Source organism: Lactuca sativa, chromosome 4 (genome assembly GCF_002870075.4).
Source record: "Lactuca sativa cultivar Salinas chromosome 4, Lsat_Salinas_v11, whole genome shotgun sequence".
In the NCBI taxonomy this organism is placed as follows: Eukaryota; Viridiplantae; Streptophyta; class Magnoliopsida; order Asterales; family Asteraceae; genus Lactuca; species Lactuca sativa.
The window spans coordinates 189,756,053-189,828,141 of NC_056626.2; the positions used below are offsets into that span (position 1 = coordinate 189,756,053).

Sequence of the window (72,089 nt, forward strand, 5' to 3'; positions counted from 1 at the left end):
AGCATAGGGTCTTTAAAATCAACGGTCTCTCTCTTTCTCTCTCTCTCTCTCTCTCTCTCTCTCTCTCTATATATATATATATATATATATATATATATATATATATATATATATATATATATATGCGCGCACACACATTTTTTCTAACTAATTTACGAGGAACACCCTAAAAAAAATTTCTGACTTCGCCCCTGACTTATGCCATGATGTCACTTCATCTTTTTGAAATAAATACGATGTGACTTAACTTGTTTATTTTAGTTGATAATTTTCTTATTATATTTCATCATTTCATGCTAGTAAGTCATCCGTTATTTTTGATATAGTTTTGTAGTGTTTGCCACAATTGATCTAGCTTATGTATTTTGTTGGTGGAAAAGGATAGAGATTAACTTCAAAACTTCTAAACATCATCTTCATCATGTAAGCCTTAAAACCTTCTAAGCATCATCTTCATGATAACCTCTAAATGAACATTAATTAACATTCAACGTGTTTGTTACTGTTTTTGACGAATAAATGAGTTTTGAGCTGTTAAAGGAACTCTTACCTTCTTTTCGACCATCTAGAGGTTTATTTTTATCAAACATCCTAATTCCTATAAAGGATTAACGCCTACAATAAAAAATCAAATAGTAGAGATATGTTTTAATTAGAAGATAATTTTTAATTAAATATAAAATCAACTAGATCAAAATAAATTTTATTTAAAATCTGAAAATAAAAAAAAATAACAAACTATGTTTCAGAAAATTATGAGTGTTTAAAAAAAAATAAATGGGTCGTCGTTTAAGAAAATAAATAAACCCCAAAGTTATATGTTTCAGAAAAATATGAGTGTTGCAATCATGTTAAATAATACAAAAGACGAGGTAAATATTGTTGTAAGAAAGCCACTCTTTAGCTACAAATAATAAGATTATGTTAATGTTATTTATTTTAATCAAATTCTTATAGGTTTCGATTTTTGAAACCATGATAATCACTAAAGTACGCTCAAATACATATAAGACAAATCTTTTTTAATAAATAAAAGTTTTTTTTTACACATGTCAATCTCTCATGAGTTTTGATACTTGTCATTTTGTGGTATTTTTGAAATAAATATTATCCACTTGTCAATTTTTTATTTATTTCAATTTTTAAAATTAAAGTCATATATTTATATATGTAAAGTATTGAATATCATATATATGATATTAAATTGCAATAAAAACGTTTTTTTTTTTATTTTAAAATTGTATATTATATATATATATATATATATATATATATATATATATATATATATATATATATATATATATATATATATATTAAATCAATCCGTGTAATACACGAGTCTCACACCTAGTTCTTAATTACTACAAATCCCTTTCATAACATTTTATGTATTCTTTGTTTGCAAGGCGAATTTGTTGTAGCCACAAAATTATAATAATGGTTTGATTAGATTAGCTAGATTTGTTTTTTTGGACGGAAAGCAAATATTTATTTAAAAAATAAAACTGATAACTGATAACTAGGGACTAAATACAAAAAGTTTAGGTAATTACAACTTACAAGATCAATACCAAATATTCCATTACAAAAACACTGACGATTAACAAACTAACACTAAACTCATATTCTCGCATGCTGGATCCACTTCGTCATCAAACCGCTGCTGCTGCTTCTTCTCCTTCAGTCTCCCTCCATGAGAATGCGCATAAGTGTTTGATGAAATGTTCTACTAAAATAGGTAAATTTTAAACTCAGAATGTATTTATATTAAATTGTGAAGTTTGTGTGAAAATAAGTTTTAAGCTGTGAATGTATTTGTATTAATTGTGAATTTTATATAAGTTTATAATTATTCTTATAATGAACGAATGGTTTGTATTATTTCTTTTGTAAATGTATATTTTTTTTTTGTTTTATAAATATGTATGGATGTATTACTTTTTCATAATTATTTTGAATTAAAGTGTGAATTAGTATGAAAATGTACATTAAAGTGTGAATGATGTATTACATTGTGAATACTGTTGGAATAATGTCTAAGGCTGCAACTATATTAGGTAAGTATTTGATCCGGTTGTGCATGATCCTTTTGGGTTGCCTTCACCATAGCAACTTGACAGGATGATTTATAATGAGAGAAGAAATATTATTAATATATTATGAGAATAATATAAGGAATAATAATATTATTATTTGATTAATATATGTCATAAATTAATTAGGAATTAATTTGGTGACTTAAAGAGATTAATTAAATAGAAGGGCATAAACTGTCAATTGTATGATAGTTGTATTTGGGCTATAATCCCTTAAGGATAAGGGGGGACGGTTTTGAGGGCTTTGGATAGACCTTGAAATCGTCCAAGGCTTATCATTAGGGTATTGGATTGCTTAGGGCCTAAGTTATCCAATTAGGGTTTTAAGGGTGAAACCCTAGGAGCCTTACAAGTATAAATAGACCCAAGGGGTTGATGAAATCGACACTCTTGCCTTTGGAAGAACCCTGGCCGACTTCTAGCTCCTCTCTCCTCTCTCTTTATAATCATCCTCTTGCTAGTTGGTGTTTGTAAGCCATTAGAGGAGTGACAATTGTGACTCTAAAGCTCCAAAGACAAGAAGATTCAAGCAAGTGATTCAAGGTAATCATCTAAATCTGATTTCTTATGTTATTATACTAGAATTATCATTAGAAGTCTTGGATTCAATGCATGTTCAATTAGAGAAACCTAGATCCAAGCATTAGGGTTTCTATGTGCACATAAGAATGTTCATATGGCTAAAACCCATCAGTGGTATCAGAGCCTAGATTGGTTTCTATTGAATTGATGCATTGGTTGCTTGTTTATTGCTTGCAAAATTCGAATTTTGTCATTCTGCCTGATAAACTCGACGAGTCCCATAGTGGACTCGGCGAGTCCATTGTGGTACTCGGCGAGTTCGAGCGTCAGAAAGAGCTAATTTCGGGATTTCTTGTTGTTTATCTTTTGGATACTTACCATAATCTTAATAGGTCAATATAAATCTGATTTTAAGATATATTTGAGTATATTCTTGACCTAATTGAATATATTTATCAATTAATTGAATATTAATTTCCTTATATGATAATTGATTAATTATTTTAATTAAATTGGTAAATTATTTTGCAAGAAATAATTAAATAAATCAAATATGGATAATTATGTGATTAAATGTTAATTTGGATTATTTGTTATTTGATCCCCTATGTTTTAAAAGGTTTAAAACTTGCCCTCAAGTTTTGAAATTTATGTTTTGTGATTAAAAGTTTAATTTAGACAATTTAAATTTCAAATCCTAGAATTTTACAAGTTTAAAATTCAACCTTATACTAATATAATATTACAAGATTTATATATATATATATATATATATATATATATATATATATATATGTATGTATGTATGTATGTATGTATGTATAATTAAAAATGCTAGTCTTACCGTTAGTAGGCCTCATTCACGAAGCCGGTCTATAAGGTGGGTATAAGGTTGTTGCCTATAAAATGGCGCTTAATGGGTGTACACTCACACCCACCGCTTGCTTGATCGGTGGAGGGTCGTTAGCCGAACGGGTAGGATAGGGCAACCTCATCTCCTCATTAAAAGTATAATATGAAATACAAAGTAACTACATGTTTTTTCAAAAATTCCCAATCCTAGTTACTTTAGGAAAAGTGAATTGATGCAATCCCATGAAATTACACTTTGCACCCTTGCTAAGAAGTTAGTGGAGCGTGTGTGGTTTACCGGCACACTAATTGGTTCTAAGCAAAAGTGGCAAAGGGTGATTCATTGTTTATCATAGTTCGATGGAGCGTGTGTGGTTTACCGACACATCGAATAGGTGATTGTTACAATAAAGGCGCCGTGTGAATTTGCATGGTAATTCATACCCACTTTGTGATCCTCGGTATCCCAGTCACAAACGAGAGGGGCATATCGAGATTTAAACATGCCATTGAAAAGTTCAATGAATCTCATCAAAACCTAGGAATTCTCAATACATTTAGAACTTAAAGTTAGGTTTTCATGGTGGAGAATTAGTGAATCATCATTCACTTACCTTCAAATTGTTTACATGTTAGATTACGACATCCCTTTTCTAATATGTAAATATTGTTGTTGGATCCTATCCCTAATTTTTCTTATTGGGTGATAATTAGGGATTCAAATTCTAATCTATATTTGTCCTTTCTATTTGTAGATGTCGAACACGAACAACGCTGCTGCTAGCTCGTTCACATTGATGAGCCTTTGCCAAAAGGTGACTTTCGATGGGACGAACTTTAGTGAATGGATAAGATACATTCGCACAGTTGCTCGCTACGAGGACAAGGAGTATGTCCTCGATGAGAAGCTCGAGAAGATCAACCCATAAATCGCTACTCCGGCTGAAATGACTGCTTTTGAGACTCATGAACGTGATGCGACAAAGGTTCATTGCATCATGATAGCCACAATGAACGCTGAATTCCAAAAAGTCCTACGAGGACATGTATCCGTACAAGATGCACCAAGACTTGTTGGAGAGATACCATCAAAACGCGAGGCAGGAACGTTACGAGATTTTCACTAACATGATCTCTGCTAAAATGGGTCATGGAGAATCTCTAACCGTGCACCTGAAAAAGATGCAGAGGTATGTTGATCGTCTTCGCAAGTTGAATGTTGACTTTGGGGAAGACTTGGCGATCGACATGGTGCTTCACTCCTTGCCTCCGTGTTACAATCAATTTAGGATGACCTACCACATGAACAAGGAAGAGGTCACCCTAAGTAAGCTCCAGGGTCTCCTTAGAGTTTCTGAGAGCAACCTTAAGGACAAGTCTGTTGCACCCACTCCCAATCCACCCGCTGCTCCTGTTTTGGCCATTGGGCAAGGAAGAGGCAAGAAGAGGAAGGCTCCGTCTAAGAGCCACCGCAAGGGAAAGTCCCGAGATGGTTCCTCTTCTAGTGGGACCAAAGTTGATCCCGCTAAGCCCAACCCTAACCCAAAGGAGGCAGAGTGCCACCACTGCCATAAAATAGGGCATTGGAAGAGAAGCTGCCCAGACTACCTGCAAGCCATCAGGGAAGGAAAGATCAATCCGTCTTTCGTAGGTATATATACAATTAAATCTAATGATTCATCTCATGCTATTTCTTGGGTCCTCGATACCGGGTGTGGTTACCACATTTGTTCTGAATTGCAAGGACTAAGAAGAAATAGGGATGTGGAGCATGGAAGAATAAATCTAATCATGGGGAACAGAAGATCGTCGCCTGTGACCAAGATTGGAGTGTATTCTCTAGTGCTTAGGAATGGTTTATGTTTAGATTTGAACAATTGTTGCTATTCGCCATAAATGGAAAGAAACATCATTTCATTTCATGGTTTGTTTAGACAAGGATTTAGATTTTCTTTTAATAATGAGAATGGTTCTATTTGTGCTTATCTAAATGGTGTCTTATATTTTGAAGCAATACCATGTAATGGAATTTATGAAACTGTTATGATTGTAGATAACCTAGGAAATGATGTTTTATGCATGGATTCTTCCAATAGTATGGATAAAGCATCCTTGTGGCATTGTCGTCTTGGACACGTCAACAAGAAGCGCATATCCCAACTCCAAAAGGATGGAGTGTTGGAGTCATTCGACCTTAGGGAAGATGACACATGCGAGTCTTGTTTGCTTGGAAAGATGACCAAGTCACCCTTCACTAGTACATGTGAAAGGTGTGAGGGTCTATTGTACCTCATACATACCGATGTATGTGGACCCTTTAGATCAACCACGAAGGATGGAAACCGCTTCTATGTGACTTTTACCGATGACTATAGTAGATATGGGTATATCTACTTAATCAAGCAAAAGTCAGAAACGTTTGAAAAGTTCAAAGAGTTCAAAAATGAAGTGGAGAATCAATTGGGCAGGAAAATCAAGATGCTTCGATCCGATCGAGGAGGAGAGTACCTAAGTCTTGAATTCCACAACTATCTCAAGGAGTGTGGAATAGTTTCACAATTGAAGCCACCTAGGATACCGCAGTTGAATGGTGTGGCAGAAATGCGTAATCGAACCTTGTTGGACATGGTTCGCTCTATGATGATTCGTGCTTCACTACTTATCTCATTTTGGGGGTATGCCTTAGAGACTGCCGCCCATATCCTTAATCGAGTCCCTACTAAGAAGGTTGCCAAAACACCTCACGAGATGTGGACAGGGAAAGCTCCCTCGTTAGCACATATCAAGGTTTGGGGTTGTGAGGCTTTCGTAAGACGAGATACTCACGACAAGCTCGAACCTCGTAGTGAGCGATGTATTTTCATCGGCTACCCGCAGAAATCCTTTGGATATCTCTTCTATAGACGGAAGGACAATGTTGTCTTCGTTGCGAGGAGAGGAGTTTTCCGAGAGCGAGAACTCATAAGCCAAGGAGACAGTGGGAGACAAATCGAGCTTGAAGAGATTCAAAAGTCGATAGATGAAGGAACCTATACCGCTGGCACTCAACCCGAGGAGGAAACTCCGGTTGAACCGATTGACGAGTCCTTACCTCTTAGACGTTCCGAAAGAGTTAGAGTTCAACCCCCGTTTTATGGTTTTCATATTACTACCGAAGGGGACACTTATATTAGTGATGGTACACTAATAAATTTAGATGAACCTACTAGCTATAAGGAAGCCATGGCAGGCCCAGAGTCTGCAAAATGGAAAGAGGCAATGGACAACGAGATCCAGTCCATGTATGACAACCAAATTTGGAATTCGGTTGATAATGTGCCCGGACGTAAGACCGTTAGGTGCAAGTGGATCTTCAAGAAGAAGACCGACGTGGATGGAAATGTACACACATATAAGGCGCGATTGGTTGCGAAGGGATTTACTCAAACTCCCGGAGTTGACTATGATGAGACCTTCTCACCAGTTGCGAAGATAAAATCTATTAGAGTGATGCTAGCAATTGCCGCATTTCATGATTATGAGATTTGGCAAATGCATGTCACGACCACTTTCCTTAATGGGAAGTTGGCTGAGGATGTTTACATGGCTCAGCCAGAGGGTTTTGTTGATCCGAAGCATCCGAATAGAGTGTGTAAGATTGAGAAGTCCATTTATGGACTTAAGCAAGCATCTCGCAGATGGAATCTTTGCTTCGATGAGAAAGTCAAAGAGTTTGGATTTGTACGAAGCGAAGATGAATCTTGTGTATATGTCAAAGCCAATGGGAGTACAGTAAGCTTCCTCATTTTGTATGTCGATGACATACTACTCATAGGAAACGACGTCCCGACTATGCAGGAGGTTAAGTCCTGGCTCAGGAAGTGCTTCGCTATGAAGGACCTCGGAGAGGCTTCCTATATTCTGGGAATAAGGATAGTGAGAGAACGAAGTAAGAGACTAATAGGACTTAGTCAGAACACTTACTTAGATAAAGTACTAAAACGTTTTAGTATGGAAAACTCGAAGAAGGGAGAATTACCGATACAAAGTAATGCCAAGTTGAGTAAGACTTAAAGACCGAGTACCGAAGCTGAAATAGCAGAAATGAGCCGAGTTCCATACGCTTCCGCAGTTGGCTCAATCATGTATGCTATGACTTGTACTCGCCCTGATGTAGCTTTTGCTTTGAGCATGGTTGGCAGATATCAAGGGAACCCTGGCAGAGCCCATTGTATTGCGGTCAAGAATATCCTTAAGTACATTCGGAGGACGAAGGAATGGTTTTTAGTCCTCGGAGGGAGTGATGACTTGAAGAAGCGAGGGTATAGTGACGCCAGTTTTCAGACCGATAGGGACAACTACCGTTCGCAGTCGGGTTGGGTCTTTACCCTGAATGGAGGAGCAGTAACTTGGAAAAGTTCCAAGCAGGAAACAGTAGCTGATTCAACGTGCGAATCAGAGTACATTGCAGCGAGCGAAGCATCGAAGGAGGCAATATGGTTGAATAACTTCATCGGTGATCTTGGAGTTGTACCTGCCATAAAGGAGCCCATGGAGATTTTCTATGAAAATGAAGGAGCGGTTGCCTTGACCAAGGAACCGAGGGATCATGGTAGATCTAGACATATCTACAGAAAATATCACTTTATTAGACATCGAGTAGAAGAAGGACAACTCGTGGTGAAGAGGATATCATCAGAAGATAACCCAACAGATCCGCTTACGAAGGGACTGAGCAGGGGTAAGCACTTGCAACATGCTAGGAGTATTGGGCTGAAAGATGATATTAGTATAGATTAGATAGTATTAGAAACGTGTAATAGATAAATGTAATTAACATTTGATGATTAAATAAAAGAGTATTATTTATAAGTAATGTTACTGTCTTATGTTAATTGTTTAACTATTGTTTCACTTTGCATGTTTTGACTTCCAGAATAATTGAGTTTATTAAGAATAATCGAATTATTCAAATTGTCCACAGTCATTCATATGTTGGAAGTAGGTATGAATGAAGATTGTCATGAATTGGTGTGTAGATTGTCTAAATGGTATTAGACATAGCAAAAGGTTGCTGCAACGTTCATGAGTGCTTATGAACTGGTTTTGAGCATTGGAACAAACCCGCACTTGCTGGAATCACCTTATGGAATGTGATAAAAAGGGTGATCGCAAGACGATAATATCATATGGTCTTAAAACCTAGATATATGGTTTGTTATTTGTTGATTGGTTGTACATTGATAATGCAAAACCGCATCAGTAACTTGATGTTATAAAACGCATTGTTGTGTATAGTTGATTAATGAATAAGTAAATGCATATAAGTCGAAGTTTATCTGTTACTTTTATCCTAAGAGGGTAAAAGCGATATCTCGGCCGCTCGATGATTTGATTTGACTTATGTGTCGGGCCCGGTCAGAACTGAATTGATGTGTTCGATTAAGTTCTATGTTGAATAAATCTGAGATCGAGAAACCAATTGCTGGACAAATTGGTTCCATAGAATTGTCAGCATGATATCTAAACAGAGGACTGTACGATCCCTTATCTAAAGGACAAGATTGATAAGATCAGAGTTTGACAGCGTCTTTGAGAGCTACGATTGCTAATTGGATTATATTTGTATATATAGTTACTATACTTATCCAAGTGGGAGACTGTTGGAATAGTGTCTAAGGATGCAACTATATTAGGCAAGTATTTGACCTGGTTGTGCATGATCCTTTTGGGTTGCCTTCACCATAGCAACTTGACAGGATGATTTATAATGAGAGAAGAAATATTATTAATATATTATGAGAATAATATAAGGAATAATAATATTATTATTTGATTAATATAAGTCATAAATTAATTAGGAATTAATTTGGTGACTTAAAGAGATTAATTAAATAGAAGGGCATAAACTGTCAATTGTATGATAGTTGTATTTGGGCTATAATCCCTTAAGGATAAGGGGGGCGGTTTTGAGGGCTTTGGATAGACCTTGAAATCGTCTAAGGCTTATCATTAGGGTATTGGATTGCTTAGGGCCTAAGTTATCCAATTAGGGTTTTAAGGGTGAAACCCTAGGAGCCTTACAAGTATAAATAGACCCAAGGGGTTGATGAAATCGACACTCTTGCCTTTGGAAGAACCCTGGCCGACTTCTAGCTCCTCTCTCCTCTCTCTTTATAATCATCCTCTTGCTAGTTGGTGTTTGTAAGCCATTAGAGGAGTGACAATTGTGACTCTAAAGCTCCAAAGACAAGAAGATTCAAGCAAGTGATTCAAGGTAATCATCTAAATCTGATTTCTTATGTTATTATACTAGAATTATCATTAGAAGTCTTGGATTCAATGCATGTTCAATTAGAGAAACCTAGATCCAAGCATTAGGGTTTGTATGTGCACATAGGAATATTCATATGGCTAAAACCCATCAAATACATCTTATGTTGGAGGTTAAAAATGACGATTTTGTCAATTTTATTACTAAAAGAGGCAATAAAACATGATTTTAGTCCATTGCATTTGCTCGTTCATTTTTTGAATGAAATGCTAATATTAGTTGATTTGATTCATAACCTTTAATGGTTTCTATCTGAATCACTTCGTGTCAACCGGTCTTGAAAAATTAAATATTCTCAAAGGCCACGACGAACAAGAAAAAAATGGTCATTATCTTCATTATAATTTTTTATTTTTAAATAAAAGTATATAATAAAAAAATTGGGTCATGTACAGCTGCCCACTTTGCCCTCCCTTAACGCCCCTCATGCTTCGTGTGTATATATATATATATATATATATATATATATATATATATATATATATATATATATATATATATATAGCCATTTATCCGCGCTAAACGACAAGCGTGATTAGTTTGTTATTTGAAAACATATTCCAAAAAACATGTACTACATTGGTTAATCCAAAGATAGTTTCCACATTATGATTAGTTTTCTTTTGGCAGAAGATAGTTACTTTCGGCTTTTTGATACATTGTTCTGTGAATTTAGTCGCTTTCAAGTTTTTGGTAGGTTGTTTTTACTATTACATGTTTGATTGACAAGATATGAATAGTTATTTTTCAACGATGGATAATTATTCTCAGTGAATAATTTTTTTTCTTCTGGATATTAGTTTGTTTCGTTTAATAGTTTATTTTTAAAAAAAATGCCATATAATAAACAATATTTATTGCATCAACGAATAGTTTCATTTCGGCGAGCTATTTCTTTGAAAGTTTAGTTTTTGGACTGGGGTTAGAGGTTTAGGATTTTTAGTTTGAGGTGTATTGTTTAGAATATAAAGTACATATAAATTACAAAACAAATAGGAATTATATATCATACGCATATCCGCCACGATTTTATATGATACGGATATCCGACATCCAAAACATTAATTGTGTGTATATAGCTAATCATTTTGACAAAGGATTTATTTAAAAAATGTCAAATGTTAAATAGCGGTTAGAATCAATGTAACGTTTAACTATTAAAATTAAATGAACTAAAATTGACATGAATACAACAAATAAATTATGGTGATGTGTATTAAACTACTCACGCCTAAATGGTTACAATGGCTTATATACCACGACTATTTTATACAAAATCAACTATCCATTGGCAAATATTTTTTTATACTTAAGTTCATGGTTGTCAAAATCGCGATCCTGATCGTAGGATTGTACGATCATAGGTATGAAAAACGATCCGGATCGTATTTGTGGGTAGGATCGCAGGTAGGATCGTAAGATCGTAGAATCGAGATCCGATCCGATCCTACCTTCCTTTGATTTTTTTTTTTTTTGCAAATGAATTTTTTTTTACAATTTTATGTTTTTTTATCTTTTTCCAATCTACCATTTATCATTTTTTATTGTGACTTATGACTAATATTTTAAAGTTTTTATAACTTTTGAACGAAAAATAAATGTTTGAAATATTTTTCATGATTATATTATAAATTAAAATTATATTCTATTTTGTGGGATCTTAGGATCTCAATCCCGATCTTGCAAACCCAAAAACGATCCTAGGTAGGATCCCGATCTTGACAACCTTGCTTAAGTTTATACTTAGAATTTAAGAAATTGTTTCATAAGAAAAATACATTATTATTATTAAAGTACAGTTTCTTAAATCATTAAAATATTAACTATTTATAATATTCATTTTAACTATTTTATATTTTTATTTATTCGATAATCTTACAAAACACAAAAGATAAAGAAATATAAGAAAGCGAAATACAAAGAGAATCATTGTGGTCATTTTTTTCCCAACTTCATATATAATCACATACGCCCATTAGTATTAGGAACTTGAAAAAATGTTTATTTTGTGGGAAATGAACTAATAACATAAAATATCCGTCAAATTTGCATTTTTAAAACCAAAATATGTGATTAAGTAGTTTCTTACCAATTTATGAGACCATCGTTTCATTATTAATTTTTTATAACAGTTAATCCACTTCAAAGATAAACTTAAAAACCAGAAAATAATAATCAATGTATACCTTTTTTAAATTCGCAAGTATTATTTATCCACTACTACATTTTATCTGATGCATCAACACAATTGTTGCTATTAAATATTAAATATAAAACTAAATCCCCATTGGGATCAGTTTATTCGCCAAGACATTAAACATCATGAAATCACCAAACTTGAATCTTCAAGCCGCCAAACATCAAATAGGATCAATACAATGTCTATCTAAACCTGTTTGAACCGACATCAACCTTGAAACTCCATGTTATCAGCATCAGTAACGGAGCTAGAAATTTTTATATGGGGATACAAACATTATCAATAAATATTCTATGCATTTATCATATTTGGGGCATTAAAAATATGATATAATCTCTTGAGTTGGGGGTATGATAACATAGAATATGTTTACAAATAAATTTTTTTATATACATAAAACAATTTTTTTGGAGATGTTGTAGTATCCCCAACGTCCCATGTAGCTCCGTCACTGACCAGCATTCATGTCGACTCAAAAAATCATTCAGTATCGACCAGATGAACTACAACATGCCATTTTATTGTCAGGTTAAAAAAAAATCCAAACTAAGAAAAATTATACAAAAGTAAAATCATGCCTATTTATTGACTTCGTTTATCATATTAAGACGATATACAAGTACAAAAAAATGCTCTCATTCTTTAGGGTTAATAGTTCATTCATTAAGATCACAAGAAAGCACGAAAAATACTTCATTGATTAAATTAATACCCATTGATTTTGATTTATTTTATAAAGCTTGCTTCAAGGTTCATGATAACAACCTACTCCATCACCAAGAAGAATTTAGTATATGCTTTTAAAGATCAAAAAATTTTACCCTCCCAACATCAATTACTTTTCCTGACTTCCCATTACGAAGCAACAAACTCAACATAAGAACAACACAACACTTGCTATAATTCTTAGAGTTTTAGGAAATTGCTTTGTTAAATTGCACGTTTTTATATAAAAATACCAGCTATGCTTGGTTCCTAGACGACAACAACATCAATGTTTTGAAACCAATTCTGGGACAACTAACATGATCAATGACATCTGTAAAGTTTACACAGTGGAAGAGAAAAGGGGCAAATCTTGCAAAATAGAAGCAATAAGAGTTGCTTGAAGTTTGCAAACTTGGAAGGTAAAACAACTTACAAATCAAAGTATCCTCTAAGTTTTTTAGCATAATACATTAGCATACCTTGATGACCTTGAAGCCCATATCTACATTAGAACATCTTAAGTTGCATCGACTTAAAGCGTTTGTGAAATGGCTAATTGAGAAATGGCCACATTCACTTTGTTAACACATTGGTCCTCCTGTTGAAAGCCCAAACATTTCAAAGCAAATTAACAAAAAAAAATATGAACATCATAACTTTTGAACCTCATCAAATCCTCCAATGGCAAAAAAATCATTGTGTTTCACAAATCAACCTTAACATCAACATTTGAGACTGCCTATGCAATTACAGATAGTCATTTTACAGAAATTAGTTTCTTATTATTTTTCTAACTTCTTCCCTATTATCCACTTAAAATGCTTTTTATTTGTAGATTCAATTAAAATCTATACCTCAAGACACATAGAAAGAGACCATTACCAGTACTCAGCAAGTAACATATTCCCTTGAAAGTTTTATCCCGAGATAGAATCAAACATGAGGCTGAGAGTTTAAGTACAAAGAGGTTAGAAACCATTAAACAAAACTGAAAAAAAAAGATAAAAATATATAGAATCAGATAAAAAGAAATTAAAAACATATCTTTATGAAAAATAACTTGGAACCTGATATAAATAGGTCTTTGACCAATCTGAAGCAAATGTTAAGGCATTTACATATGTTGTGTTTGATGGTGGTGAAGATATGTTTGAATTATTAAAAAGTTCTTCATCCATATCAGAAACCACTGGACCAAATGGGAAAGCAACTACAACTTAGTAATAGAAAAACCATTGATCATTAGAAAACATGAGTACATTACTTACAATTCCTTATCGCCAAACTTCTACCACTCGGCTTCACACCACCGTATAGTCGACTTTCTTCCAAAGCCAACATCAGAAACCACTGGACCAAAGTGAAAAACACATAAACATTCAATTAGAGTTAAACACACACAATCGGGATAATTTATCACATAAATAGTTAAACACACACGGGTGGTGTTGTCGTTGGCTCAAACTTTGAATCGATCGTGAGACAGGGTGAGAGAGATGTTATATAATATATAAATGGATTAGGGTGATTAAGTTGGTTGAAGAAGAGGAATACTTGGTCAATTTTGACCAATTCGATTGATGAAAATAAGGAATACTAAGTCAACTTTGACCAAATTAGTTCCTTAATTTTCTGTAATACAGTTAATGCATAATATGTTTGTATAGGTCACAATAAGGTTTGTACCTCTTAAAATTCAGCATTTGAGGCTAAATTTTTATTAAGGTGTGTATATATATACACAAGCGTTTACCCACGCTAAGCGACATGTGCGAATAGTTTTTAGAGACGATTAATTCTTTTACACAAATAGTTTACTGCACCAAATAAACGTGCCAAATAAATAGTGTTTTAAAAACTCGATTCATGGCAATCTAAAAAATCTCATACTCAACTCACCTGGATATATGTTTAATGTTTATTAAGAATAATTAAATATATGACTTAATCCATTGAATTCATACCCATCAACAACAGTACAACGCTATAATTGTTTACTTTAAAGAGCAAACAAATTATAATAAACGGAAAAAATAATAGTTTTTATTTTATACTTGGACATGATACCGAGACACCAAATTATAGATATGCTTGTCCTCTAGTAAAAGCTGCCAAATTTGTCCATCACTTGATTTTGTATGCATTCCTGCAAAAAATGGAGCTAAGATCAACACATTTAGAAATCAGAACCAGTGGAAATATATTAAAAATAATAATGAAAATACTTTTACAGAAACATAATGAACCAAGTATATCATCGTACTTTCGTTTTTTTCTCTTATTACAACATTGTAGTTTTAAGAAAATGGAAAGATATGGAAGTAGGATGCTACTTTCCAAAACCTGCAGATATAGAAATCTATGAAATAATGTGCCGGCCATCCCAAGTAACCACATCACAATAGAAGTACAATGTTATTTCTTGCAATTTACTAAAATTAAATGCAATATATATCAACTGACTTTCATTTATTAGCAAAAATAGCAACTTGCTTCTGTTTTTTTTTTACAAATAATCACATACATACTATCCGTAATAGTAAACTGGATCTAAACAAATATAATATGTGCATATTCCTTTGATCTAAATTTTGTTATTCCAAGAAAACAACATACTTTCTAATACCCAAATAATAGAATGGATATTGTTTATTGCATTAAATAATCATTAATTGATAACTGTCTAAAAGATCATCATGAAAAGAAATATAAGGGTCCCCTTAATAGTCATTATAGTGACCACCAACTCATAAATAATTCTCATCTGCTTCATCTTGACTTCCTTTCCCATCGGTATATTCATAAAATTGTTCGCAACTCTAAATTTTAAATATATTTAAGGTATTAAATTTTAAATATTATTGTATGAAGGGGTTAAATGTACAAATTCAAAAACCAAAACAACCACTTATATAAACTAAATCTAATAAGTTGTTAATACAAATGAAGAATAAAAGTTTCATCTCTTTTTGTTTGACTTTTTCCATAACCTGCTACCCACTTTTACATTCCTATTGTCATTTTTCATAGACAATACCAATTCCTACAATAGAGGAGATATGCAATTGATCAACAATATTATTCATAGATATACCTATTTAAAATGTTGAAGTGTTTAACATATATGCATAATATGATCAATTTATGATCATCTAACTAAAAGTGAATAGACTAAAATGAAATCCTATAAGTGCTTAACCTACTGACAGCTACAATATAATTAAGATGTCTTGCTCACTGGCCATTAGGAGAAGCAAACAGAGGGCATAAAAATTTGAAGCATAGAGATTGGAAATCTATCAAATTAGACTGACTTGCTCATAATTTTCTTTGAATAAGTGCATGATTAACCATATCAAAATGCAAACTCAAATAGACATGAACAGAACTCATGATTAATAGATAAACCCAAATAAGATCATAAAAAATCAAGTTTATAATAAGTTGCAAGTTCAGAAAAACAAATAATCTGTGTTTTTAAGGGCATATAATTTATAGCCAATATAAACAAAAGTGAGATAAATACCGGTGCAAATGGTAAAAACAATTTGCATAAGTATTAACGTGCATAACAAATGTCATTGTTTTCATATTAAACGAATAATGAGCTAAGAACTATGACTAGAAATTGGAGAATGAAACAAAGATTTTTCACAAAGAGCATTCCACATTAACCAAGGAGGAGGGTGTGTGGATGACGGAGCAAGAGGCATATATAAAGGAACAAAATATTAATAGCATTTTTATCTTAGAAAATACAAACACCCTTTACAACTTTCATAAATCCAAGCACCCTTTACCATTTTCGACTTGTTTTAACATAAATCCAAACACCTTATATATCTACAACACCAAACAAACACAAAACAATATTCATATAAATTTGTAAATTTTAAATAAAAAATTAATTATGTAAAGTATAGTATAGAACTTAAATAAACACTGCTAATATAAATAATAAGATTGCGGTAAATGAAAAAAAAGCCTTTTATATTACCTGTTTTTAGGTTGATCTTCATAAACTGTGATTCTTTGAATTTTGCTTGAGCAATTAATCAAAATTGTCTTCCAAAATATAACAATTTTGATTATATGAAATCGACCAAAGAAAAACATGATCACAAAACATTAGCAACATTTCATAAACACTTAGGGAAAGAAACATTTTAAGAAACCAAGATAGGCACACAAATAATATGATTGAGGTAAATGTTTAACACCTCAAATTTCAAACCAAAATTTACATTTTTAAATTACCCAAAATATTGTTTATAAACCAAACCACCAGAAAATCACAAGTATCAAATACAAATCATATATGCAAATATCATAGTACCACAAAATACCGAGTAACAAAATCTCCCAGTGAGTGTGTACAATTAGACCTTTGCTTTACCGCGATCCTCAGAAGTACCTGCATCACATATAATCAACAAATGTAAGCACAAAGCTTAGCGAGTTTACCAAAATACCACACTTGTTCTATGGGTTATCGACAACCCTAGAGACCGCCTGAAGTCTTAATGGGTAAACAACAAGCCATATGTGTTAGCAACATCCCTGGAGACTACCTGAAGTCTCAACACATATAATCAACACATACACAATAATATCACGTAGACCTAGTTGGTCAGTCTCAACACATATAATCATCAAATACATGGTAATAGCACTTAGACCCAACTAGTCATCACATGTAAATATATATACAACCATTCTACCATACATGTAAGAATAAGTTAGGAAACTCACCTAATACTGATGACTGGCAAATCTCACTCAGTTTGAGACTAGACTCCGCCTAATAAACACAAGTAACCCTAGGCACTTAAGGTTATAACCCGACTCATAGGTCCAATCCCACAACTACGCCCCCTAAAAGTCAATAACACCATTTTGCCCTTCCATGGTCCAAAACCCTAAATCTTTTGACCAAAAGTCAAAAGTCAACAAAAGTGAACAAGTCCACCTTCTTGTCCATTATGCGGGGTGTACAACTCGAGTCAACAATCATCAGGGACGAGCCTGGCTATGCAGTGTGTAGCAAGGAGTACGTCCAACGTACTCTGCCTGGTCCCAAATCCCAACTTTTATGTCTTAATCCTTTAAGACACTTATCCCAACTTCAGATCTGACCCCTATAGAATGTATTAACCCATAAAGCCACTGACTTTAAAGTTTTGCATGGCTAGATAGGGGACAAAACACAAAGCCCTAACTTTTACAACACTCTAAGCCACTTAAATCGTGCATGGACCAAGGGAAACGACCAAGCAACCATTTTTATGAATCTAAGCACTCTAAAACATATAAAAGGACAACCAATATGCTATGGAGTACCCCATACTCACAAAGGTCCAAGATTTAAGACAAAAATCTCATAATAAACCCATCTAAAGAGATCTAGAGAGAACATTAGCAAGGTATGGACTTTATACCCTCAAAAGATGCACATAATGATATAATTTCTAGATCCAAAAACTTGCATGAAACACCACCTTCTTCAATGGCCTTCTTCCTAAAAAAGAATGCACAAAATTACCAAAAAGGCTCCAAGATATTCACTCTCGGTGCTATGGTTCGATATTAGGGTTTAAAAGGAATGGAGGTTGATCATGAGACCCTAAAATTTAGGGTTTGACATCAACCCGCATACACCCGACGTACTCCCTTGTATGCCCAACGTACGCTGTCTCCGTACCGAATAAAATAAGGACTTACGCCCGATGTACATTGCTAGTATGTCCCGCGTATGTCAGAAATCCTCAATTCTCGAATTAATAAATAAATATATTGGTACCTCAGGATTCAGGATGTGACAAAATGAAAAAATGTTTTACATTACCTATTTTTGGGTTGATATTCATAAGCTACGTTTCTTCGAATGTATATTGAACAATTAATATAAATTGTCTTTGAATGTAGCCTAGCGTCCATCCGTGATCTTCAGAGTAGTTGGCACAGGGGCCTACACCGAACTTGCAGCAAGCAAGGGGCAGTTGGCCTTCATATGACCAACTTGCTCACAGTGATAATGTATCCGGGTGCTCGACATTGGGACCTGATGATGAAAATCCTTGGAATAATGCCACTCCTTGACACATTTGTGGCATCCGAAGAAGGTCGAAAAGCACCATCATGAACCTTTCCGCACTTTCCATAAATGCGGCCCCTCTGTCCCCCAGATCTTGAATCAGCAGGCTTGAACCATTTTGTTGCAGACTGAGAATGAATGGGAGCCTGACTCAGCTCCCTCACCTGGAGCTCCATCTTTATCTCCCACCTCCTCGCGGCCTCCTGTAGCTCAATGATAGTATCATAGTGTTGGGTGGACACAAACTGGCGGATATATGTCTTGAGCATGTTCAAGTAATAAGTCATCCGAGCCTGCTCAGAAGCAGCAAACTGGGGCCGAAAAGAGCCCTCTTAGCAAACATCTTGGTGATCTCAGTTATCATCTCAATTCCCTGCCTCAGATCCAGATACTCCTAATCCAGCCTCTCCCTTTTAACAAATGGAACATACCTCATGCGAAACATCTCAGAGACATGCTCCCAAGTCACAACAGCCCTCTGCTCAACAGTGTACAAGCCAGTCACCAATCTCCACCAATCCTTCGCCCCTGGCCGGAGAAGGTTCACGACACACTTGACCTTCTGGTCAGCAGGGAATGAGAATGTGAAGAAACAACCCTCCACATCAGATAGCCACCTCATCTCCATAATTGGATCTTGAACTCCATCGAACACCAGGGCTTTGTATTGTCAAAGTCCCGATACTGAAAACTTTCTCCCCTCGTATCCCCGTAGCAGCAATGGTTGCGGTGGCTGCAACAACAGTAGCCTCAGTAAGAGTAGCGTAATGATGTTCAAATAGCTCAATCATAGAGGTCTTGATAGACCCATACATCTTCGGCATAGACCTTTGGACATCAGCAGCCACCTCAGTGGCGATGATATCCCGAATCTGATCATCACTCAAACTCGACCTATCATGGTTACTTGCTCTAGATCCCGATCCTCTCGTTTCCACCATTCTGAAATTAAACCAAAACACATCAAAAAAACCACAATACACATTACTAAAATCACGAGACGAGACTGGATCCTTGGGGTTTGCGACTTCCTTGTTACATGTACGGGTCCTGTGCTTTCAGTAGTATCAGCCCATACTACCTTCCACACCTACCCGTATTTGTCTCAAGGATCATCACACCCACCAAACACAATTATAACCACTAGGATAATGTGACAACCCAAAATTCCTATCTTGAAAAGTCAACCAAATCAATCAAAAGTCAGGCTTGTTTCTGTTACCTTTTCCTGTGTTAAGGGTTATTTTTATGTGTTTCTAAGCCTTGTACACTTAAGGGTTGGGTGTTAGGAAGTAATAGCTTGAGATCACTGGACTACATCCGAGCCAGGACCCCTTCAAGAGTGGTTCACGGCCGCAAGCTAGGTTCACGACCGTAAACCCATCCTTGGTCGTGAACTCCATGTTATATATAAGAGTTTGGCTCATTATCTCATCATTTCTCCATCTTCTAGCCGTGAACATCAAGTTTTCTCTCAACTATCATCAACCAAATGCTCTTTTTTCTCCTCTAAATCGTAAGTAACTCATCCCTTTCTTTTTGTTTATAAGAATTTCCTTGCCTTTCATCTTGATTCATCATCTTTTCATCAAAGATCTTCCAAGAGTTCTGCCGTGAACCCTTCTTCTTGGCCATGAACCCTTAAAAGTTTCATCATTAGGCCATGAACACATCAAGTGTTCTTAGGTTGCGATCAACTCAAGGGTCGTGAACCCTTCACTCTTGGCCGTGATCATCTTCTAGCCTCCCATTTTCGGTTCTAACACTTCATTGTAAGTGTTCCCTACTTCCTAAGGTTGTTTCCTTTACACTTTAGTTGTTATAAACACTAATTATGTGTGTGTGTGTGTGTGTATATATATATATATATATATATATATATATATATATATATATATATATATGTTATTATATGCTAAATAGGATTCGTTTGTGCTCGAGACTTCACTAGTGATACCAAGCATCCTATATCGATCTTTCATCCAATTCACTCACACAAGGTGATTTCATACCCCTACAATTACACTTTTAAATGTTTTTTTTTTTTGGGGGGGGGGGGGGGGGGAATACAAGTAGAACACAATACGAATGTGTTAACCATTTACATGCGAAAACAACAAACAAAAGGATTTATTATTCTTAAAAACTTTTTAAGACTTTTTAAAACTATTTAAACCTTCTTTTATATCAAAATCATATTCGTCTATTTATTTACATATAAGTATGCTTTAACGGACTTAGGATTATTGCTAAATACATTGTCTCCTGTTCCTTGTTTGGTTGTGGGCTTAGGGTTGGATCACTAGTTCGACTGTCGGTTAAATCATAGTTATACTTATTAAATACATATATGAATATTAAACCCGTTTTAAGGATCATTCTTAACTCAGTTGCTTCCGTTGAACAATTGAGTCTTTTCTACAAATCAGTAACAGTTCAAACAAAAGCACTAGTAAACTATAATAGGTATAGTTTAGAGGTTCATTACATACTATTTCTAGAACAGAGAAACATACATGAGTCAGTACACTCATACCATTACTATACATTACAAAACATAATATAAAGAACAAAAAGGAGCATACATACTATAACAAGAATAGAACAACTAAAATGTGAAACGCTATTTCATGGCATAGCAATATACTTGTTGTGTCATGTTTTGTAACCAGAGTCTCCTGGAGGGAGAGCGTGAATTTGTGTATAGATCTATATGGGATTGACCATCCTACACGTTGTTGCTAGCTACAGTGGGACCTGCAGGTCTAAGGTGACAAATGTCATACCATTTTTGACGTCTAAAGAACATTGTGTTTTATACTAGTCAAGCAATCATGGTTATAACTTAATCACATTCTTACCTTAATTAACAGTTTGGTTTTAAGGTAGTTAGTATATCAGTGGAGTAATTTTATACAAAACTACAGTACATCTACATTTTCCATTACATTCATACAGTGATATTCTCACGTAAGAAATGCATACTACTTTTCATATATAGATAGTTTTACAAATATGGAAAACGCACATTTATACTATTTCAAGTACAAACATACATTTCACACCATTTTTCAAAGAGATCAAAACATACAAATAGTTGCGTCTTAGTAGAAGACTACTTTTCATTTTAATAGAAAATATAGGATTTTCTAGGAAGCATACAAACATTTTCATAATTCAAAACATTTTCATGAAACAAAGGCAAAATTTTTTCACTAAATTACTTATGAACTCACCAATTTAAATGTTGATTCTCTCTTTCAAATTAACTTGTATTCTCAGGTCGTCAGTAGACAGGTACTTTGGACCAGGTTTTGAGAAGACGGAGCTTGTTCAAGACTCGTCTTTTATTTTGATATATTTTTGGCGCCTTACAACTATACGTAGAACACACATGTATAAACTATATTATTTATGCAATGGATGTTGTTTCTTGTTTTACTATTATGCATTGTTATGATACTATACATGGCGTCCTCCGCCCCCGAATGCTTCCGCCAAGTAGGTTTGGGGGTGTGAAAGATACACATACACCATCCTCACTCCTTCGCAAATGGCTACACATTCTTCATATGGCCAACTGCTCACACGTATACTCATCCATGAAACTTCCACCAACCATGCAGCACTTGCGTATGCTAATCATACATAACACTGGATCCTATAGACAGTCGAATACTTGATTCTACCCTAAACCCTTCAACAAACAAGAACAGGAAATAAGTGATGGGTTTTGGTCATAAGACATCCTATGTGCTCATACAAACCCTAATGCTTGGATCTAGGTTTCTCTATTGTACATGCTTTGAATCCAAGACTATAAACCCTAATTCTAGCATATGGAAATCAGAATTCACATGTAAATAGGTTTAAGAACATACCTTGATTGTTATATAGCAATAACAATCTAATTCCTCCTTGAATTGACCTTGGAAAGCTGAGAGTCATAAGTGTCACTCCTCTAATGGCTTACAAACACCATCAGCAAGTGGAGAAGGTATAAAGAGAGAGTAGGGAGGTTAGAATTCGTCTCTAAGACTTCTTGGGAAGAGATACACGAATTCATGACCCTAGGGGTGTTTATATAGGTGTAGAGATAGGGTTTCAGTCATTATCCTTATCTAGTTGCTTATCCACCAAGCAACCAATAAGATAATCCTTGAATCCTTATCATACTCGAATTCTAAGGGATTTACACCTCAAATTCGTTCACCATATATATAAGATAATCCTTACCTTATTTTGTAACTATCACATAATTACAATTAAGCCCCTTTAGTTTAATTAATTACACTTGATCACAAAATTAATTCTTAATTAATTATTGACCAATATTAATTAAACAAATATGATTTCTCCTTTAATATATTATTCTTATAACATATTAATAAATCATAATAACCTCTCTCTCTTTATTTATTTCTCCAATCAAGTTGCTTTAGTGAAGGCAACCCAAAAGGACCATGCACCATCGGGTCAAGTACATACCAAAATAGTTATGGACTTAGACATTAATCCAACAGTCTCCCACTTGGATAAGTCTAATAACTATTCTACGTATGACTTCAGATCCCGATCTGCAATCGTAGCTTTCCAAAGCCGCTGTCAACTCTGATCATATCAAATACGCGTGTCCTTAGATAAGGGATCATATATTCCTCCATTCTAGATATCATATGAGATATGATTTCAAATCATTCTCTTTGTACTATATCTCGATTCCCGATTTATGACGACTGACTAATTGAACAAATCAAATTAGCCCTAGCCCGGCCGAGCATTTACGTTTGTCATCACTAAACCATCGAGGGGCCCAAAGATATCGCTTTTATCCTACTTTGAATAAAAGGAACGGATAAACTTTGATACAATGCTTGCTTGTACTCACGCACCGAATCACACACAACAATATGTTTTATAACACCAAGTTACTGGTGCGTTTACATATTATCAATGTGTAACCGATTTGCAAGATACAACTCACACATCTTGGTTTCAAGAATATAAGATGTTATCGTCTCACCAATCACTCGTGATACAATCCATGGAGTGATCCAAGTGAGCGTGGTTCTAATCCAATGCTCAAATCACATTCATAAGCACTCATGAACGTTGTAGCAAACATTTGCTTATGTCTAATACTCTTTTAGACAATCCACACACCAATTCACGACAGTCTTCATTCATACCTACTTCCAACATATGAACGACTGTGGCCCGTTTGAATAATTCGATTATTCTTAATAAACTCAATTATTCTGGAAGTCAAAACATGCAAATGTGAAACACAAGAATAATACTAATCCCATATGGCCTCAAACCTTTGAGTATAAATAAAACTCCTTTTATTTATCACCATATCGATTACTCATTATTTGTCGTTTCGGGTAATCAACTTCTTACTTGAATTACAACACTTGTCCCATGCTCCTAGCATGCACACAATGTTTACCTATGGTTCTTACTTTGTGAAATAGATCACATTGAACACATTTCCAATCATTCTCATTTCACAACTCCAAATCCTTTTCATAAGTGAAAGAATATCAAATTCTTGCTACTTATAGAATATACTAGATTCTAACATTCTTATGCAACTATCCTTTCGTAATGTCACTGCCCCAAAGTCACTAAGGCTATTGCCAATGATATTACAAAGTCTTCTTTTGGAGATTGTTACAAGACAATTCCATAGATGTGATGTCTCTCACTCAAAGTACTTTCTTTGAACATCCTTTTGCATAGAAGTTTCTAATCTAGTCATAGATTACTCAATATTCAATTCCCAATATGGACACACTTCCATATGTTCCATATGACAACTCATTCTTAATAGAATCTTATCTATTCGTAATGATGTCGATATGGTCCATCCAATATGGAAACATTTCCATATTTTCCAATACTATACTTCCAACTACTCACAAGCGACCAATCCTCGTCGAACTTGGATTGTCCTTTGATAGTTGTTTAATTATTTTAGACTAAACCGATTCTAGTCCTTTTTCCCTCTAAATGTGCTTGATATTTGGAAAATTTTAGAATGGTCAAACATTAAAGCATTTGCAATTGATCCTATACCCGAAGCGTATGGGACACGACACATAATGTTTTATTTGCTATGTTCTCAAAATTCGAATTGTGAAGAGGGATGCCGTAATCATAATCGAAATTTTAAGAACACACTATGTACATTTGACTAAATTTTATTAACATTCCACAACCTAAGCCTTTAGATTTGAAATGAAGCATAATATTCTCTCCCTTAATTATAGCAAAACAACCTTTCAACTCTTACAACTTTGCAAAGTATGACTCTTGTTTTCTATAATTAATATTGCTAACCTTGCAATACTTTCCTTAATAATTATACAATCATAACTTTTATGCTCCCACTATCTTGATGATTATTATAAAACATAACACTTATGCTCCCACTAGCTTCGACATGTATTCATAAACATCTTAACTTTCAGAAAAACAATGCTTATTGAATTTCTTAAGTTCATGTTTCTAATACTTAGTGCTTTGATAATCTTTTATCAAGGCTTCTTGAACTTATACACCTTTGCCTTAGATAGTTTATATGTGTGTGTAAACAATTGCCAAACCCCACAATTCAAATTATAGAAAGGGATGCCGTAACCATAATTGAATTCGAGAATGCAATTTTACAATCACTATCTTCTTAAAATCTGTCTTAGTGAAAGCATTTCCTCACAATCATTTTCATGAAGGAGGAAATCTTATGACACTTAGATTTAAACGGTGTATTTGTTCCTATCCATGTGAATTTGTCAAAGATTACGACAAATTCAAACTCATATGGATCGAACTTTCTTAATCTTGATTTCTTGCCTTATGGTAGCATAGCTGCCCACCATGTCTTCCAAGTAGTTAAGCATCTCACCTTTTCTTATCAATGTACTTTCCATTGATCAAGGTGCTTCGCCTTTTATGCGTTCAAAATGAGAACTCATAGAACTCTCATGCATAATTAACTCGATTGGATTGGCACAGAATCAAAATAATGTCAACACGATAGGTTGTAAACCTCAACTCGTGTGCTAGTGATGATCGATAAGGTTTATTTGATTTGTTCTTGAAACCTTTCAAGACCATTAAGACTCCCACTGACTCCTTGACATATACGATTCTCTTGTCAAAACATTTCTTGACAAACAAATATTCAAGAGTTAGTGTAGCTTTTATCAAAACACTTCATAAATTGGTCCAAGTTGGTCTTTGTCTTATTCAAGACATCACAATCTTACCACATTTAATGAAAGTTACAAACCTTCTTAATACCTTTCACTCAATGTCACAATCTTAACTTTAAGACTTGTTATTGGAACGAAGTATGATTGACTTGTTGATTTAACCATTTCTTCAATTCTTGATTCCTCTTCTTAGACATACATTTGTACTAAGACTCACTTAGAGGATCAATTGAGATATGGTTCTTAATCATTAAGACCTATCATAAAGCATAAAAGGTACTCTCCCTTCTTCTTAGAATGGAGAAACTTTTATCTTTCTGCCTTCTTGATTCTTCTTATTCGTTCTGCTATTGATTTAAACTTTTTCAATCAATTCAAAATTACACTTAATCTTATAAGTATAATCATATTTACTAAACCTTTAGTAAATCATGACGAATATCATTGTTACTCTTATGGTTGACTTGATCAACACGCAACATTGTGTGCTCGATCTCTTAGTCCCTCACTTGACACTTTGTCAATGAATTTGTCTAATTTCCAAATATGAGATTTCTCATTCATCATGCAACCAAGTTGCGTGATTCCAAATTTCTGTCCAATTGAAACGTTGGGCGATGAGAAATTCTCCCTATTTGGTAAATTCTCGACTTTTCCATAAACACCATAAATGAGAATCATATCCATTTGTTGTAGAAATATGCAAACACCGATTTTCATAATGATTTCATTGTAAGGAAATAAACAATTAAATAAATAAGTCAAACAAAATTTATTTTATTTATAAAAGCAGCGGAAAAAATTTGTCCTTACAATGCAAAATCCATTGAAAACTATGTACAAAAGAAAATTTCTAACAACTCTATCATAACTTTCTAAGCTCAAAATCTAATCTTCAAGTCCATGCGATTGAGATCCATCTCTTGTGATTAGATTCATCTTGCTTTCTCTTATCAAGCTTCCTTTCTTTTCACCGACCCTACAAAACATTCAAATGCAATCTTATTACATCATGTATTAAGAATCAATGAATAGGAACTTAATTGAGTTAGATAGTGGATATTTACCTAAAGCGCAATCATACTTTTGACTCTCCCATCTCTTAGATCTCTTAGGTAATTAGGGCAACTTCGTCTCCAATGCCCCTTCTCTTGGCAATAAAAGCAAATTGACTCTTTTGGAACAACACATGGAACTACTTCAGACATCGCCTTTCTCTTATGATCAAATTTTTCGATCATTGCATGTCTTTCATTGCCATTGTCTATATCCATAGAGGTCTTGAAGGCAGATTCACCAATCAACTTTGCTTTTCTATTGCGCCAAACCATTGTTGATTCGGCAGCAATAAGCATATAGGTGAGATCTATAAGGGTCACGTTGTGGTTCGTCATATAGTACTCTCTTACGAACTCACTATATGAGTTGGGAAGTGACTGAAGAACCCAATCAACAGCCATCTCTTCACTAACAATGGATCCCATCATTCTTAGTCTATCAATGCGCGACTTCATCCCTAGGACGTGTGCACACACCGACTTTCCGTCTTTATGTTTACTTGCCAAAAGGGCTTGAGTGATATTGAACCTTTCAATTTTACAATCTTGTGGGTTAGGGAGAATAATTGGAGGAGGAGGAGGAAGTGAAGCATGATTTCTTGATCCTCGATTAAATCGTGGAATATCATCTTCACGTGGAATGCTTGTTCCACGGGATTTGGGAAGACCATAGTTGTCGAACTTTGACATCTACAAAACGGGAGAAAACAAATTCAAGTTAGTTGATTGATTGAGTCCTTGGTAGATCACCCAAATGAAATTCCAAGGCTAGGACCCAACACAATACGCTACAACCTAGAAAAGGGATGCCGTAATCTAGTTGCAGAATATTTGAAGGTAAGTGAATGACGATTCACTAATTTCCACCATGAAAAACGAAAAGGAAATTTAAGTTTTAAATCTATGAAAACTCCTAGATCCTTTTAGATACATTGAACTTTTAATGGCATGTTTATATCTCGATATGCCCCTCTTGTTTGTGACTGGGATGCCGAGGATCACAAAGCGGGTGTGAATAACCATGCAAACTACATGGTGCCCTCACATGTTACAGTCACCTATTCGATGTGCCGGTAAACCACACACGCTCCACCGAACTATGACAAACATTGAGTCACCCTTTGCTACCTTTGCTTAGACCCATTTAGTGTGCCGGTTAACCACACACGCTCCACTAACGTCTTTGCAAGGGCACAAAGTGTAATTTCATGGAATTGCATCAATTCACTTTTGCCTAAGTAACTAAGATTGGGAATTTTGTGAAAACATTTAGTTACTTTAGTAATTCATTATACTTATAATGGAAGGTTTCGTCCTATCCTTCCCGTTCGGCTAACGACCCTCCACTAGTCAAGAGTGCGGTGGGTAAGAGTGGATACCCATTCAATCGCCATTTTATAGGCAATTTCCTTAAACACCCCTTATAGACCAGCTTCGTGAATGAGGCCTACTAACGGTAAGACTGACTTTTAGTTATACATATATATAATGTTAGACTTTTAATGTTATATATAGTATAGGGTGTATTTTATAACTTTTAAAATACTATGTGGTTAACTTTAACAATTACACTTTTAATTCTATTAAATGGTTAACCTAAACTTTTATGGATTTATTAAACCTCTTTTAATTATACACCTTAATTAATTAATAAAACCATAAGGGTGTGATTTGAACTTTTTCAAAACAATACTAGAGTTTTAGAATTTAACATTTCTAATTAAACTTTTAATCAACCTTTAAATTCCAAAACTTGAGGGCAAGTTTTGAAACATTTCAAACCATAAGGGTTTAGAATTTAAATATGCATCAAAATTAAACTATTTAATCAAAATTTAAATTCCAAAACTTGAGGGCAAGTTTTGAAACATTTCAAACCATAAGGGTTTAGAATTTAAATATGCATCAAAATTAAACTATTTAATCAAAATTTAAATTCCAAAACTTGAGGGCAAATTTTGAAACATTTCAAACATTGGGGTTTTAACTATTTAAATTTCAAAACAACAAAACCTTTGGGTTCAAATTTAAACTATAAAACTAAAAGGGATAAATTGAAACTATTTCACAAGATAATTCAAATCTAAATTACAAATAATCAAACTTTATCTAATAAAACAAGTGATTATCTAAATGTTGACAATTATCTTCTATTTAGGTAAGGATAATCACATAATAATGAAAAAATTCGGATTTTATCACAAAAACGAGTTTATGGTAATTATCCAAAACCAAAACAGGAAGAAAATCGCGAAAACGAGCTGGCAGACACTTTGACTCGTCGAGTCTGGGCTTGGACTCGTCGAGTCCAGCTGACTCGGCGAGTTCACCAAGTGACTCGGCGAGTCAAACCTTCAAAACTCAAAAAAATCGATTTTCAGTGCTTATTTCGATCAAATATGCATTAATACAATAGAAACCAATCAAGGCTCTGATACCACTGATGGGTTTTGGTCATAAGACATCCTATGTGCTCATACAAACCCTAATGCTTGGATCTAGGTTTCTCTATTGTACATGCTTTGAATCCAAGACTATAAACCCTAATTCTAGCATATGGAAATCAGAATTCACATGTAAATAGGTTTAAGAACATACCTTGATTGTTATATAGCAATAACAATCTAATTCCTCCTTGAATTGACCTTGGAAAGCTGAGAGTCACAAGTGTCACTCCTCTAATGGCTTACAAACACCATCAGCAAGTGGAGAAGGTATAAAGAGAGAGGAGGGAGGTTAGAATTCGTCTCTAAGACTTCTTGGGAAGAGATAAACGAATTCATGACCCTAGGGGTGTTTATATAGGTGTAGAGATAGGGTTTCAGTCATTATCCTTATCTAGTTGCTTATCCACCAAGCAACCAATAAGATAATCCTTGAATCCTTATCATACTCAAATTCTAAGGGATTTACACCTCAAATTCGTTCACCATATATATAAGATAATCCTTACCTTATTTTGTAACTATCACATAATTACAATTAAGCCCCTTTAGTTTAATTAATTACACTTGATCACAAAATTAATTCTTAATTAATTATTGACCAATATTAATTAAACAAATATGATTTCTCCTTTAATATATTATTCTTATAACATATTAATAAATCATAATAACCTTTCTCTCTTTATTTATTTCTCCAATCAAGTTGCTTTGGTGAAGGCAACCCAAAAGGACCATGCACCATCGGGTCAAGTACATACCAAAATAGTTATGGACTTAGACATTAATCCAACAATTAGGCCAAGCCAAACATTCTTAAGCTATAGAATCTTAGTTATGTACAACTATGGTGCATACATTAAGCAACTATAGTAATGATGTCAATTCCGTATAGAAAGTAATCCTAGGCTAACAGGCATCATATATCAGGCAATCCTATCATGCAATTCCTGAAGATCCCTAACCTACCACTAACATGATGTTCTATCATAAATAACATATCAAATAACACTGTAACATCCATAAAATTCATAAAAATTTTAAACTTTTTCAAACATCCAAAAACTACCATTTATTACAAATTGTTTTCAAAATAATTTGTAATCAGAGTAATCCCAAAAATCATAACATAAAATACGAGGAGGTGCACAATCTAGCCTTCGTCTTCCCGCGATCATCTGAAGTACCTGAAACAAAATCCACAACCGTAAGCCCAAAGCTTAGTGAGTTTCCCCTAGAATACCAATACAATAACAACATACATATGATAACAACATACTATGGGCCCAATCAACCATCGGGTTGGAATGCCAACATGTTATGGGTCCAATCAACCTTCGGGTAGGAATACCCCCGACCCTCAACCATCGAGTTGGAATGCCAACATACTACGGGTCCAATCATCCTTGGGATGGAATACCATCGGCCCTCAACCATCGGGTTGGAATGCCCCATCCTGTTGGCTTACGCACAAAGCAGAGAAGCCTCAACCACTAATCAAATATGTGCACATATAACAGATAATCATATAACAGTCTACAAACAATCAGACAAATCTAACAAGCCACTAAGCATAGCATCATCTTGTCTACCAGGTTACCGATCTAACAGATCATAACAACATAGAAACACGTATAACAAAATATCAATCCGATGGGCCGACATTGGTGCCTTCGACCCGTAAGTATAGTGAGGAAAACTCACCTCTTAAGAAGTGTTTAACCCACTAAATCCAACTCCAAAAACATAGCTTCGGATTCAACAGCTTACAACCACCATATGACCATTCTATCAAACCTCCAAATACCCAAAATGCCCTCAAACTTGGTCAACATGGTCAAAGTCAAAGTCAAAGTCAACAGTCCATGTTAATCCAACTCGTCGAGTGCACATGCCAACTCGTCGAATTCCTTCAGTACTTCAGAAAACGAGTAACCCCGAACCAATTCGCCGAGCTGCTAGAATAACTCGTCGAGTTTCTACAGTGCTTAGAGGAACAGGGAAAAGTCCGAGCCAACTCGTCGAGTCCTCCAGACGACTCATCGAGTTCCTTCAGTTTTCCAGAGAATCGGGAAAACCCCAAACCAACTCGTTGAGTTGTTAGAACAACTTGCCGAGTTCTCCTAGTCTTAAAGCATTTAGCCAATTCCCAAGCGGATCGAGTGCCATTAAGAACATAATTATTAAGAAGGGTATTTTGGTCATTTACTATGATTATTAAGTCAAAAGTAAGTGAAAGTATAAGTTATGTCCTTTGTGATCAAATGATGAATTAGAATTTAGAGAATAAAGGGAAGAAATCATAAGTATAACTGAAAGTGTAAAGAAGGGCAGAATAGGAATAAATAGAGAGAAATTCATGGACAACGAAACCGTGTTGTGGTGAAGGCAAGGCCACGATCTGGGAAATCGTGATAACTTTGATGTAAAATCGATAACAACGTACTTTGAAAGGTCCACGACGTGTAAAGAGTATGCCACGACATGGTGAAAGTAGATTGTTATGTATTTAGTGACAAAATCTTTTAGTGATGGATAAAATGTGGTGAAAAGTGATAAAATACGACATAAGAAATTGTCATGTCACCATGGCGTCGTGAGGATAAATCCATGGCGAGGTGACGATATCAGGAGAAAAATAAAAAGACAATAATTCATCTATTTACTCCAAAAACATAACACAACAGAGCTGGAGCGATATTTAGCATCCATGGGGTGATTTTCTAGTTGGATTATCAAATATTGAAAGGAGACTAAAGGTATTAACAACGAAGTTTCATCTTGGTGTGTAGATTAATGGTAAGAGGTTTATTCTATTGAAATCCTCTTGAAGTTGTAGTAAATCGAATTGGGGTTGAGAAACCTAATCCAAAACTAGTTATGGTAAATGTGAAATTGAAGTGTATTAGGTCATTAAAGATGTACATAATTCGAATACATGTGTATGTGATGATTTATATGGTTTAACTCTTGGTTAAAGGAATTTTCATCATAAACCCTAAATTGAACTTTGATGCTAATAGTTAGGGTTTGAGTACAAGAAAAATAACAGGAGTAAGAACAAGTATGTTAAGAGTATTATTGTGTATTTATCTTACTCAAATTCGTGAATTGAAAGTTGATTGCTATAAACTTGATTTATGTTTTATGATGAATTGGTTATGTAAGCACATGGCTTAATGAATTAAGGCTTAATGAAAGTTAATTGTTAGAATTAACCTGAATTTGGTATGATGGAAGAATGAAATTGAAATGTTGAATTGAATTGAACCCTTTAGTATAAATCGTGCTTATACATATAAATGGTTTAAAGATGTAAGAATATTTTAAGTTCTTGTAACGACTCAAGGTGGTTATACATATAAATGGTGTTGGGACTTCAAGCAACCAACCAGTGATAAGGTGTGTAAAACATGTTTTACTTATGGATTTGATATCATATGATTAAGCTAGTGTGTTTATTATTATATATATATATATATAGAGAGAGAGAGAGAGGGAGAGAGAGAGAGAGATGAAAGATAAACTTTGGCAAACATGGTGTTGAAATGCTAATGTTCTAGAGGAATAAAATCGGGGATAGTCTTAGTGACTATAATATCCCATATATGAAATCACTATCATTGTAGTCTTGGTGACTAAAATACCACTGAACGAGAATGAATTGATATGGTAGTCTTTATGACAATAATATCACGGTTTGGAATAGGTGTGAGATATTATTGGTAAAACATAGAAAAATCTCATTTATAGTTTTAAATTTTATTATGAGATGCAAACTTCATGAAGTTAGTTTTATCCACTAAGCCTTTAGCTTATTGTGTATGTTTATTAACATGTTTTCAGGAATTAAGGATGTTGTAAGCAAAGATCTTTTGGGAAGGAAAGGAAACTTTGAAGACATTTTGTACATTATTAAATATGCAAAGTAGTATTTATAACGACCCAATATGACCTGTGAGCTTTCTTTTGTATGTATAATAACTTTTGAAAACTTCACTACAAGAAAAATACCCTTTAATGACGCGCAAACAATGACACTCGCTGATTTATAATACGTAATTTTGTGTGTCCTTAAAATTGATGTCAGCCTTCCAAAATTTGAAGGATAGAGGACACGTATTTTCGCGTGCCCTTAAATTAGTGTTTCAAGAAAAAAATAAAAAACACGGAGGGCGCTTTATCTTAAACGTGTGTCCTCTGTAGGTGTCGCTTTATAATTTTAGTGAAACGCACCTTGACTAGATAATGGGGGAAAACGAAACCATAAAATTTTGAAAACACTCTAACTTCTCCTTGGCCTCTACAAAAATGGTCGATCTCAGTACCTCTCCTCATCTTACTGAATCTCTTAGAGTTAATAAACTTAAAGCGTATGTAGATCACATGATCTTCGAAGCTGAGGTACTTTAATTTCCTACTTTCTTCTTCCGCAAAGCTGCATCAAACCAAGTTTATAATAATTCTTTGGTTTTAAAAAATCATAGGAATTCTTTTTCCAAATGGGGCGATAGTGGTGAAGTGGATCTGAAACTCGAACTAGAACACCTAATCATTCTTACAGCCAATAGATGTCTATTGGGTGAAGAAGTTCATAACAAGCTTTTTGATGACGTGTCTGCTCTTTTCCATGATCTTGATAACGACATATTGCCCATCAGTGTCATATTCCCGTATCTCCCCATCCCAGCCCATCGGCGTCGTGACCAAACCCATTGGCCGCCGTACATCTGAATCGGAGGTCACCGGACTTCTCATCGCTGCTCTTTTTGCAGGGTAGCACATGAGTTCTGTCACCTCAACATGGACCGGAGCTTCTGCAACCAGAAACACATGGCGGCGGTGGTTGAAGAACAGAAGGATCTTGTGAAAAAACACAGCGACAAGGTTGAAATAATTGTTTCTCAAATTCTTTCACAATTCTTCCAATTTCCAAAATTTCAATTTCAACCATATCGAAATTTGAAAGCAATTGCTTCAATCGATTTCCTGTGGGTTAAGTCGATACCCTTCAACCAATTTCCTAAGGGTTAAGTCAAAATTTGAAAGCAATTGCTTCAATCTGATTTCTTCTTCTTATACTGCTTCTGTGGTTTGTAAACACAATTTTGATTCATAAAATATCTGTTATTCTTTCTACTCAATTTGCAGTTACAAATTTTGTTCTTTCAGTTCACAGACGTAAGTGGTAGGGGTGTGTATGGGACGGTTTAGTTCGGTTATTGGTTAAAACCGAACCATAACCATTATGATTGGTTAATGCATTTTGGTAGCCATTGAGTATGGTTAATATTGGTTATGGTTAATGGTTTTTATCGGTTAACGATTTTGGTTAATGGTTAATATTGGTTAACCATAATGTTCAAAATAATATAAACGACGAAAGTATATTGGCATAAAAAATGAAAATAGAATACCAAAAAGTCCTCGACGCCGATGTTTGTAACCTAACTTATAGTAATAGAATAAAATATGTATATTTAATACTTAGAGTGAGATAACACATAGTCACATTCAAAATCAAAAACATTCAAAAAAATATAAAACATTAAAAAAATTGATATTAATATTAAAATAAAGTCAAACATTCATACACGTTCAATACGATTAAATCAAAACGATAAAATAAAAGAGCCGAACATTCATATTATGTGTTATTGGATAAAAAAAAGTCAATCACTCATATACATTCAATGTGATTAAGTCAAAAACAGTAAATAAAAAAGTCAAAAAAATACATTCTTAATATATCACAGAGTCAAGAAGAACTAAAACTTAACTTACCTAGAAGTCTTGATTATAAAGTCAAAAATTCCTTCGAATAGGACTATAAAGTCCAAACAATCTTTGATTAGGACTAACGGTGTGAGAAACCTTCGATTATGATTATGAGTGTGAAGATTAAACTAATTGTGAATAATGTTTAAAAATTGTAGAATTAGCCGATTAGGAATTACACACTCTCGATTTGGTGTGTCTGCGTGATCAGCCTTTGATGGTTGGATTGCTTGTTCGTCTCCTGGCAAGTGAGGATTAATGGATTATATTTTCAAAATTTTAATGGATCTTAAATAAGTTTGACTATATTATTTTATATATCATCTATAATTTTTATATATTAAAATATAAAGTTAGCGGTTCGGTTAATAATGGTTCGGTTTAACCTATAAAACCATAACCGAACCGTTAGTTATCGGTTAACAAAAATTAAAAACCGAACCAACGGTTTTTAAAATGGTTTGGTTATTATGGTTCGGTTAATTTGGTTTTGGTTCGGTTTTTCGGTTATTATGCTCACCCCTAGTAAATGGTATACAATTTCACTGAAGCCAAGTTCCATGTAGTGAATATGATGGTTGTTATCATAACTTCATAATCAAAAAAGCCAAAAAAATTGTTATATTTTTACATATCTATTCAGATCACAAGAATTGGGTTCTCTGTGTTGCAATGTTGAGAATTAGAAAACATTTGATTTATTAGTTTTACATATTTATGATTGCTTATGCTTGGTTCAATGATTGGTGTATCCTAATAAATTCAAAAATATATTGAGCTTTGTAGTTGTCATCCAGAAGTTAAGTGGGCTCAGAGAGAGGATAAAGTTTATATCACAGTTTTATTGGCGGATACAAAACATGCAAAAGTGAATCTTGCTCCAGAAGGTGTTTTTACATTCTCTGCTTCAGCTGGTCAGCATGAGTATGATCTTAAGCTTGAGCTTTTTTGACAAAGTTAATATAGAGGTAAGCAGCCATCTTTGTATCTAAACTCATTTTGACTTTTGTTTTTAATCTTTAGTAAATTAATTTTGATCTTGTTATGTTGTGGATATGTAGGAGATCAAAATCAATATAGGGAAGAGAAGTGTGTTTTGCATTTTCTTGATGGTGCTCCAGTGTACTGCCTTGCTTGTTGAAGAGGATATGTTTCCATCCTAAATTGTCTAAATTGTTTTAACAACAGTGTAGCTCAGCTAAACAGATGTGGGGTTGTTAATGGTGCTCATGTTTTTTACAACGAGTGCGATGTCAGGTGCATATGTTTGTCATACTTCATCTTACTTGTATATTGCTAAAAAAAATTCATTAATATCATCTATTTAAAAGAATTGGTTATCACACTTGGTATTTTCTTATATTGTATATTATAACTCCTGTTCAAAAAATTACAAATTTATATGAAAATAGAACGCGTGGTTTGATCAACTGCATTAGTGTTTGTCTAGAAAGACTTTAACTATACTGATTTCATGGATCAAAAGGATAATGTCGTTGATAACTTGAGTTGTTCTGATGTAGATATGAGAACTATAATTTCTTCATTGAGTTTAATCAACTGGATCAATACCTATTATGTGTTAACAAAACATCGGCCAAGCCAAAAGAGTTCCAAAGAACAACAGAAAGGTTGATATATGACCTTCAAATTGCTGCTATAAGAACATCGAACTTCTATACAGTTTCTACAAGGAAATTAGAAACTGGTGGTAATGCTATGGTGTATGGAATTGCTCAATATCATTTAAATCTAAGTCGAAGTTCTTGTCTACAATGCCTAAAGTGGAGATCCAAATGTTTATATGATTGTCTTCCTAGAACTTCTAGTTGGGCAATCGACTATGGATGCTTCATGAGGTATTTCACGACTCCAGTTTTTGGACATACCCAGACATTTGATCTTACATCTCTTCTTTGGGATGGTGAGCCCTCTACTCTTATTGAAATGATGAGGTCACTGGATCATTTTTATTCATCCATTCATCATTTTGTTAGAGTTTTTGCAAATTTTACTGTTTGATTCTTTAAACTTCTGGCTAACTAATATTTTACATGCTCTATAGAATGCATTTCAAGTTTCCTGATGGATTCTATCTTAATTTTTTTGTTTTCCAATTGCTAGATATGTTAACTGGATCAACCGAATTGCTGCAAGGTCCAACTAGTTATAGCTACAACGATTTAAAAGCAGCAACCGATAATTTCAGTGACGAGAACAAACTTGGTGGAGTGTTTGGAGAAGTATACAAGGTAAAATGTCTACTAATTAGATTACATTTCTGGAAGCATAATACGCTCATTACCTCTATCTAATTCACGATTTGTGTATGGTGAAATGATTCAGGGAACTCTCATGGATGGGTGTGCAGTTGCAATTAAGAAAACCTTTATGGCCTCTAGTAGAGGAAAGAAACAATATTGTTAATACTTAACAGGTGAAAAAAAAAGTATTATGAACTGGAAACAAAGGTTTGAATAATCTTTGGGATAGCAAGGGGTCTTTCATATCTACATGAACAGCACCATGTTCCCATCATCCATACAGATATAAGAACCAGCAACATTCTACTTGATAGAGAATTTCAGCCAAAAATAGCAAATTTTAGGCTTATAAGACTGCTACCAGAAGATAAGGCTCATCCTAGCACAAAATTCTCAGGGTCTTTGTATGTTTAAAAGTACATATAACTTAACTACTAACTCAATTTGATTAAAGTAAATTTTCAATAATCAATGTTAAATCTTTGCAGGAATAATGGTTATGTAGCACCTGAATATGCAATTTATGGGCAATTATCTGAGAAAGCTGATACATACAGCTTTGGTGTGGTGGTCCTAGAAATCATTAGTGGAGACTGATACAAGGATGTTGACTACCAATTAGTCACTCAAAATCTCATTGATCATGTAAGTATCTCATAATTAAGGGTTGGTTCATTCAACCCGTTCTTTTCATTTATGGTTTTAATGATGTAGGTATCTCAAACAATCAATGATTTATTCTATATTCAGTGAGACCTTAAGCTTAGGTGAGAAGTTCTTACTAGCCTTTCTTTTGTTATGTGTATGATAGGCATGGGATCTACATGAGAGTGGAACGCATCTGAATTTAATGGATGAGAAACTAGATCCTAGTGAATATGCAGTATCTGAATTTAATGGCTAAGTTCAATAGAAACATGGTCTAAAAATGATGTTTTGAAGTTAGTTACTGATGTTGAATCCAATACAATACATCCAACTGGAAAAGCTATCCTGGAAGCTGCCAAGGCTGCTAAATGTCCCAATGTAAAGGTACCTTATAAAAGTTACTGTTTTGCCCTTACTGAAATGAAATCACTACTTTTTTTGTTTTTATAAATATGATTGATTAATTTTTTTAATGGTATGCAGGCTAATGATGGAACATATATGGAGGAACCTGGTTCTGGTGCAGTAACTTCAATTGGGACATTGGAATGGGTTAGAAGGTATAATAAATTGTAATGAGACAAAAATGAAAATATTATGTTGTAAATAATAGGAAGAAATGATGAAAGTACGATATGCTATTTGTGACATGACAGACATGGAGTTAATGAAAACCCATTTGTGGAAACGAAATAGTTCAAAAACCAATCAGTGGTGTATGTAGGAATAGATGGTGTTCTTGCAGGTCTTATTTATGTTGAAGATCAAATAAGAGAAGATGTTGCACATGTTATTCAATCTTTGACTAGTCAAGGCATCAATGTATACTTACTTTATGGTGACAAAAAAAATTCAGTTGAATGTCACATCAGTAGTCGGAATCCCAAACAACAGGTAATAAACATTAATAATAACTACACAACAATGTTATGGCATTATACTTTCTATTTTTTTTATCTTTTAAGGTACCTTTGAAAAATTAATATAAATTTAGCTTTGAACTGTCATATGTGGTGATATGTGTTATGCACCTCATACATAAAAAATTAATAATATGGTGTAGATTTTATAGCATGGCGTACATTGATAATTATGACTATGCTTATGATTGTTGTTTATTTATTTTTTTAGAACTGATAACATTTTCTGATGGTATTTAAGGAAAAATACAGAAAAAGCGCTTATACTTTACCATTTATCAGTTTAGCCAATTAACTGCCATGTATAGTGATTAAGCCATCATACTTATTTTTTTCCTTTTAAGAAAACCATTTTCATTGGTTACTTGGTTTTGAAAAAGGGCAAAATACATAAAAGCATAACATACTTTCAAGATTTTATTAATTTAGCTACTGAACTAAAATCATTATTTATGATTAGTATGATAATAGTTTGGTGACTAAATCAATAAAACATAACATTCAGTGGCTAAATCAATTAACTGATGAAAGTATGTTGTTCTTTTTGGCATGATTATAAAACCAAATAACCTAGAAAATCCTGTTCTAAACAGTCAAAAAGTAAAATGATTTAATCACTACATAGAATAGTCAATTGGTCTAAATAATAAAATGGTGAAAATACATTGTGCTTTTTCTGCAATTTGCTCTACTAGATATATGAAAATACATTCATGTTCTCTTGATGATACAAACAATTCTTAGGCTTCTTAGTGTCATATTACATACCAAGTAAGTATCTAAGTCTCTTAGTAACTTTGTAAGAGATTGATTACTTGAGGGTACTTATGGTATATAATGTTATATTCTTTTGTTAACACTGTCCTTATAGGACAGGGACAAAATAAGTGAAGTAAGACGTGGGCCAGATTTAGACATTTAAGACAAGTATGCTATTCCATCAATTATTTAGTATTTACATTATTCTTTTTTTACTTTTTGCATAATCACTTGAAAAAAAGTGAAATAAAATATGAAATTATTGTAGATACAATCACTTAGCAAAAGGTTCACCATGGTTATCTGGTATTAATCCTACTGGTAATGACTCGGTAAGTTCTTTTTCTTTTTTATATTTCCTTAGTGGTTTGTATATATTAATATATTATATTTTTATGTTTACACAGCAACCATAAGTAATGAATTCAAGTCATTACTTGTTATCCACGCTCGGACAACAGCCCAGTACACCAGGTGGCAAACTAATAATATGGAAGGTTTTTTTTTTGACATGATATATGTAACAAGAAGGTGTCCCTTAATAGCAATATAGTATTAGGTTATATAGTTAGGGAAAACCTCTTAATAACAAAGTACAATAAGATCCATTTAATATCAATGTATTATAATTTTTTGACATAATGTTATTGGATGAAATTGATTGTTTTGGTATATATATTTTTTCTCTATAATGTGTAAAAGAGTATCATAAAGGCACGTCGTATATGCATATTGTAAATGGTTGCTGAAGTTTATGACACGCAAATGTGTGTCATCTTCATTTATGATAGGGGATTTAATGATACGCAATGCGTGTCCTAAACGTGCGTCGTAAGGTTACGACACGCAAATGCGTGTCGTCTTCCTTGATACACATTGCGTGTCGTAAATGAGCGTCATAAATGTGTGTCATAACTGCGCGTCGTCTATAGACGACGCGCAAAAGCGTGTCGTCTCTCGTTATGACAGGGCCTTCCTTGACACGCATTTGCACGTCGTCTGAGTGTTTTACGACACGCATTGCGCGTCGTAAAAGACTGTTTTTTCTAGTAGCTTGATGTTTAATATGTATTTATACAACTAATGTTTAATTTTGTATAAATGAAAAAGAAAAAACATTTAGGAGTATTTAGTGGTGATAATTTTGATTGTTACAATTTTCTATTGCGATACCATTAACGTTGTTTACATGTCATCTAATCTAGTGCAATAAATGCGCACAAAACAAATCATATAGACATTCACTATGTTTATGATGCAGTAGCCTTGGGACATATTCAAGTTTCCATGTTCCATCTAGTTCTCACTATGCATATATTTTCACAAAGGGCTACCGATGTAAATATTTGATTTTCGGTCTAGGTTGAACATCCGAACCAAACCTCTCAATCAAACATATGTATGATCGATGTTGGTGTATATAGAATTATGTGTAATTGTATTATGTGAGGCCCACTTTTGAGTATGCATTGCATTGGCCATTTTATATAGCCTTATATCCATAGTAGTTTTTGTATATAAATGGTTCAGGGTTTCATGAAATAAAAGCTTCATGGAAAAGTAATATCCTTTAATATCTCTTATTATTTTATTCCAGTAATCCAAGATTTCGGTAAATATTTGCTAATGAGGTCTAAATTAGTTATTTACTCTTTGTGGATATATCATTGAATGATCGAATACTAAAAGTATTTTCAAAATGTTGTACAATTTTGAATTTTCTCAAAGCTGGAACCAATTTTATATGTGGTAAATGAAGGGTTGAATTATTTATTAAAAAAATCAAATTTGTTGGAATAATAATAATAATAATAATATGGTTTGATCAGGAGCCGACACCAATTTTATATGATATAAATTTTATATTATTACATTAATAATTTATTTCTTGGAAAAGAGATCGAAGTCTCGGTAAAACAACATTAATACTTTTTATTATATAAGAGATTAATAGATTATATTTTGTTTATGATATTGTATCAATTTGACAACGGCTTTTAATCTCTTTATTTTTTAGCTAAATTTATAGATTCATCGTTTTGTGTGTCCGATTGTAAAATACAAAATAGTTGGTACTAGGTACTACGTTGATCAAGACATTGACCTGTCAGCGATGGGCAGTTATTTTAAGAACCTCTTTGCTTCATACGGTTGACTTCCATCTTTCTGAATTCGGTCATACTCAACACTTAGGCTTTGAGTAGCTTCTCAACGTTCTTCATCAGGTTTTTTTTTTTTTTTTTTTTTTTTTTTTTTTTTTTTTTTTTTTTTTTTTTTTATGAACTCTTATTTTCTATCAGTTTATGTGCAATATACTAGTGTGCTTCTTCAGTTTACTGTAAATATTCTCTATTGTACATTCATCCATTTTCGTCTTCTTTGCAAGTTAGTTTTTTGAAATCTTGTAAGTCTATATGATTGCATTCAAAAATGTGTTTATATATAAGGATAACTAGTCGATAATCAATCGCTGAAACGAGATTATGAGATTGAATCTGGATTTTTTTTTTAAGTTAAAACTGATTCTTAACGTTGACCTGATGACATCTATACAATTTCAGAAATGGAGCATTTGAAGTCTCCTTTTAGAGGGATTGCACATGATGTTAGAGGAAGAGCATTGTGCTATAAACAGGATTGGAATGCTGGAATTCGCTCTGGAATTGGGTAATCCTCTTCAATCCTTTGGTTTACATGCATGATATATATATATATATATATATATATATATATATATATATATATATATATATATATATATATATATATATATATATATATATATATATATATATATATATAACGCGATCTTGTTTTGTTTTTGCAAGATCATGATTGTTAGATCGAATCAACGTGATCGAAAGATCCTAAACAGTTCAAAAAAAATTATAGGGATCACATTTGATTCACTTAACTCAAAACAAAATTTAGATTTGTTTTAGATAAATAAATAACAACGATATTACAATCTTACCCAAAACGATCCAAATACGACGAGGATCGCGATTTTAAAAACTTTAGATCATATACTTACATATATGTAGTTCTATGTGTATGTATAACCTACTAATTCATCATTTCAACGACTATTTTGTCACCACTTTCTGAAAACTACAATATTGATTGAAAATGGTAATTACGATTTTTCTTTAGGATTTTGGCTCCAACTACATACATGTTCTTTGCTTCTGCACTACCTGTCATTGCATTTGGAGAGCAACTTAATAGAGATACAGGTATTTTACAGAAGAGGAAACTAAAGATTAGGATATGATAGGTAATAATTTTGTTAGTTAACATTTTCAATTGTTGTTGTAGATGGGAGGTTAAGCACTGTTGAAACTTTAATTTCTACTGCTATGTGTGGCCTCATACACTCAATACTTGGTGGACAACCTCTTCTGATATTAGGAGTTGCAGAACCTACTGTTATAATGTACACATACTTGTATAACTTTGCTAAAGGGAGACAAAATTTGGGGCAAGAGTTGTTTTTGGCATGGGCTGGATGGTAATTTTGTAACAACGCTAGTATTAGTATTTGATCATTGGATTTTGACTTAATTTTTTAAATTTTTGCAGGGTATGCACTTGGACAGCTATGATGTTGTTCATTCTTGCAATTTTCAATGCATGTGTTATCATCAATAGGTTTACGAGGATTGCAGGGGAAACTTTTGGGATGTTAATTTCTGTTCTTTTTCTTCAAGAGGCAATCAAGGTAATTAACTAAAGTCACGAATAATTTGTTAGTGTTGTTTCATGTTTTATAACTTTTGTTGCTTAGGGACTTGTGAGCGAGTTCAAGGTTCCTAAAAATGAGGACGCAAATAAAGTGAAGTATCAATTTCAATGGCTTTACACCAATGGTATGTTGGCAATTGTATTCTCATTTGGTCTTTTATACACGGCATTAAAAAGCAGGAAAGCAAGATCATGGTGGTTTGGAACAGGTGAATGGAGTATTTTTTTTTATCAAATATGTTGTAGATTCTTATCATCTTAATATGTAACAAGTATTATCTGAATATAGGGCGACTTAGAAGCTTGATAGCAGACTATGGAGTCCCATTGATGATTATAGTGTGGACAGCTGTCTCTTTCAGTGTACCTGGAAAACTCCCTTCTGGAGTTCCAAGAAGACTCTTTAGTCCACTCTTATGGGAATCTGAATCAACATACCATTGGACTGTTATCAAGGTAAATATATATTTGTAGACATTTTAAATAATAAAACTTCATAATTCGATCTTAATTCTTCCCTTGAATTTAAGTACAGGATATGGGTAAAGTTCCTCCTGCATACATCTTTGCAGCCTTCATCCCAGCTCTTATGATAGCTGGGCTTTATTTCTTTGATCATAGTGTTGCTTCACAGTTGGCTCAACAGAAAGAATTCAACCTTAAGAATCCTTCAGCCTATCATTATGACATTCTTTTGCTTGGATTCATGGTACCCATGTTTTATTTTTTTGCTTTATTATTAATTTATTATCCGAAGTTAATATTCATTAATCATTATCAAATGTTGTATCAGACATTGCTTTGTGGATTGTTAGGACTGCCTCCTTCAAATGGTGTCTTGCCTCAATCACCCATGCACACTAAAAGCCTAGCAGTTCTCAAAAAACAGGCAACTCCACAAAAAAAAAAAAAATAATAGAATTAGAAACGTATCATTAATTTGATTTATTTCTTCTAATAATGTAATTGTTTTGTTCTACCAGTTTATTAGAAAGAAGCTAGTAGCGAGTGCTAAGGAAAGCATAAAGCAGAAAGCTACCAATTCCGAGATCTACAACAAGATGCAAACCGTTTTCATAGAAATCGATAGCTCTCCAATTGTAAATCTTCAGTATCTCAAGTGTTGAACACAAGAAATAGCAACACATTTTCACAATTTTCAAAGTATGCTTTTCTAACTTATTTTTTCTTACATTACAGACAACTACGATAGTTAAAGAACTAAAAGACTTGCAAGAAGCAGTGATGAAAGTAGAAGATGGAGAAGAAAACACAAAGGCGAAGTTTGATCCTGAGGAGCACATCGATGCACACTTACCTGTGAGAGTTAATGAGCAAAGAGTCAGCAATCTACTGCAGTCGCTTCTTTTAGCAGGATCTATTTGTGCGATGCCACTTATAAAGTTAATACCAACTTCAGTTCTTTGGGGCTATTTTGCTTACATGGCCATTGATAGTCTTCCTGGAAACCAGTTTTGGGAAAGGATCTTGCTTCTCTTTATTCCCTCTGGCAGAAGATACAAGTGAGTTCTTTCATTTTTCGAGTATTAAGATTAATCACAATTCTACAGCTTTTTATTTTGTGTCATCTCAATTCCAACTTAAAAACCTAAAAATCTTTGCATCTTCACCATAAGAAAACCTTTTCCTCGTCTTAGTGGTCGATGGGTCCAACCAGTTTTAATTTTCTTATTTAATGTGAATCGTTATATTTGAAATAGAATTAGAATAACTAGATGGTATATAAAGTAAATTACAATTATGATCCTTAAGTATATGTGATTTTTACAATTTTGGTCCTTATTTCATGTGTAGAGACCAAAAACATAACAAGCACCTCAAATCATGACCAAAACTGCAAGAGAACTTTTTGGGACCAAATTTACAAAAATAGCTATACTTAGGGACGAAAGATGTAATTTGCTCTAGTACTATATGATTTTGTAATTATAGAAAAAGAGAAGTAAACTTAACAATTCATATATCTACATTATATATTTTTAGCTATTATCAAGTGTATATAATATACGAGTTAAAATCAAATGAAAACTTAATAACCCCCGAGAACTTGTGAACTTTTTTCTTGATGGTTTATTTTCCAAAAACGAAAACGACACCAAACAAAAACTATGGTTGTACGTCTAGATGAATCGCTGAAATAATTAAAAAGTGCATATGCATCCATGTGCAGATATGCACATCTATCCAACGCACATATGCACGAAAAAAGAAAGTCATTTTTCCATGTTTTTCAGCTATGAAAAAAAAAAAAAAGTAGCTTGTGCAATGTGCAATTACAAACTTGCTTTAACTTGAAAGGGCTACGATAATAATGAAGCTTTTCAAAAAGCTTTTGTTATCGTCTTATCGATGCTCCAGTTTAAAATTTCTTTTTATATTTGTATATTTATATTCTGTTATAAATAAAGTATATATATTTATATGACAGGGTTCTAGAGAAGGTCCATGCTTCTTTTATCGAGTCAGTCCCATTTAGAAGCATAGTAGTATTCACAGTCTTCCAAATCGTGTATTTCCTTGTGTGCTACGGTGTGACATGGATTCCTATAGCTGGAATTCTCTTCCCAGTTCCTTTCTTCCTTCTCATCAGCATACGCCAACACATTCTACCAAAACTATTCCAACTTCATTATTTGAGGGAACTTGATGCAGCCGAATATGAGGAAATCCTGGGTAGTCCACCAAGAGTTCCTAGTTTCAATCTCAGGGTAACTTTTTCTCAACCCATGACATAATCATAACTGAAGTTGTTAATTTTGAATCTTTGGTTTCTTCATGAACAAAATACATGTAGGAATCGGTTAGTGATCATGGTGGGAGCATTGAAGGTGAGGTGGCGATATGTGATGCTGAAATACTTGATCAAATGACTACAAATAGAGGGGAGCTCAAGGTTCGGAATCTTAGTTTCAGAGAAGAAAGACGCACACAGGTAACCCTAAATTTTGTTCGAATGATAAAACTGATTAGTATTCATATTATTTTAACCCACCTCTCCTTAAAATCTCCCCCAAAAGCAACCATCGTGTTCTTTTGGGGGCAAAATGGTCATTTGCAACAAGACTTCTTCTTTGGACCAAACCCGTAATAAATGATATAAAATAGGGACCAAACTTTTAAAAACATGTGTACTCCAAAATAAACTATCATCTATTCTTAATTATGTAGTGATTAATGACTCGTAGATCTTAAACTAGTGGTGCATTTTTGTGTTTGTGCAGCAAATTTATCACGGGGACTATATCCAGCCCGAGTGAAACACAGGAATCAATGATCATTGATGGATACCACTATGATGGCTGTGTAAAGGTAATGAATAATTAGTATGCATTTGGTGTATGCACAAGAACTCAATAAGTCTTTGTGTAATTGTGTATTTGTGTTGGTTTACTACTTTCGTTTACTTCAAGTTCAATGTGAATGTGATTATGTGAAATTGTGAATGTACAAAACAGTTATTTTATGGGGCCCAACCCAGTGGAACATTGAGCCGATCTTTATGGTTTTTAAAGAAAAAAAACCCATCGAGCTTAATTTTAAGCTTGAAAATTTCTTGAAAGGATTAAATTCATAGCAATGTGCAAAAGTGAAATATTTTGAAACTTGAATCACTTTAGAAGGAAATGGGTTAATGTTGGGTGACCAGTTAAATTTTTTATAAAACAACATTGTTTTATAGAGAAGTCATTACTCCACTTATGCTCAAGTCTTTGACCTTTTCTTCTCCGCGCCTGCTCACACGTCGATGAGTAAGCAATTGAAAATTTTTTGTTCATAAAATACCTTTATTTTAAGTAGTATTTTGTGTACAGAACAAATACTTTGTTAATTATTTAAAATAGGTGTTTTAAAAATAAATAAGCATTACCGGTTAACCTCTACCACCTACAATTAATAATACAAAAAGAAAAAAAAATCGAAAACCCTACAATTAGTATTAAAAAAAAATTGCAAAGAGTGTTATGTAGTCTTTTTATATCTGTGAGAACAAAAAACACAACAAAATCATATCATAAGGACAGTAAAGTTAGTGACAAAACACACAATTTTAACCAAACCGAAAAGACAATTTAGTAATTTACTAAAATAATTAAACTCCACATGATATGCTTACGATAATTTTGAGTATTGTTTTAAAAATTGTCTCTAAATATTATTAAAAGAGAAATCTTATGATATCATCTTAAACAATCTGGGTCATTGATTGTGTTTTCTTTATAGATTTTACACCCTCAGATCAATTTGCTTACGTCACCTTGATCAAACAAAAAGTCAACCCGTTATATTAGGAAATTAAATGTAGGAATTGAATGAAAATGATACTTGAATTCTTTCCAAACTTACAACTACAAAATCGGTTCCTTATTAATGTAAACCTTAAATTTAGGCTCTATTTCCATTCAAAATTGTTTTCCAAATATATTATATGTTGAAATCTCGGAAACAATTAATTTATAATTTCAAAAGTTTCGGATATTATTATGAACCAATACACTTTGAAGCATGATATCTTCTATTTTAAGTTTAAATGAGATTTCAATTGATTATCTGCTAATTTTCATCATATTGACTTGTATATATTTTTTAAATCTTTTTAATAATCGATTTACACAAACATTATGTCATAACTCCTCGCAGAAAACAAATAAAAAAAAAACTTCAACCTTCCCATCAGTCTGATTAGTTGAATAAATGTATGTAGTTCTTCCTTAAATCTTTTTAATCTGTAAGTTTGATATTGTTTTCGAATTTATATGTTTTTACTCATTCGTATGGTTTTTTGTTGGATACTTATAATTTGCATGTATAATGTTGTTTTTGAATTTTTTTTTGATGTTGTGTTTGGTTCTTGGTTCCATCTTTTTAATAGGTAACTATGATCCTTTTTTCGAAAATAGTAAACTAAATGTTAAAATTGAATGTTATATTATAATGAAATTATGATGTTATATGTGTGTGTATACCTTTGTAAAAAATCAATAGACAAAACAAGAGATGACATGACATAATATAACAGACGGGTTGTACAAAAGACATGAAAGCCCTCATTAGAAAGTTTTCTTATGTCTTCGGTAGTAACAGAATAACAATAAGAAATATACATTCTCAACAATTGATATGAGCTTTAAAGTTAAATATAAGCATCTTGTGAATGATGAAAATAGGCTCCCGTATTCTTTGTTCAAAAAGAATCGGTACCATACATAGGCAGGTAAGAATGCACGGTATAATAGAAGTGTGTACTCAACTAGAGTCAACATTTGACCCTGAAATACCGAAAACACCCCTCAGAACCTTCTGAAAAAAAAAATAGGTATACTCAAGGACCAAAAATGTAATTTACTCTAAACTTAAGTAAAAAAAAGAAAAATATAAATTTTGTTGTTATGCTATATGTTTTTTAGTTTTGGTTCAAAGGCAAAATGGTCACTTAAAAAAAACTAACAGTTAGGCTGTTAACTTAGGCAATCATAAAAGTTTTATGAAACAGTGAAACAATGTCCAAAAACTACAACCTGATTCTTTTAGGGACCAAAACCGACAACTAAACACATGGACCAAATATGTAAATTACTAAAAATAAATGAAGAAACTTTTGTTTATACTGATCCCCCCCAGCCCCCCCAGTTTTGGGGTCATGGTGGTGGATTGAGCTTCATCACTTCTGCCTCTAATTTGCTCTTTGCTTTATGGTAACGAATGTTCTTTGCTACCACTGGATTATTTCTTGCACGTTCAGGATTCATTGATATAATCCCTGTTGTATTTCAAATTCAATAACAAAATTGTAATTAATTAATTTCTCATTGAAGTTAATAAATTATAAATTTATCTCACTTCCTGTTCATCCAAGTTTTCTCATTGCTATAGCATTAAGAAGTTGATCATATCTCATATTTTTCTAAATAAGAAACACTAATATCAATAAAAAAGCTATTTAATTTTGTAATAAAGTTGAATTAAACAATAAGTAAATAAATAAATAATAAGAAGAAGAACCTTGTACTACCATCATATTTTATGTTTGACCTCATCATCATATTTAAATCCTCCCATAATTTGAGTCATTGTGATTAACCAAAATGCAACAATGCTTGGATCTTTCATGCTATCAATAATATGCTGAAACACAAAAACAGATGTTTTGAAGTATTGAAGTGAGATAATTGTTACAAGAGGAAAATGAGTAGAATCGTAATTGGCATTTACCTCATAAGGGTTTTTTGTTTTTTTTCATTATGTTGTAAGCTTTGCATGAAGGCTCGATGATCTGCAAAGTAAATAAAACTAAGGGGGTGTTTCTTTTTTTCCTTTATTAAATTCTGTAGTGAATGACTATATGGATAAAATGTTCTATACATAAAGATGGAAAATAAAACGCAATGAATTATGAGAAATCACAAAAAATAAGAACCAAACCTAAGAACCAACATGGAACAAAAGCCATACTTTCTTTACTTCAAAAAAATCAACGTACCTGCACATACTAAAAACCGTAAAACGAATTTCACAAAAAAAAATGTTATTTCAAAAAAAAAGGAGTCTGAAAAAAAAAAGATGGTGGTAAACCGGAGAAGGCATATCAAAATCGACAAAAAAAGCGAAGATATAAACATAAATGATGGACCTGATAAATGATTTATGTCATAGTTATCCCTAAAATAAAAAAGAAGTCATCAATAAATCTTAACATTGTCAATGATAGTGACAACAACTCAGATTAAAGAAAAAAAAGACATGATATTAGAGATGAATTGGAAGGGATGATTAGCTTCGTTGCAGATTTATTGGTTATAGTTTCTTTGTTGGTGGGGGGGGATCAATGTGGAAGGGATTATTATGTTTTTAATTATGTAAAAGTGTCGTTAGAAGGATTGTTATGTAATTAAATAGAAGTGTCGGTAGAATAATTATTAAGTGTCGGTTGATGTAACATAAAGTGTGTAACCCTCAATAGTCTAGGGAGCTATAATGTAAATATATATGTCGTATTGCAATCAAACGATTGCAACAATAATTGTAACCGGCTCTCTTGAGCCTATAAATAGGGCCTTTGCCCAAATGAAATAAACAAGCTAAGTTTGAGTGTTTAAGACTTGAGTTGATCTCAATTGTCTTCTCTGTTGAAATAGTTGTTATATTTCTGAATAGTAGAGTTCTATCCAAACTATCTATATAATTATCCAATTATTCAGCACAATCCATCGTTAATCCATCTCAACGCATCATTCAGGTATAATCTTTTCCTAGTACTCATTTATCCGTCATGTTGTTAAACTTATCAAAACAATTAATCCGTCATCATTTATTTTCAATTTGGTATCAGAGCTAAGTAACGTTCTTACTATTATTTTAAATATTAAATCTTTTATTCATATGAATATATGCATAAGCAGTATCATAAACATAATAATGAATATTCATTTTTTAAATATATGTTCAAAAAAATTCGTATGCAAAAGTCATCATTATTACTCAATCCACCAACAATTGAAACAATTGTAGTAAAAATACTTAATGCAATTATGAGTATATACCAAGAAGATTAAATATTAATAAACATTCATTTATTTCTATCCTTGGTATGACCGTCTTTATTTGTCACCATAAACATTATATAAATAATCATTATTATAAGTTATTCAAGCTATAAGTATGAGTTTTTCAAGCATAAACACAAATAAACAAGAATTAAAAATTTTTCGTAAAACATTAAAACAGTCTAAAAAATTTCTTCTAAATTTAAAAATAGACTCTAACATATCAATAATAAATTGTATATCTAATATTGAAGCAATATATATAATAAATAATAGTATAAATTGGAAACAAGAACAAATAAAAAACCTTGAAGATAAGATAACAAAATTAATTTGTTAAATAAGTTTTAAAAAAGCGTTAATAATAACTAATTCACTAGGACTAAAAAATTTTATTTAATATATATGGAAAGTTTACAAGAAAAAGTAGAAACACTAACTAAATTATTTGCAGCATTAGAAATTCCGTCTGAAATTCAAGAAAATAATATAATAGAAAATAATTCAGATAATGATGACGCAGAAGTAATATATGATTTTTCTTCAGATGATGAAAACTCTTATTTAAATCCATATAGAGATTCACAACACAATTTTGGATTAAAACGAAAACAATCATATGTTGAAGATGATTATCAAAGTCAATATATATATGGACCACCTTCATTAGAAGAAAATTTTTTATATAGACAAGGAATTGTCAAAAATAAACAAAACAAATGGGAAAAAATATCTCCACAATATATACCTAAACTATTTACTTTTCCAACAAATTCAGATATTCTTTTTATTGATTGTGAGCAAAATCCCAAAGCAAAAATTCAAGAATGGAGTAATAAAATGGGAATTCAAAGTCAATTAACTGAAGAATTAAGAAATCTACATCCAAAAATTTTTCTTAATTATATTATACATAAAACACAGGGCAATGCATATCGTTTCCTTTCATCTCTCGATGAAACAGAGACGATGATGATAGCAACCACTGACGCTATGGAAACATTTAAAAATGTATTAAATCGGCTTATTCAAGAATTCATAGGAAAACAAATAGAAGATAAAACATCTCAAGAAGATTTTCAATTAGAATCATTATGGCATCTAACTAACTTACGAATTTGTAACATGTGTTATTTAGACCCATTTATATGCGAATATTCTGAACATTATTATAATCTAGATTTTACTAGAAAAAAGATAGCATTAGACATGTTTTACCAAAAATTACCATCATTAGTAAGTCAAAGTGTAATAAAAGATTTCCAAGAAGCATTACAACAAAATAAAATTGCAGATACCTTAGGAGCAAGGATAAGTATATTAAAAGCATGGATGTAGAAAAAATGTTTAGAACAAAAAACAACACAAGATGCAAGAATTGATTTATGTTGTGATACCCTATCTAATAAAGTTAATCAATATGGTTGTAAAGATGATAAAAAACAAAAATATAAAAAGAAAATTTGGAAAAAACAAACTTATAAACCTAAATATAAACAATATTATAAACAAGGTGAAAGAAAATATTTTCGAGACAAAAAACAATATAAGAAAAAATATCAATCTAACACAAATTACTGTCCATCTAATAAAAAAGATTGTAAATGTTGGATATGTCAAGAAGACGGACACAAAGCCTACGAATGTCCAAAAAAGACTAAAAAAGAGAAAGAAACAAACTTACTAAAAATTGCATATGATCTCGGGTATGAACCTATAGAAGATTCAGGGATAGATTCAGATATAGATATTTATGCATATACAACTGATACTGATTCTGATTCAGGTAAATAGTCCTATGAAAAAAGCATTATTGGGTTTAGAACATGAGGGAAACCTCATATCTAACCTATCCAAAGTACACATCCAAAGTAAACAATGATAAAGTATACAGTGTTATGAAAATATCACCAAAGCATACGTTGATATGAAAATTCTCATATCATCATTTAAAATATTAAAAGCAAACATCATTCAGCAATCATTCAGGTACCCAAAAGGCGCAAATATTCATTCAGCAGAAATATTGAAATGGAAGCCATCATGAAGCAAGTCAAACACCAGTTAAGACAAAAAGAGGAACAAGAAGCATCATTAATCAGACAGCTTGAACTAGTCAAACGTGAAAAAGAGCAACTACAACAAACAATACAAATTATATCATCTTGTTCAGCATCTAAAGAAGAAGCAGCCAGCAGCTCAACAACAAAGTAACCAAAAGAAGAAATTCAAGAAATATCATCCGATGAAAGTCAACAAACCATGACGCCAAACCAGGAGGAGTATCCACCACTACAAGCAGATCATAAAAATATAAAGAAATGGTACGTAATTTTCAACGAAAAAAACAAAGGAGTATATAACGATTGGGGAATCGCCAGTTCATATATTCTTGGAAAAAATATCATTCACAAAAGTTACAGAACGAAAAATGAAGCAGAAACCGCATACAACGAAGCATACAAAGCAGTGATAAAAGATAACGTCGAATGTTCAAAAACAGTTCTCCTAACACCACAAAAACCTATATCCAGCTTCACACCACAAAAACCTGTATCCATCCCAAGATCCCTTAACCAATTAAATGCAAAAATTGCCCTTGAATCCATTCTATCAACCAAAGAAAAAGAAGCCATGAAAAAACCATCTGCCAAAAAATTTGCCAAATTATGGGATAGCCTCATTTCATATACCGAAGTCCATTCTTTGATGGGCTTTTATCCAGTAGCCAGACGCCCAGGTCCTAAAGCAGTTTTCTTAGCCAACTTATCAGATCCTATGACTTTATGGGATTATTTTATTCATGGATTCATTGACACCATTTATCTAGAAGGCACCAATTTACACTGCATCAGCGAGTTCCCTTCTGCTGTGCAAACTATCATCAGAAATTATAAAATACGATTGGCAAAACAGGAAAGAGGATTATTCATTAAAATGCATTCTAGCTATCCAATTTTTGATGAAGACTCTCAATTAATTGTCCCAAGTATTACTTTCGCAAACATGGGAATAAGCAACGGCTCAAAACCAACAAAAGACGATCTACCACGAGAATCACCAACACAGGATCATCTAATCTTTGCACTCGTCGGTGTCTATTTAGCATCATCACGCATAGGCAATGGTAAAGATCAGAAGTCAAGAATCAGAGTAAATTACGCCAGTAAAACTTTCATTATCTATTCGTTAACAGATAGTGAAATCACTCCGGAAGCAATGAAAGCAATTGAAATTTTCGAACAACCTTTCGAAAAGTTTTCTCATCAATTAGCTGAATTACCTACTGATATCAAAAAACAACTTTGTAAACATATTATGCATGCACCAAGACACAATTGCAGTCACTATTCAGAAAACACAGAAGAAACATCATTCATGGAAGATTAACGATAAAAGAAAACATTATTCAAAAATATGTCTTTTTGGAGGCGGGAGGAATGACGTAAGTAATAACGAAAAAAGCCATTATTGAAGACATCTGTCCTTTCAATGTGGAAGGGATTATTATATTTTTAATTATGTAAAAGTGTCGGTAGAAGGATTGTTATGTAATTAAATAGAAGTGTCGGTAGAATAATTATTAAGTGTCGATTGATGTAACATAAAGTGTGTAACCCTCAATAGTCTAGGGGGCTATAATGTAAATATATATGTCGTATTGCAATCAAACGATTGCAACAATAATTGTAACCGGCTCTCTTGAGCCTATAAATAGGGCCTTTGCCCAAATGAAATAAACAAGCTAAGTTTGAGTGTTTAAGACTTGAGTTGATCTCAATTGTCTTCTCTGTTGAAATAGTTGTTCTATTTCTGAATAGCAGAGTTCTATCCAAACTATCTATATAATTATCCAATTATTCAACACAATCCATCGTTAATCCATCTCAACGCATCATTCAGGTATAATCTTTTCCTAATACTCATTTATCCGTCATGTTGTTAAACTTATCAGAGCAATTAATCCGTCATACAGTTATATTTCGCAATATAGCTATAAAATAACAATATATTTTGAAGTACATTGTCAAATTTTGGATTATACTTGTTTAGACCCATTTTCATGCATGGTTGGTTGTATATAGTTGTTTTCCGTGTCACAAGTAAAAAATGTTTGAAGATACTTATATGTGATAAGCAAGGTCATTGAACTAATAAAACAAAAAATATTGTCTATAAAGAGGTCCTTCAACGCTATATATATTTACCTATTTTAGTGTAATTTCTACACATTTCAATAATACCAATAACCATGTTTTTCTTATAATTATTTTGTAATATCTATATAAATTTGTATTTTATTTATGTGTTCCCCACGTTTAACGCGGGTCATAATCTTATATATGATATATATATATATATATATATATATATATATATATATATATATATATATATATATATATATATATATATATATATATATATATAAGGAAAAATATTGTTGTAAGAAAGCCAAGTTTTAGTTACAAATATAATATTATCTTAATAAAACTTTATTTTACTTAAATTGTTATATTTGAATTCCTGATACTCACTATTCACTAACATACGTTCAAATATATATAAGACAAATTCTTTTCTTATGTATTCTTTGTTTGGAAGACAATTTTGTTGTAGCCACGAAATTATTAATATTGGTTTTGGTTAGATTTGGTAGATTTGAAAGCAAATATATAAAAAGATAAGAACAGCCAACATATAACTGACAGAATATAAATAGGGCCAAGAATTATAACTTACATAAAATCATTACCGTTCAAAAACACCAAGATGAACTATTGTTCGTCCAACACCAACGATTAGATTTCGTAGATGCAATAACATGTTATGCTTTTTTTATTTTTATAAAAGGAAATACAAGGTACTTTGCCACTTTGATTATTGGAGGGGGGGGGGGGGGGGGGGGGGGGGGGGTAAATCTTGCATAATAAGCTAAAAGGAAAAAATATATATATTTTAGGCGAACGAACCTGTTACTTATTTCAAATAAAACTGCTAGACTTTTTGGTAAGCAAACAATAATAATTATTATTAACATCTTCATTAAACATTAGTGATTTCATGATGTAATGTAACCCTACATGCTATATTTGAACGATACCTTTATTTTCATGTTAAATATGAATTAAATGATTGAATAATGGAGTTCGTTCATATATATTTTCTACAAATAATACTTAATTGTTAATTTTGATTTTTTTTAATTGAGTAATAAGAAGAAAAACGAGTGCCAAGAGAGTTCATTTAGTTTTATCATCACTGCAGCGTTTTATCATCACTGCAGCGGCCTATCGAGTATTGATCATATTTTACTCTTCATTAAACAACAGAAAAAGTATGGAATTAAGTGTCATTTAAATAAAAATCAGAGGATATTAAATAACCAAGAAAGAAAACAAACAAAATTCGGAACGTCATTGATAATGTCATCGATTAGTGATTTTGTTGTTTAAAATATAAATACCTTACTTTTATGCTTATCCAAATATTTTTGTTTAAGTCTTCAATAATAAAAAATTATAACAAAATAATATTTTATTTTTGGATCTTATAATCTGAAAAACTTAATTAAATCTTTTGTTTTCAAACAAACAAATATTTAACATAAAACATCATAAGTGTAATAGAAAATAACTTATTCATTTATTGAGTTTTCGAAAAATCAATAAATTAAAAATGCTTTTTAGCAATTGTAAAAGTATTTTTCAAAATAATTTTTTTATAAGCTTAAAAAAAGAAAATTCTGAAAAATATATAAAATTTAACTTTTTAAAACTATTTTTGGCTTTTTGGTTAAAATATATTCAAAATGAAAAATTAAACGCCAAATATTTTTTAACTTGTTGGCTGAATATAGACACAGATTTTTGTCATTTAATCTTGATTTCAAATCTCACGTCATTTGTAATTTTACACTTTTGTCCTAAAAGTTACAATTTGTTATAAATTTGGTCCGAACTTTGGTTTTTTTAATTGATCCAAACCTTTTTTTACAAATCCCACCTAAAATTAGTGTTGATTTCAAATTTATTTTTTACAACTTTTTGATGGGATGTCAAGCCCACCAAGCAAATTACACCCTTTTGATTGCTAAATAAACGTAATATAATGGTAAAAATGGGTATTGATCATCGGGAAAATGGTTGTATTCAATTACCAATGCAATTCAATAGAACTAGTGAAATTAATCTAACAACTACAATTAAACTAAAAAGAGGGGGGTTTGATTACTTGAAAACTAAAATACTTGAATAACTAAAAAAAACTTTGCAATTAAGCAAGTTGATGAGATGCTTAAAGGTTGGGAATAATTGGTTGACTAAGGCAATTCAACACAATGAACATTTATGTGTTTATCATTAGGATCTAATACAAAGCTTATCCTTCATCCTAAATTGGTTATAGCAATCATGAAACATGATATGCCAAGATTCGTCATAGGTAGTATGGAGGTTGGGAAGCCCACAACACACCTTCTTAATTAAGATCAAGGGTCAATTGAAGCAATTAATCCCAAGAAATCAATTAGCCTTAAGAATGAAGGAATCCCCAATTCCTAGAGGATGTCAAATGTTTACACATCCATAAAGGAGTTATGATTCATAAACTAGAGATGATTTCTACCATCATAAAGCCTTTGTTTTAGATAAATTCAATGATCCAATGCAAAATCAATGAAACAAATCAACCATTGCTCAATCAAATACTAAGCTCATGATCAAAGCATCAAATAAGCATAAGAATTGTAAACTAGAATCATAAACATGGAATAAATTGATAATCAACATAAATCCTTCAAGACCCACAAACATTCATTGGTTTTCAGCCAAAGTCAACAAAATAAGAGTATTAGCCACTCATGGCAACAAAGTAACAAGAACAATAATTAATTTGCATCAAGAATCTACCTAAGACTTGAAAAGATGAAAGAAATTGAGTGTTTTGCTCTCCAAATCGCCTCTTGAAAGTCTCCAAAGGTGGAAAAATCGTAAATGAGCCTCTAGATCTGATCCCCAAGGGTTATGGTGTGCCAAATGACCAAAATGCCCAAACTGGGCAGTTGCGCGGGTACCCACATGACGAAAATTCCACCCGCGCAAATGTTGTTGTAATGCTATTGGTCCTTCCTTCCACCACTTCACCCTTCCACTACCAAAGATTCCTTTGGTCCCCCCCCCCCCCCCCCCCTTGTCCATGTAATTTGAATCCACCAATCATCATTTAGCCACCAAATGCATGCTCCAAGCCCAAAATTAGAAATTTATGATCCATCTTCACAAGCCCAAATAATCCAAGCCAATAACTTTCAAAGCCCAATCCTTCTTCTTTGATTCCGCCAAGCCCAATAATGCCTCGGGAGCCCACTAAGCCTGTCTTCAATCAACCCGCAATTGCAACAAGCACCGAAAACCTACAAAATATCTCATGCAACATAAAAAGCACCCGGTATGATCCATAATAAAGAAAATAAAGAATATACAATGCAACAATGATAAAAAGATCAAAAAAATCTAAAATAAACTAATAAAAATAAGGAAATAAAATAAGTTATCAAATCATCCCAAGCTTAAACCTAACTTGTCCTCAAGTTAGAACAAGACTAATATGAGATCGGGATGAGCTAAACTAAAAAGGAAAAAGAAAGGTACCATAGAACTTGGTCAACATCAGTCAACATGGTCAGAATTAGTCCTTCATGGACCCTACACATCTTCAAAATGTTCTCCGCTTTAGAGCCATAAACCACATTCTCAACCACTTTATAGGCGAATAGATCACGGCTGGATGCGGTTGCGGTGTGCAAGACAACGGAAACAGAGATGCGCCCAGTGGGGGCACTTTAAATCACCAATGTAGACCATAGTGCACGAAGGAAAGGCGCCTCTTCACACACTATGATTCCTACATTTTTCAGGACAAAGTGTATAATAACGAAATAGGGTTTTTGCAGCATGGCTTCCGGGCAAACATCCGGTTTCAGAGGCTTCTCCCTTGTACTGTCCTTTACAGTCTACCGTCTCATCGTCGGGGTCTTTTCTCACCAAAAATCAAAAATAAAATAAAATAAAATAATAAAAAAATCTACTTAACCTAAATCTAAACCTACCAACCTAAATCTTCAATCTTGAACTTCTGTTATTGGGTCTTCAATCACATTTGCTGCTTGACATTCAGATTTTTTTTTCGAAATCATATATATATATATATATATATATATATATATATATATATATATATATACTATATATATATATATATATATATATATATATATATAACATGAGTCTTGAACTTGGAATCTTGTTCTTCTTTTTGTGTTGCTCTTTTTCTTCATTTTTCTTTTTTGCTTTTGTTGCTTTTCTTGAATCATCTTTTATAGGCTCTTATTGTCTTCACTTTTTTCAAATTTCTTTATTTTTTTGTGCTTTCTTCTTGGAAGGTCTAAGGAATTTCACCATGTAAGATAGGATGGAGGCTAACATGAACACCTAATGATCCTTGACAATGTGCCAAGATCAACTAAAAAGGGTGGGATGTGACTCAAAAATGAGTGTTACCGAAAAAAAACTTGGTCCCAAAAGATGTGAATTGGGGGACCCACTTCAAAGTTCATCAAGCACCTCAATGTAAGGTGTGATAAACAAAATCTATCTAACTATCTACTCTAGACACCTAGAAAAATGATAACCTATCTTAAAAAGGCGGTGAGAATCTAACTAAGCAAGGCTCGGACGAGACTCGGGAGTACTAAGGGGTACTCCCTCCAAAACCAAGATGCAAGTCTTCAATATCTTCAGTGTCTTCAAAATACCTTACCGGGCTAGTCTTTGCTCGCACACATTGGCATGACCAACCACATCCCTCTGCACCTAGACCCAATCAAGCTACCTGCATCTGACCCCCACACAAGCGGTCTTAAAATGGTTTGTGAGGCTCAAAACGTGTCCCACTTATCAAATACAAGGAATTCCATATCAAGACCTGGGACTAATCTATGATTCAATACTTATGACTCGGTGCTATGGTACTTGTAGGGATGAGAAGACAAGAGAGAACAAAATGCATGAACTTAAACTAGAATGCATCTAAAAAGTATGAAAATTAGAAAAGAAAGAAACAAAATATGCAATTTTTATTTTTTTTATGCAATTTTTATGAATGCCCTAAATGACTAACTCTAAATGCAACTATATACAACCTAAATGCAATAAAAATAAAAGATTAGATTACCTCACCCCAAGGTTAAAATTAAGCATTGTCCTCAATGCTTAGGATGAGAGTAAGGAATGATCATACCGGGATCAAGGTGGAGGAGGCCCGCGAGGAGGATAACCTCCCTCGGGCCGAAAATGATAACAAAGGTCTTTCATGTATGTTTGGGTGCGTGCTTGTTGTTCATCTATGCGGTGGATGGTTGCGGTGTTCCTATTGCCCTGGAGGCGCAAGGAAGCAAGCTGGATGTAAATATCGAAAGGAAACTCGTGTGCGGGGTCGGGCTCATTGTGTTGCTGGTATGAGTGGTAATCATGTTGTGGCTGGAAGTGTTCTCCCGAGGGCTGAAAGTGTGACCCGGAGGCTTGACTTGGATGAGGTGGAGGCAACTGGCGGATCGGGAGATCATAATGGTCTTCAGCCTCGAATGGGCTATCAGCATTGTCAGGGTCCACCTGCATGTCATCATCCACGGCTGTATCATCATCGTCTGGTAACTCTTGAGGCAAGAACCATGTTTCGGGGTCATCAGTGGTGAAGGCGGAGATACTTGGATTGGGTAAGATGTAAATTGGGTCCTTGACATGGTTGAGCCAAGAGAAATGTCCAGGAAGAGTAGGATGAGGTAGCAGTAATTCCATCCGGATGAGAGTAAAGCAATCGAGAAGGTAGAGAGATGGATCATCCATTGGTACATATTTAGATTCTGGAAATTGAAGGCCCATACCCAAACCAATGAGGGTAATGAGACCTCCAATACAAATGTCACCAGTGGTCTTCGTCCTGAGGCTATCACATTTGTCTAAAAAGAAGGTGGTGAAATCGGGTAAAGACCAACGTTGGCTCGACATGCAGTAGAGAAAATACAACTCAACGGTGTTGATTTGTCCCGGCTCGTGACGAGCAAAGATAGAAGTGGATAGGATCCGGTGGGCAATTCTCCAGAAAGGATGGATGATAAAAGGGTCTTTTTGGCGACTGGGATTGAACTTGGGAAGGCTCATGATTTGGGTCTAAAAGTCTACTTTGGGAAAGCTTTTGAATTGAGACTATTGGTAGCTGTAAATGTCGGAGTTGTTGATGTCATATGTGCTCATGATCTTGTTGAGTTTTTTGTACTTGATTCGATGTTGTCGACCCTGAGCTTGAAAGTGAGTACCCTCGCCGTGTCATTGCAGGCATAGGTGGAGAGGAATTCGAGTGTGGGCTGCTTGTAGGTACATGCAGAAAGATCGAGAAACTCGTGCCAACCAATGTTGAAAAATAGTTGTCGCAAGTGGTTGTCAAGTCCGAGGTGCTCCAGAGAATCTTGGTGGTAAAATTTTCTGGCACGGATTGCACGCTTTTGAAGGTTGGATTTGAACTCTCGGCTTTGGGCACTCGTGAAGGTAAGGTTCCCATCACGATCAACATGGTCGGTGGACATTTTCTTGGATGGCCCCGAGGATTGAGCTTGACGAGAAGAACCATGAGATGCGTGAATGGTCTTGTCCCGTGCCATTGTACCTATGAATAAACCTAGCAAAGACAAAAAAATTGGATAAAATTATCCCTCACACTCGCCTCACACCAATCCAATCAAACCAAATACTTAAAACCGGGCAATATTCCAAATTGGCAATTTGGCACAATGCAATTCAATCCAATCAATTAAAGGCAAGCTAAGACTAATTCTATTTAACCTAATGCATAGCACAAGCCTCGTAAAATTAGAAATTGAATGCAATAAATTAAAAGGAATTACCAACTTCGTGTGTTGAAGTCCGAAAGAAATCCGCAAAAATCCGCACCCCAAGCTTGAATTTTGGCCCACAAATTAAGTCTTTTGAATCTCCGGTGAGAAACAAAAAAATTTAAAATTTTTGGTCAAAATTAGTGGTGGCGGCCGGCGGCGATGGCAGACGGCGGCCGGCGGCGGAGCTAGGTTTTCCGGCGACGAGATTCTTCCAAATTGACAGTAGATCGGCACGTATAGAAGTGTTTGGTGAATAATGCCCCAAGAAATTTTGAATTTGACTGATTTTTGGCTTCGGAATCGGGTTTTGAACGATTTTCTGGCGAGGTAGAGAGTCGGCGCTCCGAGCAGCTGTTTTCGGAGTTAAAGGGGGGAAGTCTAGTTGGAATTAGGTAGGGAGTTTGGTGGTGGTGGAGCGTCGGCGAAGGAAGCAACGGGGAGGTGACGGCTGACGATTTCCGCTTTTCCGGCGAGATTGGGGCTAACGGCGGCTGGAGACTGCCGACGAAGGGAAGGCGACGCGATGGCAGGTAGCGTCGACCAGTGGTGTAAACAGTGGCAGCGGCAGCGGAAGGACTCGTCGGTCGGAGAATGGAAGATTGACGGAGGGGAGCTCGTTGACGGGAGGCACAAGGTGGGTAGGGTAGTCCGCCAGGTTTAGGGGGTATAAGGGTTGGTTAAGGAGGAACGGGTCGAGTTGTCGGGTCGAAAGTAGTGTCGGATCCGGGTCGGAACGGGTGTGTGGCTGTCTTCCGGTTGGAGTTATAAGGGGGGAGGGTCGTGCAACTGAGGGTAGAATTTTCTTCTTGGCCGCGCAAAGGGTCTGCGAGGGTAGGTACCGGCCGCGCGCAACAATCAGAGAGCACCCCATGTTGGTGCAATTTGGAACTCGGAACCTGCGCGGCTGGGGTCGGCCGCCCAGAGGTTGCGCGGGTACCCGCGCAAAAGTCAAATTTTTGGAATTTTTCAAACTTCACCAAAATCACTGGAAGACTTCTATATGCTTATTTTTATGCCAACTTCAAGTGTAGAAACACCCAAAACTTTAAACGGACATTATTTATTCACATTGCATTTATTTAACGTCTTTGCCAAGACATAGTCCCGCTTCCATCAACTTTCGGAATTTGGGATTTCCAATGTTATGTTGTCGAATTCTCCCGTATCAAAGCCTTCATAAAATGGTTTCAAGCGGTGTCCATTCACTTTGAATATTTGATTTGTTTCCAAACTCTTAATTTCAACCGCACCATTATCAAACACTTTTATAACAATAAAAGGTATGTGCCATCGAGATCGCAACTTTCTCGGGAATAGCTTTAAGCGTGAATGATGAAGAAGAACTTTTTGGCCCGAAATAAAATGCTTTCAAGTGATGTGCTTGTCATGAAACGCTTTTGTCTTATCTTTGTAGATTCTTGCGTTTTCGTAAGACTCGTTCCTCAACTCCTCGATTTCTTGAAGTTGCATTTTTCGGTGCTTTCCACTTTCTTCAAGATTGAAATTGCACTTTTTAACCGCCCAATATGCCTTGTGTTCCAATTCCACCAGTAAATGACAAGATTTTCCATAGACAAGGCGGAATGGAGACATACCAATTGGAGTTTTGTAGGCGGTCTGATACGCCCATAAAGCATCGTCTAACTTTAAGCTCCAATCTTTTTGGGTAGTGTTGACGGTCTTTTCAAGAATTTGTTTGACTTCTCTATTTGACAGTTCGGCTTGGCCATTTGTTTGTGGATGGTAAGCGGTTAATATCCGGTGTGTGACACCATATCTCTTTGCCATTGCTTCCATCATTTTATTGCAAAAATGAGTGCCCCTATCACTCACCAAGGCTCTCGGTACACCATATCTTGCGAAAATGTTTGACTTCAAGAATTCAATTATAGTTTTTGAATCATCGTGCCGTGTAGCCTTTGTTTCAACCCACTTTGAAACATAATCAACCACCAAGAGTATATAAGTATAACAAAAAGAAACGGGGAAAGGGGCACATGAATTCGATTCCCCACACAACAAAGATTTCGCAAATAAGGATAGGGCTTTAAATCATCTCATGCCTCATGGATATGGTTCCCGTTCTTTGACATCTATCACAACTCTTGCAAAATAGATAGGTATCTCTTGACATTGTTGGCCAATAGAGTCCGCATTCGAGCACCTTTCGCATGGTTTTGCTTTGACCAAAATGTCCTCCGCATGCATACTCATGGAAAAACTTCAAAATTGACTCAACCTCATTTTGATGAACACACCTCCGTATGAGTTGATCCGGACAATGTTTCCAAAGATAAGGATCGTCCCATATGTAGTATTTGGAATCACTCTTCAACTTGGCCTTTTGGTGCTTGGTAAACGCATGAGGAATTTCTTTAGTAACCAAGTAATTCACAATATCCGCGTACCATGGAATGGAATTTGACATATAGAAGAGGTGCTCATCCGGGAATTCATCAAGGATAGGAGAAGAAGGATCACCAATATTCAACCGACTTAAGTGATCCGCAACTAGGTTTTCGGCACCACTTTTATCCTTTATCTCAAGATCGGATTCTTGTAAAAGAAGAATCCAACGAATCAACCATGGCTTGGCATCTTTCTTGGTCATGAGATACTTTAATGCGGCATGGTTGGAATACACAATTACTTTTGTCCCAAGAAGGTATTGCCGGAATTTTTCCAAGGCGGATACAATGGCTAGAAGTTCCTTCTCGGTGGTGGAATAGTTGGCTTGAGCATTATCCAAGGTTTTGGAGGCATAGTAGATGACATGTGATGCTTTGCCCTCTTTTTGACCTAAGACCGATCCAATAGCAAAATTGCTTGCATCACACATTATTTCAAATGGAAGCTCCCAATTTGGAGGTTGGATTATTGGTGCGGAAGTGAGCAAGTCTTTAAGTTTGTCAAAGGCTTCTTGGCATGCAACATTGAAGTCAAAATCGATATCTTTTTGAAGAAGAAGGCACATTGGTCGTGTGATTGTAACGTCCCAAAATTCAAGACTAAAAAATTCTTTTAATAAAACATTACTTAAGCAAAATCATCAATCCAAAACATAATCAGAGTATTAATTTCCAAAACACATGTTCGTTATCAGAGTAAAACATTCCCAGGCTGTCTAATCTATGGTGTGTGCCATGTGATCACCCCGATCTCTTCCCTCCGCTATCGGAAGTACCTGAAACGAAAACTGAAAATCGTAAGCATGAAGCTTAGTGAGTTCCCCAACCTACCACATACCATGCATAATCATATACTGCACATACTGGGCCACGCCCACTATTCTGGGCCTTGCCCCCTGCCTCGGGCCTCACCCGCTACAACGGCCCTGCCGCTCCAGGCCTCGCTTGGCTTCGAGCCCCGCTCGGATACATATCTATTTCACTTAGGCCTCGCCTGTCACTGGGCCTCGCCCGCCAACATATGATAGCACATATACATATAACATCACATAAGCTAAACATATACTAACAGGTCTTGTCCTAAGGCCTCGCCTATCCTGGGCCTCACCCTTGTCCTGCTACTGATGAGTCATGGAACCCCGTCCATGCTCCCACTGATAATGAGATACGGGCCCAGCCCACACTCACTTTTTCCCTAACTTGGGCCTCGCCCCTGATCTGCTGCTAATGAGATGTGGAACACCATCCACACTCTGCTATTGGTGAGATACGGGACCTCACCCACACTCACCTCCCTACCAGGCACATACAAGTATCACACAGACAACAAGTATAAACTATCATATAAACCATTCCTTGGGCACCCGCCTGCTATCATTGGACCTCGTCCTAACTATCATACAAGCATATTGTGCCTAGGGCTAACCCCCGGGTCTTCTACTCATAACTACATGGGCCGGTATTGTGGCCTTAGACCCATTCACACAAAGGGAAACTCACTTGCACTTGCTGAACTTGCTGCTGCCCGGCAACTCTCTAAACTCCTGCTCTGCTAGCTCCCCGAGCTATCAATATCAAAGCAACACTTAGTCTAACTGTCCCCCGAAAGTCAGCTAAGTCAACTCCGGTCCAAGTCAAAGTCCCGGTCAAAGTCAACCTTCCAGGTCAACCCTACTCGCCGAGTCTGCCTACGGATTCATCGAGTTCATTAGCTCGGAATCCTTCCATTCGCGACTCGACTCACCGAGTCCACCGATTGCCGAGTCCCGACCTGTCCAACTCACAGAGTCCCCACTCAACACACTGATCTGAGTCTTAACTCGAAGGGCTTGGGGTTTCGCGACTTGACTCGCCGAGTCCAAGGCAATCTTCAACAGACTCGCCGAGTTGTTCTTCTAACTCGTCGAGTTCCTGCCCAACTTCATCCAACTCGCCGAGTCGCTCCATCTCTTAATCCATGCAGTGGCTTTTCGAGCCAAACAGGGGCTCCAACACATAGATCCATACTTCTAAGGCCTATTCCTCACGTAAAGTGGCAAACTTTACGTGTAGCTATGAAGATCTAGGCTCAAAACACTCAAAACTAGGGTTTATGACAAACATGCTTCACCAACATACCAAGAGCTGTTACTTTATGGGATTCTAGACCAAAATAAGCATGGTCCTGAGGTAGCAACCTCATATCTGAATTTCTAGCTCGAAATGGTTACTTATCATGCCAAGAATGCCCAAAACTCACACATAAGAATAGATCTAGGTGCAAAGGAGTCCAAGTACTAGTTTATTACCTCCAAATGTTCTGAAATGTCTTCCCAATCCCAGATCTATAGCCCCCTTCTCGCACCTCCAAGATCCTTCTTCCTTCTCCAAGCTTTAATGCACTCTTCAAGGAAATAATTAGCTCAAAAACGGATATGGTGGCTAGGGTTTGGTGTTCTGGGTTAGAGAGGCAGTAAAGGAACCCTAGGGAAGAGAATGAGACGTTTAAATAGGCTCCAAGTCCCGGATTTAGGGTTTTCCTCGTTCAGACCAAACTCGTCGAGTCCACTCGTCGACTCACCGAGTCAGTCACTTACTCGATAACCCAGATCCCGCTCCGACTCATCGAGTTCCTCCCTGGACTCGACGAGTTGACCCTTTAACTTAGAGTTTTCTTTCATTTCTTGGCCTTTCTGATTTTGGGTGTTACAACTCTTCCCCACTTAAACTAAACTTCGTCCTCGAAGTTTGCTATGGCCAACTGTCCTAGGAACTGCCTCCAACTCTCTGTCTGGGAAAACTAACCCTTGCGGACTACCTCTGCTGGCCTTTCGCCCGGTCCTCCTGACGACCATTAATCCTTGCGGATAATAATCTCAGGTCAACCCTGACCCTGAACATCCTGGAAACACAACTTACTCAACCGACAATCCTTCTGGTACTCTCCGAGTACTGCAACTGAGCTCATAGGGATTCACCCCCTCTTTCCTTGTGCGTTTTCTTGCTTTCCCAAGGCGATGCTCCATAACCAACTATTTCCTTTGTCACTGTGAAGGTCCTATCCTTCACCCAATCCATTACTCCCGCTACCTCCCGTACAGGTCATGATTTCCAGTATCCACTGGGCATTCCTCTCTACTATAATTGGGTGACGAGCACCCCATGATCAACTAACTGAATTCCACCATAGACCGCTTACCAGCACTGCTACTGGCTGGAAATTTCTGCTATTCCTTATCTGCCTTCCGGATGAACTGAGACCACCCTGGTCCCTACCAATCTATCAATATCTGGATTACTGGCTCCCACCGGTCACTAGACCCAACACAACTCCTAGTCGCTCCCAGCGACTTCCGAAGAAACTTCGACCACCTATAAATGCTCAATATATTCATTCAGGCACTACAATCCTGGGATCGTCGGTCCCCTATCTTGACACGAAGGTCCCTACCAGGTCCCACCTGTGCTACTAAAACTCACGGGCCTCGCCCACGGGTCTCACCCGCCTCTATCCTTCTAGTCCCACTTGTCTAACCACTCTCGCTCGGGCCTCGCCCATGGGTCTCACCCAACCATACTACTGAGCAACCCTGCTCTCAGGTCTCACCTATACTGCTCCTCTCATACGGGTCTCGCCCACGGGTCTCACCCGACTATATCCTGGAGCGGCCTCTCCCAAAGTCTCACCTATACTGCTACTCTCATACGGGCCTCGCACACGGGTCTCACCCAACTATATCCTGGAGCGGCCTGTCCCAAGGTCTCACCTTTCTAGCTCGAAATGGTTACTTATCATGCCAAGAATGCCCAAAACTCACACATAAGAATAGATCTAGGTGCAAAGGAGTCCAAGTACTAGTTTATTACCTCCAAATGTTCTGAAATGTCTTCACAATCCCAGATCTATAGCCCCCTTCTCGCACCTCCAAGATCCTTATTCCTTCTCTAAGCTTTAATGCACTCTTCAAGGCAATAATTAGCTCAAAAACGGATATGGCGGCTAGGGTTTGGTGTTCTGGGTTAGAGAGGCAGTAAAGGAACCCTAGGGAAGAGAATGAGACGTTTAAATAGGCTCCAAGTCCCGGATTTAGGGTTTTCCTCATTCAGATCAGACTCGTCGATTCCACTCGTCGACTCGCCGAGTCGGTCACTTACTCGATATCCCGGATCCCGCTCTGACTCGTCGAGTTCCTCCCTGGACTCCACGAGTTGACCCTTTGACTTAGAGTTTTCTTTCATTTCTTGGCCTTTCTGATTTTGGGTGTTACAGTGATCTTAGATAAATCTTTGATGAATCTTCTATAGAATCCCGCATGGCCCAAGAAAGATCTCACTTCTCTAACACACGTTGGGTAAGGAAGGGTTTGGATGACATCAATTTTGGCTTTATCAACTTCAATGCCCTTTTTGGAGACAATGTGTCCAAATGGCATCCGTGAACACTTCGATTATATTTTCAACATACTCGGAGAAGATACTCACCATGCATCTTTGGAATGTGGCGGGGGCATTGCATAATCCAAATGGCATCCGCTTGTAGGCAAATGTGCCAAAGGGGAATGTAAAAGTCCTTTTGTCTTGATCTTCGGGGGCAACGGGTATTTGGTGAAAACCCGAGTATCCATCAAGGAAACAATAATGCGATTTTCCCGCCAATCGCTCGAGCATTTGAATGAAAGGAAGAGGTAAGTGATCTTTCTGTGTGCTTGAATTCAACTTTCTATAATCAATGCACACCCTCCATCCATTTTGAACTCGAGTGGGTACCATTACGCCTTTGTTATTCTCAACAACCGTGATTCCCGTTTTCTTGGGAACCACTTGCACCGGACTAACCCATTTGGAGTCGGAAATTGAGTAAATCATATCCGCATCAAGTAACTTGATTATCTCCTTCTTGACAACTTCCATCATGGGAGGGTTTAATCGTCTTTGTGCTTCCCTCCTAGGCTTGCAATCATCTTCCATGAGTATCTTGTGAGTGCATACATTAGGACTTATACCCTTGATATCCGCTATGGTCCACCCCATGGCCTCTTTATGCTCTTTCAAGACTTCAATCAATTGGTTTTCTTCAAAGTCTTTCAATTGAGAAGAGATAATCACCGGTAGAGTCTCATCTTGACCTAGATAAGCATATTTCAAATGGCTAGGTAAGACTTTGAATTCAAGTGTGGGTGGTTGGATTATGGAAGGTGGCATCTTGATTGGAGAATGAGATAAGGCAACTTGAGAAACATCCTTCTTTGTGGAATTAGTAATTTCTAAAGTCTTCACAATATCTTCAACTTCGGAATCCAATGTATACAAATCCAAGATATTCTTCAAACTGTCACCTTCAAGACTCATGTTAAGCACCATCTTCAAAAGATCCCCATTTGATAACTCGAATAATTGTTGGGTGATTGGCTCAATCACATCAACTCGATACAATAGAGATATATTGCTAGGATATCTCATTGCTTCAAAGATGTTGAAGTGAATGGTCTCTCCATCAAACTCCATGGTGATCTTCCCATTGTGGACATCAATAATCGTGTGAGCGGTATTCATGAAGGGTCTTCCAAGGAGAATCATAGATGACTTGGAAGGAGTCTTTTCTTCAAGGTCAATGACATAGAAATCCGTGGGAAATACTAGTTGATTGACTTGAACTAGTACATCCTCCAACACGCCTCTTGGAAATACACTTGACTTATCCGCTAATTGAATGATGACTCCGGTTTCTTCCAAAGGTCCAACATTGAGAGATTGAAAAACCGAGTATGGCATGATATTGATTGAGGCTCCAAGATCTAGCATGGCACTTTCAACATGTAAATCACCAATGGTACAAGGTATAGCAAACATTCCCGGGTCTTTGCATTTGGGTGGAAGCTTCTTTTGGATGACCGCGGATACATTTGCATTGACTTGAATCTTCTCATTTGTCTTGAATTTTCTCTTGTTGGTGCACAAATCCTTAAGAAATTTGGCGTAACGTGGGATTTGCTTAATGGCATCCAATAGTGAAATGTTGAGTTGAACCTTGCGAAAAGTCTCAAGAAACTCTTTCTCTTCTTCTTGTTTCTTTGAGGAAGCCAACCGGGATGGAAAAGGTGGTGGTATGACCAATGGTTTGATCGGTTTGTTGGAAGGATCGGGTTGATCAACATTTGGCACAACCGGTTCCTTTGGAGGAACCACAACTTTTGGAGGTTCCACAATGATCACTTCATCTTCGTCTTCTCTTGAAACTTTTTTAGGTTGACTTTCTCCAAGTGTTTTCCCACTTCACAAGGTGATGGCACTCACATTGGGGTTCTTCTTGGTTTGTGATGGAAGTTTACCCCTTTGTTCTATCTTGTTGAGAGTGGTTGCCAAGTCTCCAATTTGTGCTTGAATGTTGGAGAAAGTATTCTTGGTTTCTTGTTGAAATTGGGTTTGGCTTTGAGCAAGAAAAGTGACAAGTTCTTGAAGGCTCATTTGATGGGTACCACTTGATTGGCCTTGTTGTAGAGGTTGTTGGTAATTTGGAGGGTTATAAGAATTTTGTGGAGATGGAGCTTTTTGGGATTGGTATTGTGGATGTTGGGGTCTCATCAAAAGATTTGGTGGATTTTGCTTTGGTGGATAAGGGTTGTTTTGGTTATTCCTCCAATTTGGGTTGAAATTATTTTGAAATCCCATGGGTCTTGGTTGAATTTGATATCTGCCCATTGCATTCACATCTTCCGGTTCACTTCCAAGTGTGGGACACTTATCCGTATAATGGCCCGTCATTGCACAAATACCACATACCATCAATTGTTGGCCACTTCCCACCACCATTTGACTTAACACATTAGTCAAATCCAAGAGCTTTGATTCCAAGTGTTGAGTGTTGCTAACTTCACCAACCACTTGTGTAGAATTTCTCTTCATGTCATTTCGAGTCCCAAAATTCCTTTGATTTTGAGAAATGGTACCAAAAAGTAATCAGATCTCGTGAGGGGTTTTGTTGAAGATGTCACCACCACTTGAAGCATCAATCATCCTCCGATCTTTTTCATTCATACCCTCATAAATTTTTTGAAGAAGTAGTTGTTCGGGTATATTGTGTTGAGGACAACTTGTACACAAATTGTTGAAGCGCTCCCAAAAATCATGAAATGTTTCATTTTCTCCTTGACGAATCCCCAAAATGTCACTTCTTTGACTTGAAATTCGGGAGGTGGAATAGAATTTGCTATTGATCGCCTTGGGTAACTCTTCCCATGTGTGAATAGATCCTGGTGGTAAGTTGAATAACCACTCTCTAGCTTTATCTTCTAAGGTGAGCAGGAATGCGGTTAACTTGAAATCATCCAATGTGACATTGTCGGGTAACATGCTAACACATATAATATGAAAGGACTTCAAATGCTTTTGAGGATCTTCTCTATCCAACCCATGGGATTTGGTTAGTTGATGGATGAAACTTGACTTCAATTCAATCCCTCGGCGGTTTGCGGGATAAACAATAGCAAGAGGTGTGTGAGTAACATCTGTTTCCATCATTTGTCTAAGTTTCAACTCTTGAGGGGGATTGGGTGGATTGGGATTATT

General features: G+C 34.9%; 3 protein-coding genes and 1 pseudogene across 3 annotated transcripts; 3 read left to right on the top strand and 1 right to left on the bottom strand.

Annotated features, from left to right (window-relative positions):
• Window positions 1–33,821: 33,821 nt before the first annotated feature.
• Window positions 33,822–40,295, top strand: LOC111877149 (cysteine-rich receptor-like protein kinase 3; annotated as a pseudogene).
• Window positions 40,296–41,946: 1,651 nt separating this feature from the next.
• LOC111877142 (boron transporter 4) lies at window positions 41,947–47,203 on the top strand. The gene is made up of 14 exons (XM_023873675.3): window positions 41,947–42,104; window positions 42,441–42,546; window positions 43,033–43,115; window positions 43,198–43,390; window positions 43,462–43,600; window positions 43,667–43,832; window positions 43,913–44,079; window positions 44,159–44,332; window positions 44,417–44,512; window positions 44,607–44,723; window positions 44,824–45,146; window positions 46,073–46,352; window positions 46,439–46,576; window positions 46,866–47,203. The coding sequence occupies exons 2-14, from the start codon at window positions 42,443–42,445 to the stop codon at window positions 46,899–46,901; spliced, it is 2,016 nt and encodes a 671-aa protein (XP_023729443.1). The 5' UTR covers window positions 41,947–42,104; window positions 42,441–42,442; the 3' UTR covers window positions 46,902–47,203.
• A 6,244-nt stretch (window positions 47,204–53,447) lies between these two features.
• On the top strand, window positions 53,448–54,575 carry LOC128133564 (uncharacterized). Its single transcript, XM_052771053.1, has one exon. The coding sequence runs from the start codon at window positions 53,448–53,450 to the stop codon at window positions 54,573–54,575; it is 1,128 nt and encodes a 375-aa protein (XP_052627013.1).
• An 8,929-nt stretch (window positions 54,576–63,504) lies between these two features.
• On the bottom strand, window positions 63,505–65,110 carry LOC111877150 (uncharacterized). The gene is made up of 2 exons (XM_023873681.1): window positions 64,301–65,110; window positions 63,505–64,068 (listed from the first exon to the last, which is right to left on the bottom strand). The coding sequence occupies exons 1-2, from the start codon at window positions 65,108–65,110 to the stop codon at window positions 63,505–63,507; spliced, it is 1,374 nt and encodes a 457-aa protein (XP_023729449.1).
• Between the last annotated feature and the right edge of the window lie 6,979 nt (window positions 65,111–72,089).

Bases quoted from the DNA above. Each gene is read 5' to 3' on its own strand.
- LOC111877142 (XM_023873675.3), top strand. From the start codon at position 42,443: ATGGAGCATTTGAAGTCTCCTTTTAGAGGGATTGCACATGATGTTAGA. The intron at 43,833-43,912 runs GTGAATGGAGTA...ATCTGAATATAG, and splicing joins ATCATGGTGGTTTGGAACAG to GGCGACTTAGAAGCTTGATA. The intron at 44,724-44,823 runs GTAAATCTTCAG...CTTACATTACAG, and splicing joins AAATCGATAGCTCTCCAATT to ACAACTACGATAGTTAAAGA.
- LOC128133564 (XM_052771053.1), top strand. From the start codon at position 53,448: ATGACGCCAAACCAGGAGGAGTATCCACCACTACAAGCAGATCATAAA.
- LOC111877150 (XM_023873681.1), bottom strand. From the start codon at position 65,110: ATGTGCCTTCTTCTTCAAAAAGATATCGATTTTGACTTCAATGTTGCA. The intron at 64,069-64,300 runs GTGCTCGAATGC...TATGTTTCAAAG, and splicing joins AAAGCAAAACCATGCGAAAG to TGGGTTGAAACAAAGGCTAC.